Source organism: Oncorhynchus clarkii, chromosome 1 (genome assembly GCF_045791955.1).
Source record: "Oncorhynchus clarkii lewisi isolate Uvic-CL-2024 chromosome 1, UVic_Ocla_1.0, whole genome shotgun sequence".
NCBI classification, from domain to species: domain Eukaryota; kingdom Metazoa; phylum Chordata; class Actinopteri; order Salmoniformes; family Salmonidae; genus Oncorhynchus; species Oncorhynchus clarkii.
The window spans coordinates 54,907,779-54,968,726 of NC_092147.1; the positions used below are offsets into that span (position 1 = coordinate 54,907,779).

The 60,948-nt window shown below is 42.6% G+C and overlaps 1 protein-coding gene across 1 annotated transcript; it reads right to left on the reverse strand.

Moving 5' to 3' along the window:
- Nucleotides 1–44,305: 44,305 nt before the first annotated feature.
- Nucleotides 44,306–54,115, reverse strand: LOC139416599 (leucine-rich repeat, immunoglobulin-like domain and transmembrane domain-containing protein 1). The gene is made up of 4 exons (XM_071165457.1): nt 53,876–54,115; nt 52,909–53,369; nt 47,123–47,428; nt 44,306–46,441 (listed from the first exon to the last, which is right to left on the reverse strand). Exons 1-4 carry the CDS (start codon nt 54,007–54,009, stop codon nt 45,384–45,386), a joined length of 1,959 nt encoding a protein of 652 aa, XP_071021558.1. The 5' UTR covers nt 54,010–54,115; the 3' UTR covers nt 44,306–45,383.
- Between the last annotated feature and the right edge of the window lie 6,833 nt (nt 54,116–60,948).

The window sequence follows — 60,948 nt, forward strand, 5'->3', positions numbered from 1 at the left end:
TCTGCAGTTAAATGCAATAACAAAACATTATTTATAAAAATAAATCTGTTCATATGGTTGTTGAACACTATCATTTGTTTACAAGCATGATAGTTTTACTTTTAGTTAATGGATGACGCAGCTTGTTGACCATTAGCCAACGTTGCTCAATGAGTTCAAAGAATGTGAATGCATCCAAATGGTATTTACAACCTCACAACTGGTAATTACCACCTTCCCACTTGGTTATGAATGTAGCATATGGTCCAAATGTCCCCTTCCCTTCCAAAATCCAAACTGTGTGCACAGCTCAAAATTGTGAGGTCCAAAATAGTCTAAAAACCTGCCTTCCTGAATGGCAGATGTACATAAAGATAATAATAATCATATTTCATTTGTAGAGCGCATTTCCCATGCTCAACTTGCATAACGTAAAAAAGAAAAAAAGAAACAGCATCAAATACATCAAAAAGTTGAATAAGATGGCAGCCTCCATGTACTTACCACAAATGCCTTGTTTGCTAAGTTGCCGTATTTTAGCTTGCTCTCTGTTACTCCATTTTTGTATCTGCATTAGTAAAGTATACATGATTCCAATTCTAGCACATTTAATGGTTTTGCACGCCGTAGTTTAAAAACGTTGTTCATATCTGTATTCTGCCATCTTTATGCACTACGTCATTGTTCCTTGTTATGCGTTACATCCCACAATCTGTTGACAGATGTTGCCTGACCATTTATGATATGTACATCTGTTCACAAGAGATTAGTTCCTACCATATCAGGCCAAGCTAGCTCAGTGCACATGGACTTTTGGTAGTCATCCATGAAGGCAATATTGTGCTCAAATGTTTGGACATGTTGTGCCCTGGATTAGAGGGAGAGAGAGTGAAACTTCAGATGTCTGGAATAGATGTTTACATAAACACTATACCCAGCAGGCACTCCAGTGTTTCTTCCTAATCAGTGATGTTAATCTTGAACACGAAGTCTCAGGACAAGAAGGAAACTTGTTCAACAGAATGTACACTGAATGTGACTTTAAAAAAAAGATTATGAGAGATTCTGATGTTATATTTGGAAACATAGAGTACTTGTGGGTATGTTGTATGTACATTATGTGGAGCTATATTGCTGTATTGTGGGTATGTAGGGCAACATAATAATTATGTAAATCAGAGATGAATGAGATCAACTGATATATGTAATTATGTCACGTTAAGATCATATTTTGGTTTCACTTTAACCTTTTGTGACTAGGGGGCAGTATTTTCATTTTTGGAAAAATAACGTTCCTGTAGTAAACGGGATATGCATATAATTGACTGCTTAGGATAGAAAACACTCTAAAGTTTCCAAAACTGTAAAAATATTGTCTGTGAGTATAACAGAACTGATATTGCAGGCGAAAGCCTGAGAAAAATCCAATCCGGAAGTGACTCATCTTTTGAAAGCTCTGCGTTCCAATGCGTCCCTATTGCGTCCCTATTGATATATTATCGAATAGATATTTGAAAAACACCTTGAGGATTGATTATAAACAACGTTTGCCATGTTTCAGTCGATATTATGGAACTAATTTGGAATATTTTTTTGGCGTTTTCGTGACTGCAATTTCCGGGCGATTTCTCAGCCAAACGTGAAGAACAAACGGAGCTATTTTGCCTACAAAAATAATATTTTTGGAAAAAAGGAACATTGGCTATCTAACTGGTCTCGTGAGTGAAAACATCCGAAGCTCATCAAAGGTAAACAATTTAATTTGATTGCTTTTCTGATTTCCGTGACCAAGTTACCTGCTGCTAGCTGGACAAAATGCTATTACACAAATGCTTGTCTAGCTTTGGCTGTAAAGCATATTTTGAAAATCTGAGATGACAGGGTGATTAACAAAAGGCTAAGCAGTGTTTCAATATATTTCACTTGTGATTTTCATGAATAGGAATATTTTCTAGGAATATTTATGTCCGTTGCATTATGCTAATTAGTGTCAGTCGATGATTACGCTCCCGGACCCGGGATGGGGAGTTACTAGAGGTTAAACAAACTCCAATTTATGAATGCTTTACATAGCCTACATAAAGTCTTCATAAACATTACAGATGCTTCACAAATACTCTAGAACACATATGTCAGAGTCAAGGCCCGCGGGCCACATCCGGCCCGCAAGAAGGTTTTTTACGGCCCCTGGGATGATCTTGATTTATTATTAGAACCGGCCCGCAGCAAGCCGGCAGCCCGCAGATCTTTTACACGCACCAATACTACATTTCCCACAATGCAAAGGTGACGCACCGAGCAGTAGGCTGCTTCATTTCAATATTTATTGGCACAGCAGTCGTCAGCATCACAGTAAAATTAACTTTCAGATACCCATCAAAAATGGCAAAACGGAAGGTGGATACTGAGAACCGGGGGTTTCAAACAAGGTGGGAGTCGGAGTATATGTTCACGAAGGTAGCTGGAAAACCTGTGTGTCTTCTGTGTGGAGAAAGTGTGGCGGTACTGAAAGAGTATAATCTGAGACGACATTATGAAACGAAACACGCGGACACACACGCGGACGCAACTGTCAAGGCCAGTTTTATTTTGGCAGAAGAGATCGCTAAATCAGCCCGGCCATTTACGGAGGGGGATTTCATCAAAAACTGCATGATTAAAGTTTGTGACGAAGTTTGCCCAGAAAAAAGGCAACTCTTTTTAAATGTGAGTCTGAGCAGAAACACCATTGCCGAGAGAGTAGACCAGTTGTCCATCAATCTAAAAGAGCAGCTTGTGAAAAAGGGAAAAGATTTTATTGCATATTCCTTGGCTGTGGATGAGAGCACCGACATTTCTGACATTGCCCAGTTGTCAATTTTCATCCGCGGAGTGGACTCCAACCTAAGCGTGACAGAGGAGTTTTTGGCTTTACGTCCTATGCATGGCACAACTACGGGGCATGATTTGTATGAAGAGGTGTCAAGATGTGTAAATGAGATGGAGCTGCCTTGGGAAAAACTCGTGGGTTTGACAACCGACGGAGCACCTGCGATGTGTGGACACAGGAGCGGACTGGTGGCGAAGATACGGGAAAAGATGCAAGAGGAAAACGCGACAGGTGAGCTGACAGCTTATCATTGTATCATACACCAGGAAGCGTTGTGCGGTAAAGCCTTGAAAATGGAGCATGTAATGAGCATCATCACGCGCACAGTTAACTTTATCAGAGCCAAAGGTTTGAATCACCGCCAGTTCAAGGCATTTCTGACGGAGTTAGAAACGGAGCATGGTGATTTGCCTTATCACACAGAGGTGCGATGGCTAAGCCAGGGAAAGGTGCTTCAAAGATGTTTCGAGCTTCGTGAGGAGATTTGTCTGTTCTTGGACAGCAAAGGGAAAGACACAACACAACTCCGAGACGAAATGTTTCTGTGTGAAATGGCTTTTCTGTGTGACATTACGAGTCATCTGAATGCAATAAACTTGCAGCTGCAGGGTCGGGATCGTGTCATCTCTGATATGTACAGTACAGTGAAGGCATTTAAAACCAAACTGACTCTGTGGGAGACGCAGATGCGGAAAGAAAATTTGAGCCACTTTCCCAGCTGCCAGACCATGAAAGAGAAGCTCTCTACCAGTGCGTTCCCGAGCACACAGTTGGCTGATAAAATAGGTATGCTTGCCGCTGACTTTCGACGCCGATTTGCTGACTTTGAAGCACAAAAAAGCAGGTTGGAACTGCTCGGTAACCCATTTGCTGTTGACGTGGAAAGCTCACCACCAAACCTCCAAATGGAGTTGATTGACCTCCAATGCAATGATGCACTGAGGGCAAAATATGCGGCAGTGGGTGCTGCGGAGTTCGCCCGTTTCCTCCCCGGCACAATGCCCCAGCTGCGCATCCAGGCTGCTCAAACGTTGTCTATGTTTGGCAGCACATACCTGTGTGAACAACTGTTTTCTTTGATGAACCTGAACAAAACATCACACAGAAGTCGACTTACTGCTGAACACCTCCACTCAATTCTGAGGATTTCTTCAGCTCAGAGCCTTACCCCGAACATTGATGAACTTGTGGAAAAGATGGGACACCACCAAGTATCACCCTCAACCTCAAACAAGTGAACATTACTGTGCAATCACATATTTAGAGTTTTTACTCAGTTCAAGTTTAAAAGTTAAAATTTAATATTTGTTTTCACTGCATGTTACTTCTCCTTAAACAAAGTGTTGTTTTTGATTAATAGATTTTTGCACTTTATTTTTTTGTATTTCAATCCAATTATATTTTAAAAATATTTCAGTTGAGTGGATGATAGAAAATTGCTATTATTGTTTTTTCTTTGAAGTAAATTTAGCCCACTTTTGCTAAAATAGAAAATATAGTCTACTGATGGTGCCTTGAATACCGGTTTCTTTCATTTAATGTTCATGTTATGGGGATATTTATATAAAGGAAATTTGTCTTTTGTGTCTGTTGAAAATTAAAGATTACTGACAGAGCCATAAGAAAATATTGCTTTATTTATCTGATCATATTGTAATATATTTGTTAGGTTTTCAGTAGGTTCAATTAGGTTCACTAGACTATATGCGTCATTTAAAAATTTTTCAATGAACATTCGAACAGTCCGGCCCTCGTCTTGTAGCTGATTTTTTTATTTGGCCCTCCGTCCATTTGACTTTGACACCCCTGCTCTAGAAGATTATGCCATACTGTATAAAAGGTGATAGCAGCTCCTTATTTAAGGTGCATTGCCATGACATAACCCAATGTATAATTTCAGTAACACCTTACTTGAAGGAGGTATATATAAAGCATTCATTCTTTATCATATCAGACATGACACATTCATGAATGTTGCAGTATTCATTCATAACAACTTTCCTAACAAACCAGATGTCTGGAACTCTACTGGAGGGATGCGACACCAAGAAATATAATCATCTGTTGTTTTGTTGATGGTGGTGAAAAATGCTGTCTCAATCGCCACTGAGAAATCTCCCGTAAATGTTCAGGTGGGCTGAGATCTGATGTTTGATGGCATATGGTTTACATTACATTTTCATGCTCATCAAATTAATAACTTGTGCCCTGTGGATGGGGGCATTGTCATCCTGTGGTGTATATCCATGGTAACCAAAATAATGGCCTGTCCAGCATTTTTATACATGACCCTAAGCATGATGGAATGATAATTGCTAAATTTAAAATATATTCCGGCTAGGGTCTATTTTTCTCCACTTCCTGTCTGATTTACGTGCCCAAAATAAACTCCCTGTTACTCAGGCCCAGAGGCCAGGATATGTATATAATATCATTGGATAGAACACACATTGACATTTGTAGAAATGTTAAAATAATGTATGAGACTATAACACAATTGGTATGGTAGGTAAAAATCCAAAGACAAACCAACCAGAATATATATTTTTTGGGAGCCCATACTCTTTCAATGGAAAGCTATTATTATTTTTATTTTTTTTATTTTACTTTTATTTAACCAGGTAGGCAAGTTGAGAACAAGTTCTCATTTACAATTGCGACCTGGCCAAGATAAAGCAAAGCAGTTCGACAGATACAACGACACAGAGTTACACATGGAGTAAAACAAACATACAGTCAATAATACAGTATAAACAAGTCTATATACAATGTGAGCTAATGAGGTGAGAAGGGAGGTAAAGGCAAAAAAGGCCATGGTGGCAAGGTAAATACAATATAGCAAGTAAAACACTGGAATGGTAGTTTTGCAATGGAAGAATGTGCAAAGTAGAAATAAAAATAATGGGGTGCAAAGGAGCAAAATAAATAAATAAATTAAATACAGTTGGGAAAGAGGTAGTTGTTTGGGCTAAATTATACTGTAGGTGGGCTATGTACAGGTGCAGTAATCTGTGAGCTGCTCTGACAGTTGGTGCTTAAAGCTAGTGAGGGAGATAAGTGTTTCCAGTTTCAGAGATTTTTGTAGTTTGTTCCTGTCATTGGCAGCAGAGAACTGGAAAGAGAGGCGGCCAAAGAAAGAATTGGTTTTGGGGGTGACTAGAGAGATATACCTGCTGGAGCGTGTGCTACAGGTGGGAGATGCTATGGTGACCAGCGAGCTGAGATAAGGGGGGACTTTACCTAGCAGGGTCTTGTAGATGACATGGAGCCAGTGGGTTTGGCGACGAGTATGAAGCGAGGGCCAGCCAACGAGAGCGTACAGGTCGCAATGGTGGGTAGTATATGGGGCTTTGGTGACAAAACGGATTGCACTGTGATAGACTGCATCCAATTTGTTGAGTAGGGTATTGGAGGCTATTTTGTAAATGACATCGCCAAAGTCGAGGATTGGTAGGATGGTCAGTTTTACAAGGGTATGTTTGGCAGCATGAGTGAAGGATGCTTTGTTGCGAAATAGGAAGCCAATTCTAGATTTAACTTTGGATTGGAGATGTTTGATATGGGTCTGGAAGGAGAGTTTACAGTCTAACCAGACACCTAAGTATTTGTAGTTGTCCACGTATTCTAAGTCAGAGCCGTCCAGAGTAGTGATGTTGGACAGGCGGGTAGGTGCAGGTAGCGATCGGTTGAAGAGCATGCATTTAGTTTTACTTGTATTTAAGAGCAATTGGAGGCCACGGAAGGAGAGTTGTATGGCATTGAAGCTTGCCTGGAGGGTTGTTAACACAGTGAAGTATACAGAATGGTGTCGTCTGCGTAGAGGTGGATCAGAGACTCACCAGCAGCAAGAGCGACCTCATTGATGTATACAGAGAAGAGAGTCGGTCCAAGAATTGAACCCTGTGGCACCCCCATAGAGACTGCCAGAGGTCCGGACAACAGACCCTCCGATTTGACACACTGAACTCTATCAGAGAAGTAGTTGATGGACCAGGCGAGGCAATCATTTGAGAAACCAAGGCTGTTGAGTCTGCCGATGAGGATGTGGTGATTGACAGAGTCGAAAGCCTTGGCCAGATCAATGAATACGGTTGCACAGTAATGTGTCTTATCGATGGCGGTTAAGATATTGTTTAGGACCTTGAGCGTGGCTGAGGTGCACCCATGACCAGCTCTGAAACCAGATTGCATAGCAGAGAAGGTATGGTGAGATTCGAAATGGTCGGTAATCTATGGGTCCTATGCAATCTAGATGACAACAGTATTTGTTCAATGTTGCAGGCTTGTTTCTTCCCAAACGAAGAAGAATTTTGAGTTTTGGTATTGGGAGTCAGAGTTGGAAATCAGTCTGTGCGCGTGCAACCAACCTTGCTTATTTTGCTATTCTATTGAACATACTACATTCTTTTTTCCGTACTAAATAATATAGTTTATTACATTTTATGGTACCTGAGAATTGAATAGAAATGCATTTTGACTTGTTTTATCAAAGTTTAGCAATAACTTTTTGGATTCCTTTCTCTGCATGTTGAACGAGTGGATTACTAAAATCGATGGCGCCAACTAAGCAGACTTTTTGGGATATAAATAAGGATTTTATCTAACAAAACGACCATGCATGTTGTAGCTGGGACCCTTGGGATTGCAACCCAGAGGAAGATTTTTAAAAAGTAAGTGAATATTTCATCGCTATTTGTGATTTTACGAAGCCTGTGCCAGTTGAAAAATATTTTGATATCCGGCGCCATCCTCAAACAATCACGTCATGCTTTTACTGTAAAGCCTATTGTAAATCGGACAACGCAGTGAGATTAACAAGAATTTAAGCTGTTAACCTCTCTGAGATCGTTTGGGATGCTAGCGTCCCACCTCGCCAACAGCCAGTGAAATTGCAGGGCGCCAAATTCAAAACAACAAAAATCTCATAATTAAAATCCTCAAGCATATAAGTATTTTACCCCATTTTAAAGATACAATTCTCGTTAATCCAGCCACAGTGTCTGATTTCAAAAAGGATTTACAACGAAAGCACCACAAATGATTATGTTAGGTCACCACCAAGCCACAGAAAAATACAGACATTTTTCCAGCCAAAGAGAGGAGTCACAAAAAGCAGAAATAGAGATAAAATTAATCACTAACCTTTGATGATCTTCATCAGACGACACTCATAGGACTTCATGTTACACAATACATGTATCTTTTGTTAAAAAAAGTTAATATTTATATCAAAAATCTAAGTTTACATTGGCGCGTTACATACAGTAGTTCAGGTGATTGTGCAGAGAGCCACATCAATTTACAGAAATACTCATAATAAACATTGATAAAGATACGACTACTATACATGGAACTTTAGATAAACTTCTCCTTAATGCAACCGCTGTATCAGATTTTAATTTTTTTAACGGAGAAAGCAAACCATGCAATAATCTGAGTACAGCCTATAGACAACAAAGCAGCCAAAAAGATACTGGCCATATTGGGTAGTCAACATTACTCAGAAATAGCATTTTAAATATTAATGTTAATTAATAGCATTTTAACTCATGATCTTCATCAGAATGCACTCCCAGGAATCCCGGTTCCATAAATGTTTGATTTGTTCGATAATGTCCATCAGTTATGTCCAAATATCTTCTTTTGGTAAACAAATCCAAAAGCACGTTCAGGTCGCGCCGAACGTTGGACGAAAAGTTCTGTTACAGCCAGCAGAAACATGCCAAACTAAGTATGGAATCAATCTTTAGGATTTTTTTATAATAAAACTTAATTAATGTTCCAACCGGACAATTCCTTTGTCTGTACAAATGAAGTGGAACGTAACTACCTCTCACGTGAGTGCGCTAGACCGAGGCTGTGGCACTCTGCCAGACCACTCACTCAAAGAGCCCTTATTCCTTTAGAGTAGAATCCTTAAAACAGGTTCTAAATACTGTTGACATCTAGTGGAAGCCTTGGGAAGTGAAACATAACTAATATCACCCATAACTAATATCACCCTGTATCACCCTGTGGGGGCTGAGATGAAAAACTACAAACCTCAGATTTCCCACTTCCTGGTTGGATTTGTCTCAGGTTTTTGCCTGCCATATGAGTTCTGTTATACTCACAGACATCATTGAAACAGTTTTAGAAATGTCAGAGTATTTTCTATCCAATACTACTAATAATATGTCTGTATTAGCATCTGGGACAGAGTAGCAGGCAGTTTACTCTGGGCACCTTATTCATCCAAGCTACGCAATACTGCCTCCCTGTGTCACCAAGAAGTTATTAACCGATATAAGACATGTATGTGTATGTACCTAGATTTTTAATATGCATATTTTTTTGTTATTCATTTGAATTGTGAGCCCTCCAATTTCACCCGAAGTTGTCGACAGGGACACCTAGCCCTAACTCAGGAACCACACCTTCGTGGAAGCACCTGCTTTCAACATAATTTGGGTCCTTCATTTACTCAAGTGTTTCCATTATTTCGGCAGGTAACTGTTTTGACAATGTGTATTTATACCTACTCTACACGAAAGCGCACACTGTCTAATCCACCATTAGGCCCTATATTATAATAGTGCATACTATTTCCTTTACGCATTTTGCCATTTGTTTCTAGAGGCATTATACTGCACATGACTATATTATTATTTGATCTAACTGCACTGTCCAATTTATGTCGTAGAAATATTGGTTCAAATATTTCTCAGATATTGGAACTTGTGAAAAGGATAGACTGACAAGTTTCAGAAGAGCCTGTAATTGAAACCTACCATGCTGATGCTCCAGATACTCAACTAGTCTAAAGAAGGCCAGTTTTATTGCTTCTTTAACCAGGACAACAGTTTTCAGCTGTGCTAACATAATTACAAAAAGGTTTTCTAATGATCAATTAGCCTTTTAAAATGATAAACTTGGATTAGCTAACACAACGTGCCATTGGAACACAGTGTGTGATGGTTGCTGATAATGGGCCTATGTAGATATTCCATAAAAACTCAGCCGTTTCCAGCTACAATAGTCATTTACAACATTAACGATGTCTACACTGTATTTCTGATCAATTTGATGTTATTTTAATGGACAAAAAAATAGCTTTTCTTTCAAAAACAAGGACATTTCTAAGTGACCCCAAACTTTTGAACAGTAGTGTAGGGTAAGATAGTCTAGCTCAAATCAAATTACATCTTCTTTGTCCGTAGAACTGTGGAGATGGGAGAACCTTCCAGAAGGACAAGCTTCTCTGCAACACTCCACCAATCAGGCCGTTATAGTTGCGTGCCCAGACGGAAGTCACTCCTCGGTAAAAGGCACATGACAGCCTGCTTGGAGTTTGCCAAAAGGCACCTAAAGGACTCTCAGAATATGATAAACAAGATTCTCTGATCTGATGAAACCAAGATTTTACTTTTTGTCCCGAATGCCAAGTGTCACGTCCGCAGGAAACCTGGCACCATCCCTAAGGTGAATTATGGTGGTGGCACCATCATTCTGTGTGGATGTTTTCAGTGGCAGGGACTGGGAGACTAGTCTGAATTGAGGGAAACATGAACAGAGCAAAGTACAGAGAGATCCTTGATGAAAACCTGCTCCAGAGGCATCAGGACCTCAGACTGGGGTGAAGGTTCACCTTCCAACAGGACCTTTAAGCACACAGCCAAGACAACACAGGAGTGGATTTAAGACAAGTCTCTAAATGTCCTTGTGTACTCAGCCAGAGCCCATACTTGAAACCGATCAAACTTCTCCGGAGAGTCCTGAAAATTTACACTCCCCATCCAACCTGACAGAGCTTGAGAGGTTCTGCAGAGAAGAATGGGAGAAACTCCCCAAATACCCAGTAGACCCGAGGCCATAATTGCTGCCAGAGGTGCTTCAACAAAGTAGTAAGTAAAGGGTCTGATTACTTTTTTTAGAATAAATTTGCCCAAATTTTTAAATATCTGTTTTTGCTTTGTCATTATGGGGTATTTTGTGTAGCTTGATGAGGGGGAAAAAAATGTGGAAAAATACAAGAGGTCTGAATACATTCCGAATGCACTATATATTTGTTGTTTGTTGTAACTGATTAAACCTTCCTAAGTATTTCATATTTTTTTGTGATACAAGATGGCCATTCTGTTTCTGGCTCCTAAGCAACTTTTGTAACGCTTTTCTTCATCTGAAGGAGAGGCGGACCAAAATGCAGCGTGGTTGTTATTCATGGTTTTTTAATGAAGAAAAACTATACATGAATAAACTGAACAAAACAAGAAAAGTGAAAACCTAAACAGTCCTATCTGGTGCAAACACAGAGACAGGAACAATCACCCACGAAACAGTCAAAGAATATGGCTGCCTAAATATGGTTCCCAATCAGAGACAACGATAAACACCTAGCTCTGATTGAGAACCACTCCAGACTTACCTAGAAACCCCTACTATAATACAAACCCAATACCTAGCAAAAACCCCAAGACAAAACACACCACATACAAAACCCATGTCACACCCTGGCCTGACTAAATTAATAAAGAAAACACAAAATACTAAGACCAGGGCGTGACAGAACCCCCCCCCCCCCCAAGGTGCGGACTCCCGACCGCACAACTAAACCCATAGGGGAGGGTCCGGGTGGGCGTCTGTCCATGGTGGCGGGACGTGGACCCCACTCCAACAAAGTCTTAGTCCCTTTGCCTTGCGTCCTTAGATAGGCGATCCTCGCCGCCGACCTTGGCCTAGTAGTCCTCACCAAGGGCCCCACTGGACTGAGGGGCAGCTCGGGACTGTGGTAGCTCGGGACTGAGGGATAGCTCGGGACTGAGGGGTAGCTCGGGACTGAGGGGTAGCTCGGGACTGAGAGGAAGCTCAGCACTGAGAGGAAGCTCAGCACTGAGAGGAAGCTCAGGCAGGTAGTTGGCTCTGGCAGATCCTGGCTGTCTGGCAGTTCTGGCAGATCCTGGCTGACTGGCTGATCCTGGCTGAATGGCGGATCCTGGCTGACTGGCGGATCTGGAAGATCCTGGCTGAATGGCGGATCCTGGCTGAATAGCGGATCCTGGCTGACTGGCTGACTGGCGGATCCTGGCTGACTGGCTGCTTCATGCTGACTGGCAGCTCTGGCTGCTCCATGCTGACTGGCAGCTCTGGCTGCTCCATGCTGACTGGCTGCTCTGGCTGCTCCATGCTGACTGGCTGCTCCATGCTGACTGGCGGCTCTGGCTGCTCCATGCTGACTGGCGGTTCTGGCTGCTCAATGCTGACTGGCGGCTCTGGCTGCTCCATGCTGACTGGCGGCTCTGGCTGCTCCATGCTGACTGGCGGCTCTGGCTGCTCCATGCTGACTGGCGGCTCTGGCTGCTCCATGCTGACTGGCGGCTCTGGCTGCTCCATGCAGACTGTCAGCTCTGGCGGCTTCTTGCAGACTGGCAGCTCTGACGGCCCCTCTGGCGGCTTCTTACAGACTGGCCGCTCTGACGGCCCCTCTGGCGGCTTCTTGCAGACTGGCAGCTCTGGCGGCCCCTTGCAGACTGGCAGCTCTGGCGGCTCCTTGCAGACTGGCAGCTCCTTGCAGACTGGCAGCTCCTTGCAGGCTGGCAGCTCTGGACAGGCGGGAGACTCCGGCAGCGCTGTAGAGGCGGAAGGCTCTGGCAGCGCTAAACAGGCGGGAGACTCCGACAGCGCTGTAGAGGAGGAAGGCTCTGGCTGCGCTGAACAGGCGGGAGACTCCGGCAGCGCTGTAGAGGAGGAAGGCTCTGGCAGCGCAGGACAGGCGAGGCGCACTGTAGGCCTGATGCATGGTGCTGGCACTGGTGGTACTGGGCCGAGAACACGCACAGGAAGCCTGTTGCGGGGAGCTGCCACCGGAGGGCTGATGAGTGGAGGTGGTACTGGATAGACCGGACCGTGCAGACGCACTGGAGCTCTTGAGCACCGAGCCTGCCCAACCTTTACCTGGTTGAATGCTCCCGGTCGCCCTGCCTGTGCGGCGAGGTGGAATAGCCCGCACTGGGCTATGCAGGCGAACCGGAGACACTGAGCGCAAGGCTGGTGCCATGTAAGCCGGCCCAAGGAGACGCACTGGAGACCAGATGCGTAGAGCCGGCTTCATGGCACTTTGCTCAATGCTCACTCTAGCCCGGCCGATACGCGGAGCTGGAATGTACCGCACCGGGCTATGCACCCGCACTGGGGACACTGTGCGCTCCACAGCATAGCACGGTGCCTGCCCGGTCTCTCTAGCCCCCCGGTAAGCACAGGAAGTTGGCGTAGGTCTCCTACCTGGCCTCGCCATACTCCCTGTGAGCCCCACCCAATACATTTTTGGGGCTGACTCTCGGGCTCCCGTCCGCGCCGCCGTGCTTGCTTCGCCAACTCCATTCTCCGATAACCTTCCTCGCACTGCTCCATCGAATCCCAGACGGGCTCCGGCACTCTCCCTGGGTCGACCGCCCACCTGTCTATCTCCTCCCAAGTAGTATACTCCATACTCCTGCTGTCCAAAACGTCCTCCCATGTCCATTCCTCTTTTCGCTGCTGTTGCCCGTTACCACGCTGCTTGGTCCTGTTGTGGTGGGTGATTCTGTAACGGTTTTCTTTATCTGAAGGAGAGTCGGACCAAAATGCAGCGTGGTAATTTTGATACATGTTTAATAACCGAATAAACACGAACAATACAAAAACAATAAATGTAACATGAAAACCGAAACAGCCTATGCAGGAACAATCACCCACAAACACACAGTGAAACCCAGGCTACCTAAATATGGTTCCCAATCAGAGACAATGACTAACACCTGCCTCTGATTGAGAACCATATCAGGCCAGACATAGAAATAGACAAACAAGACATCCAACATAGAATGCCCACTCAGATCACACCTTGACCAACCAAAACATAGAAACATACAAAGCAAACTATGGTCAGGGTGTGACAACTTTGCAGTATTTATTTATTATTTTATGTTATTTCTCACATTATTAGCCTAGAATGATTTTTGCAATATTACATACAGACGAAAAAAACTTTGGGATATCAGAGCAGTAGTAACACACCAGCATTTCAACTAGAATTACGACTTTTGTGAATATTATCCTTTTTTCGTACCACCCAAGGCAATTGAACTTATACCAGTGGCTGCTCTAAGACACTGCCTGCGGATAAGAGGTATTCGGAGTGAACATCCACCACTTCCGAGTATATTCCTGTCTAATGTTCAGTCCCTGGAAAATAAAGTACACGATCTCAGGTCGAGGATCTCCTTCCAGAGAGACATCAGGGAACATACTGGAATCATGACTCTCTCCGGATTTACTGTCCCCATCCATACAGCCAGCTGGATTCTCAGTACATTGTGGAATAAAGAACTCCGGGAAGAAGAAAGGCGTTTGTAAGGCTCCGGGTGTCGTGGGTGTGGATTCAAATGCAGGAGACAGAGAGTTCAATGCTGTGCGTATTTTAATAGCACCAACGCACCACAGGGTGCTCACAAAAGTTACGTTCCCAAACACAGGGAATCAAAATGTACAATGGAAAAAATCACGACCAGGCACTAACAGAGCCGAAGGTTACACTGAAATAATCCCGCACAACAACCAAGCGGGCCGGCTGTCTAATAAAGACAAACTAATTAAACATAAACAGGTGCTATCACTAAACATACAAGGAGGGGGAGGAAAGACAATCAGTGGCAGCTAATAGGCCGGTGACGACGACCGCCGAGCGCCACCCGCCCGGGAAGGGGAAACACCCTCGGTCGGACTCGTGACAGCGTTGGTGTATGTTTCATGATTAACTACTCATGGTGTGATTGTGGTAATGTACAGGAACTCAAGTCCTTTTGATCACCCAACCTAGAATACCTCACAGTCAAATGCTGACCGCATTACCTCCCAAGATAATTCTCTTCTGTCATCATCACAGCTGTGTATATTCCACAGTGGCTCTCAAGAAACTACACTGGAAACTGCATATCCTGAGGCTGCATTTATTGTACCTGGGGACTTTAATGAAGACATCCAGGTAGGTGAGTAAAGACATTTGGTCCATTGTCCTGGTATTAGTTAACACAAATTTACCCTGTTCTATCAACTCCACTATTTTATGATGAGTGCTGATAATTACAGGATACCCCATGGTAATAGTTGATGCTTTGTCATATGCATAATGCAATGCAGCCAACCCTTGATAACACGGTGGGTAACCCTGAGCTACCGGATCTAGTTCAGAACTGTAGTAAGCGATAGGCTGTTTCTTCCTACCACTACATGTCTCTTGCATAAGAACAGCTGCTGCATAATTATCGCACCTATTAGTAGCTACGTACAATAAAAATGGTTTAGTGTAATCTGGGGTTGCTAGAGCTGGTGCTGTTTGCATTTCTCTCTTAAGTGTTTCAAATGCAACCAAAGCATCAGTGTTCCAATCTAGCTTTGCTCTCAGATTAAGCTGTCCTGCTTCTTTCATTATTTCTCTCAGGGGAGCTGTCTTGACCACATACTCCTCTATCCAGTCAGAGCTAAATCCTGTCATTCCCACAAAGGTCATCATTTGAGCTACCGTTTGTGGCAACGGTGCTTTGCTAATTCCTTCTAGCTGTCCTGGAGCTATTGCTTTAGTTCCATGAGCTATCGTTCTGCCTAAGTACTCAACCTGAGGTTGGCAGTACTGCAGTTTTGTTTTAGAGACTTTGTGTCCTCCCTCAGCTAATCGCTGCAGTACTTTTAGTGAGTCAGAGTGGCACTGTTCTAATGTTGAGGCACAAATCAACAGGTCAACCACATATTGGATCAGCGTGCCATCTAGCATTAATTCTTCCAAATCAGCTCTCAGTATTTGATTGAACAAGTGGGGGCTATGCCTAAATCCCTGCATAGTTCTTGTGTAAGAAAGAGTTTTGCCTCTGTATCTAAATGCAAACAAATGTCTGCACTCCTCCGCCAGGGGTATACTAAAAAACGCTCCAAACAGGTCAATAACGGTAAAGTACTTGGCATCAGGGGGAACATTGGTCAGCAGCGTGTGAGGGTTTGGGACTTCAGCAGGACAATCCTGAGCAATGTCATTAATCGCTCTTAAGTCATGAACCAGTCTCCATTTTTTACCATCGGCCTTAAGAACAGGTAGCAGGGGTGCATTGCAACGACAGGGCATCTCTATCAATACACCTGCCCTGATCAGTCCTTCAATTGTCAATCTTATCCCTTCTTCCACCTCAGGCTTCATGGGATACTGGGCTTTCCACGGAAGTTTAGCATCAGGTTTTATTTTGATGTTTACAGGACTTGCTGACTTCACTAACCCAACGTCTGTATCATGTTGAGACCATACCTCTGATGGTATGATCTTCTCAATTTTTTTCTCTGAGTTCACTAATCAGTCCTATTCCCTCACCTATCACCTAACACCTAACACTACCTGTTGGCCTGCACTGACCTCTACCTCCCTGGGATCACCAATTAACATTGTAGTGGTTACTATTTCGATAAATGCTTTATCTCTGGAATGGAAAGTTTTATCCCATCACTTTTTCCCAGCTTTCTTCATCATCGGTCATAGATCTTTTGATGTAAATCCCTGATTTACCAGCAATGTAATGTGAGGGACAGAGTCAGAGACGCTGAACCATTTTTGTACAAATTCAGATCAGTCTCCGTCCATCACATCCATTGCGGCTCCCTGATTTCCAATTATTACACACTGAAACATTATTGGTGCTTTCCTTCCATTTGCCCCCATATCCCAAAGTTGTTCTAGTAAGGGGTCCTGGTGAGGGTCAAATTGCATTGTGCAGTGATATTCAGATTTTGCTCTAACTGCTTTAGGTATTTGGGCCTGAATGAATTTACCCTTACAGTTCAATCTACATCTGCCTTAATGCCCCCTAGCCAATATACGTTAGCTGTCTCTCCCTGTTTTTTCAATTATTACTCCATCGGGAGAACATTTAATTTGTATGCCCATTCTGCATAGAGCATCCCTTCCCAATAAGTTAATTGGCGTTTGATCTGATACTAATATTGGAATCGTGGCTGATTTACCATCAGCTGTTAGACGAACTGGAGCAGTCATTGGTATTAGCTGCGTATATCCCGAGAATCCTATCGTTTTGGCATATTTACCAGACATGGGGAGATGAGAGGCATAATTTGGATTTACACATGTGTAAGTGGCTCCAGTATCTATCACCATGGGCGTGCCTCTGTTCTCTATCTGAACCTGCAGCATAGGTTCTTGGTCAGCCTTTGTTGTCATTATTGGAAACTGACCCTCCCCCTTAGGATTCTCTGGGCATCCCTAGTATGTTTGACTAGGCCCTGACCATGGGTCCAGAGGGCCTGAAGGCTGGTTTGGGTTGCCCCGCCATCCATCATTTGGATTCCAACCATTCTGTTTTTGTCACCAGATGGTCGCCAGCCACTTGGGGCATTGTTTGATGGTGGTGGTTTACTATTTCTATTTCCTTCAGTCCTACCCTGCCATGGGTGTGTGGGGCAGTCTCGTCGGTTGTGTCCTGTTCTATCACATCCCCAACAGGTACTAGATGGCCCTCGAGGGCCCCTGGGTCCTTTGCCTTGATCAGACCATACATTTTTCTGTTGTTTTTTTCCACTATTCCAATTCGTTGGCTGTGTGTACACATTTACTACTGGCGGTGCGGTTGGCACTTGGGCCCGCCTACTCGCTGAGACAGTATCTCTGTATACAAACATTCAACTATGTAAGAACAAGCTTACCTTTTTAATAGTTGGGTGGCCACCCGTTTGCAAGATTGTCCAAAGAACTGTCATCAGCCCGGAACGTCACTCTTCGCGATCCCTTGGTCTCCTAGCAATAGCTCGCCAAGTTCTGTCGTGGAGAATCGTAACAAAATTTAACACTTACAAGAACTTGTGAATTTAAAAAAGGCTTTTAATACAAAATATCAGAAGCCGAGCTCGTCCGCGGAACAACTCCCTTCCCTAAGCTCTGGCTCTGCATTTATGCACATACAACATATGAGTCCATCCCACATGCAAATGAAGTTACTTCCCTCAGTCCATCTGCCACCATTATATCCCAATCTGTGCATCCTGCTTGTTCACGCCCAATAACGCCCATATCTGCTTTCAGTTAAGTTATAATAATGGCAGGACGTCTTCATGTCCCAAAAATAATACATGCCCATCTCATGCTATGGGCCCCTTACTTTTAGCTTGGTGTGTTCTTTGGTATGTCTGTCCTTATTAGAACTAGTAGACTATGTGTCTCTTCTGACATTCCTTCAGCATCTTCATGTCCTAAAAATAATGCATGACATCTTATCCTATGGGCCCCTTATGTTTAGCCTGGTGTTCTTTGGTATGTCTGTCCTTTTTAAGGCTAGTAAACTATGTGTCTAGTAGACTATGTGTCTCTCTCTCTTCTCCTGTGGTCTGATGTACATCTTTGCTCGACAGTATTATGTTTGTCCCTATATGTACCTTTTGCTCCCACACTCACCGCCATTGGACTCTGGAGCAGTGGAAACATTGTTCTCTGGAGTGAGAATCACGCTTCACCATCTGTCAGTCCGATTGACAAATCTGGGTTTGGCGCATGGCAGGAGAACGCTACCTTCCTGAATGCATAATGCAAACTGTAAAATTTGGTGGAGGAATAATGGTCTGGGGCTGTTTTCCATGGTTTGGGCTAGCCACCTTAGTTCCAATGAAGGGAAATCTTAACGCTACAGCATACAACGAAATTCTTGACAATTCTGTGATTCCAACTTTGTGGCAACAGTTTAGGGGGAGGCCCTGTCCTGTTTCAGCATGAAATGCACCTGTGCACAAAGCGAGGTCCATACAGAAATGGTTTGTCGAGATCTTGACTGGCCTGTACAGAGCCCAGACCCCAACCCCATTGAACACATTTAGGATGAAGTAGAACTGACTGCGAGCCAGGCCTAATCGCCCAACATCAGTGCTCGACCTCACTAATGCTCGTGGCTGAATGGAAGCATGTCACTGCAGCAATGTTCCAACAAGTGTAGACGTTGTTAATGTTGTAAATTACTATTGTAGCTGGAAATGGATGATTTTTTATGGAATATCTACATAGGCGTACAGAGGCCCATTATCAGCAACCATCACTCCTGTGTTCAAATGGCCTTTGAAGGTAGATAATGTCCTTACATTCAGTCATCTTGCTCTGATTTGTCATCCTGAGGGTCCCAGAGATAAAATGTAGCATAGTTTTGTTTGATAAAATCAATTTTAATATTAAAATGTAGGAACTAGGTTCTACAGTTTGAACCCCTGCCATGCTACTGTTTGAGGAGAGTGCACAAGAACAAAAGTTTTATCACTGCCATGTTATTGTTTGAGGAGAGTGCACAGCAACAAAACACTTTTATCATGGCAACTGGTTTGATACATTCACCTCTGAAGTTAAATAATGTACTTACATTCTGTAATCTTGCTTTAATTTATCATCCTGAGGGTGCCAGAGATAAATGTAGTATAGTTTTGTTTTATAAAATCCACTTTTATATTAAAATGTAGGAACTGGGTTTTACAGTTTGAATCCCTGCTGCGTCTGCCCCCTCCCCATATCCTTGCCTCAGGTTCTGAGCTACAGGCAGTTACATTTGGGTATGTCATTTTAGGCAAAAATAACTAGCGCAAATAGTTATTTTTAAAAGTTGCCAATCAGACAATGCTGTGCTGTTACAGTAATGTACTGTTAAACCAAAGTTTCTCTGGAATTTAAAGGTATAATTAACCATTTACGCCTTTGTTACTATTTCTTACAGTTTATGAAGATGCCTTGAAACTACTTCTCCAACAGAAATCCCCAATCACCCTTGTACAGTGCCTTGCGAAAGTATTCGGCCCCCTTGAACTTTGCGACCTTTTGCCACATTTCAGGCTTCAAACATAAAGATATAAAACTGTATTTTTTTTGTGAAGAATCAACAACAAGTGGGACACAATCATGAAGTGGAACGACATTTATTGGATATTTCAAACTTTTTTAACCAATCAAAAACTGAAAAATTGGGTGTGCAAAATTATTCAGCCCCCTTAATTAAGTTAATACTTTGTAGCGCCACCTTTTGCCTCGATTACAGCTGTAAGTCGCTTGGGGTATGTCTCTATCAGTTTTGCACATCGAGAGACTGAAATGTTTTCCCATTCCTCCTTGCAAAACAGCTCGAGCTCAGTGAGGTTGGATGGAGAGCATTTGTGAACAGCAGTTTTCAGTTATTCCACAGATTCTCGATTGGATTCAGGTCTGGACTTTGACTTGGCCATTCTAACACCTGGATATGTTTATTTTTGAACCATTCCATTGTAGATTTTGCTTTATGTTTTGGATCATTGTCTTGTTGGAAGATAAATCTCCGTCCCAGTCTCAGGTCTTTTGCAGACTCCATCAGGTTTTCTTCCAGAATGGTCCTGTATTTGGCTCCATCCATCTTCCCATCAATTTTAACCATCTTCCCTGTCCCTGCTGAAGAAAAGCAGGCCCAAACCATGATGCTGCCACCACCATGTTTGACAGTGGGGATGGTATTTTCAGGGTGATGAGCTGTGTTGCTTTTACGCCAAACATAACGTTTTGCATTGTTGCCAAAAAGTTCCATTTTGGTTTCATCTGACCAGAGCACCTTCTTCCACATGTTTGGTGTGTCTCCCAGGTGGCTTGTGGCAAACTTTAAACGACACTTTTTATGGATATCTTTAAGAAATGGCTTTCTTCTTGCCACTCTTCCATAAAGGCCAGATTTGTGCAATATACGACTGATTGTTGTCCTATGGACAGAGTCTCCCACCTCAGCTGTAGATCTCTGCAGTTCATCCAGAGTGATCATGGGCCTCTTGGCTGCATCTCTGATCAGTCTTCTCCTTGTATGAGCTGAAAGTTTAGAGGGACGGCCAGGTCTTGGTAGATTTGCAGTCGTCTGATACACCTTCCATTTCAATATGATCGCTTGCACAGTGCTCCTTGGGATGTTTAAAGCTTGGGAAATCTTTTTGTATCCAAATCCGGCTTTAAACTTCTTCACAACAGTATCTCGGACCTGCCTGGTGTGTTCCTTGTTCTTCATGATGCTCTCTGCGCTTTTAACGGACCTCTGAGACTATCACAGTGCAGGTGCATTTATACGGAGACTTGATTACACACAGGTGGATTGTATTTATCATCATTAGTCATTTAGGTCAACATTGGATCATTCAGAGATCCTCACTGAACTTCTGGAGAGAGTTTGCTGCACTGAAAGTAAAGGGGCTGAATAATTTTGCACGCCCAATTTTTCAGTTTTTGATTTGTTAAAAAAGTTTGAAATATCCAATAAATGTCGTTCCACTTCATGATTGTGTACCACTTGTTGTTGATTCTTCACAAAAAAATGCAGTTTTTTATCTTTATGTTTGAAGCCTAAAATGTGGCAAAAGGTCGCAAAGTTCAAGGGGGACGAATAGTTTCGCAAGGCACTGTAGGTGATGTCATTGTGACATTAGCTAGCTTAGCTCATGCGAAGAAACATGTCATAACGGTCGTGTCGCACCAAACTGTGCATGTGCAGGCCGTCAAATCAAAGGCACTCATTCGATATAAAGAGAAAATTAACAACTAATGACACGTTTCACTTCTCTCATTGACTTTCCAAACCGGGTCTGGTTTGTTGAGTCTGCTTCGCAAGACCTTCCCTGAAGTATCAGCATGTTAGACCTCTAGGTTTGAAAATTCTGCAAACTAAAGCCAAGGCATTTGCTTTCGGAGCTAATACAAGTCTTCAAGTCTCAGGCAATATTCATTTTTGTGTTGAACATGTAATCCTTATGAAACTCTACAAAATATTTGCAACTAATAAACCCTGGTTTAGCTCAGGCAAGATGGATTTTCGTGTTGAAAATGTAATCCCTGTGAAACGCTACAAAATATTCCCCCAAAATAAGCCCTGTTTTACCAGCCTGGCCTCGAATACTAGATATAACATAGTAAAGCTACATGTATATCCCTCCAATTACTATGATGTGTTATGTTTGGTATGGTTATGTAAGACAGGAAGTTACTTACATTTTCACAACTCTAAGCACAGAAATCTAAACAGATCATAAAAATGATAGACACTAGTCTGAATAAAATTGACCGTGTCTCAAGAATCGAATCGCATTAAGCTAAACAAAGGTTGATGTGAATATTGTCACCAAACAACTGTAAGACGTTAAGTTTAAGGAAAAGGAGACCTCTCCATTTCAACCAAAGCTAGATAAGCGAGTGCAAATGAGACTTGTCCTCTACATTTCAACCCAAAACTATACTGGAGAAACACGCCCTCTTCAGCTTGGGACTGAGATATACAATAAGAAAAAGAAAATGGGCAGCTGTGTGTATATATTTAGCCATTGAGCTATAAAATAATAACAACCTCTGCTGTGAGGTATGAAAATGCCTTAACAAGCTCACGCTCACTTTGTGTTGTCAAAGGAATAGTTCCTTGACATATTTTTCCTGTTCTCATATTCTGAGATATCTCAGAGCCTAAATATTTAGCCACAGTGCTAAACCAGTGTCAAAGTGAAACCCAATTTCTTCTCTCACGATGTAAGTCCTGTCCTTAATGAAATTTTGCAGGATTTAATTAATGGGGGAGAAAAGTCAATCGTACCTCTTGTCAATAGAATATTTTTGTGTTAACAACAGACTTTCCTCCACAGTCAATCAGCATTGCAATAGTAGTACATTGCTTAATGATTAAGCCACCAATGTGGTAATTGCGTATGATAACAGTTTAATCATTTTTGCCCATTTTTTTAAATTACAAAACAAATAGTTAGTGCAACTTGTTTGAGACACTGACGCTACTGTTATCAACTGTTTTTGTTGATCCTTTTCTCTTTCACTGTTGATTCAATAGATGGTTAATTACTTTGCATTTATAGTATTGATTGATGTGACGTAGAAGTCAGTCACTGGCCGCGGGCAGCATTTGGTTCTTTAACGCACGGACACATTCATCACTCCTCCCTGCTCCATTATCAGATAAGGTAACAATGTGGGTCGACACACAAGTTAACTTTTCTGTCTTAGTACATACATTTCACACTTATGTCAATGTTCATTTGTAATATAAGCAATATGCATTATACTTATCTACAGTGGGGCAAATATTTTTGAATTCCCTGCGTCACCTTTTCAGCTGAATGGGGGGGGGGGGGGGGGGGTGGAGTTCCCCTCGGGGAACGCCTTGCCATAACAGGTTTTAACCTGTTGCAACTCTAGGTGCAGAATTTTCATTTTTGGGAAAAAACGTTCCCGTTTTAAGGACAAGATGCTAGAATATGCATATAATTGACAGCTTAGGATAGAAAACACTAACGTTTCCAAAACTGTAAAGATATTGTCTGTGAGTATAACAGAACTGATGTTGCAGGCGAAAGCCTGAGAAAAATCCAGTCCGGAAGTGCCCCATATTTTGAAAGCGCTGCCTTCCAATGAGTCACTATTGAGCTGTGAATGCGCTATCAGCCAATTTACGCTTTCTACGTATTCCCCAAGGTGGCTACAGCATTGTGACGTATTTTTACGCATTTATGTTGAAGAATAGCCATAGGCGGCTACATTGCGTAAGTGGTCACCTGATGGCTCCCAGGGTGACTCTCGCGTAAAATACAGGTAGCCATTGCTCCATACTGAAAAACGAATTGTCCCGACGGATATATTATCGAATAGATATTTGAAAAACACCTTGAGGATTGATTATAAACAACGTTTGCCATGTTTCTGTCGATATTATGGAGCTAATTTGGAATATTGTTCGCCGTTTTCGTGACTGCAATTTCCAGGAGATTTCTCAGCCAAACATGAAGAACAAACGGAGCTATTTTGCCTACAAAAATAATATTTTTGGAAAAAAGGAACATTGGAAAGCTAACTGGGAGTCTCGTGAGTGAAAACATCCGAAGCTCATCAAAGGTAAACGATTTAATTTGATAGCTTTTCTGATTTCCGTGACCAAGTTACCTGCTGCTAGCTGGACAAAATGCTATGCTAGGCTATCGATAAACTTACACAAATGCTTGTCTAGCTTTGGCTGTAAAGCATATTTAGAAAATCTGAGATGACAGGGTGATTAACAAAAGGCTAAGCTGTGTTTCAATATATTTCACTTGTGATTTTCATGAATAGGAATATTTTCTAGGAATATTTATGTCCGTTGCGTTATGCTAATTAGTGTCAGGCAATGATTACGCTCCAGCATGCGGGATGGGGAGTCAGTAGAGGTTAATTAATAGAAGGGGAAAGGCTGTACCCCATGATTTATAGGGTCCTGGACCACATATTAGCAGTATATGCATTAAAAGGTTTAATAGTGTTCCACAGTTCTTTTCTAGTCTCTGCCTCTTATAAGAAACGTCTCAGCAGAAGTGTGAGCCATTGCTGTCAAAACAGGTTGTCTGTGAGAAAGTGCCTCGAGGCTGAAAGAGATACATAGACACAGACCCCTGCAGGGGAGTAAATAGATAAGAGACAAGTCAGACACACCACTGTAAGCCACACAGGAATGGAAAATTACATATTACGTATAACTGTATATGCATGGGCTTGGTCTCATGAGTAGGTGTTGACGTAGGCCGTTACATCACTAGGGCTTGACTGCAAGTATATTAAAGCAACTTTGACCTTTTTTATTTTACAGAACCTACTCTGAAACATACTTGCTGTGTTTCCGTTGTCAACTTCTGTCTGTAATTGCATTAACTTGTTGACGCTACCCATCCCGGTAGCGGGATATTTGTCATCAGCAACCACTGAATAGCATAGCGCCACAGTCAAAAAATACTACTAAAAATTTTCATATTCATGAAATCACAAGTGAATCTGGTTGATATCCCATTAAATGGAGGATAGGCATGCTTAGGAACAGAGAGGTTTCAAAACAAGAGGCACTTCCTGATTGGATTTTCCTCAGGCTTTCGCCTGCAATATCAGTTCTGTTATACTCACAGACAATAGTTTTACAGTTTTGGAAACTTTAGAGTGTTTTATATCCTAATCTGAAAATTATATGCATATTCTAGTTTCTGGGGCTGAGAAATAGGCAGTTTCAAATGGGTACGTTTTTTAGCCAAAAACGAAAATACTGCCCCCTACACGCAAAAGGTTAATAAAGATTTACTTAACATTTTTGGGATAGGGGGCAGCATTTTCACTTTTGGATGAATAGCGTGCCCAGAGTGAACTGCCTCCTACTCTGTCCCAGATGCTAATATATGTATATTATTATTACTATTGAATAGAAAACACTCTGAAGTTTCTAAAACTGTTTGAATTATGTCTGTGAGTATAACAGAACTAATAGGGCAGGCAAACTTCCAAACAGGAAGTGGAAATTCTGGGTCTGGTTGATTTTCAACTCTTCGCCTATTCACATCCCAGTAAGAAATGGATCTGTTCGCACTTCCTACGCCTTCCACTAGATGTCAACAGTCAGTAGAACGTGGAATGAAGCCTCTAGTGTGATGTGGGACCGGATGGGAGGGGATGAGTCAGTGGTCTGGCAGAATGCCAGTTCCTGGTTACGCGCATTACTCTTGATATTGCCATGCATTCCATTACTCTGCAGAAAAAAAACGAATGCTCCAGTTGGATCGTTATTGGATATATATGATAATAACATCCTGAAGATTGATTCTCTACTGAGTTTGGCCAGTTTATTCGACCTGGAATATAACTTTTTAAAGTTTTCATCCGAGTTCGCCTGGACTGGCGCCAGCTTTTGAACATGTGAGCTAAACGTGCTAGCAAAAGTAGTTAATTGGACACTAGTAATAGACATTATCGAACAAAACAACGATTTATTGCGGAACTAGGATTCCTGGCACTGCATTCTGATGAAAGATCATCAAAGGTAAGGGGTAGCCGGTTTTATTTGAATAAGAGTTATTTTGCAGAGGTTGCTTGATGAGGCATCTGAGGCTGCCCTATCCTACGGGGGTGGCTGGTTATGAGTTAAATACTAGTTATTTTGGAGAGGCGGTTTAGTGATAATCATATATAAAAAAAATTGTGGAGGTAATTCAGCGACAATTACCCAAATACTAGTTATTTTGGAGAGGTGGTTCAGCAATAATCATCTATTTTATTTTTGGAGGTATGTCAGTGACAATTACCTAAATAATGAGTTGAATTGTTTATGAATATTGTGTTGTATGTTTTATTTGTTTGTTTGTTCTTGCGGATTATGGCAGTTTTATTGGGAAATGGCCCAATGGTGAAATAAAGAGTTAGGAGTCGGACAGAAGTTATTTGAATAAAAGGTTGAACATATTTGTTAGTGACACTTTCCTACCATTTGACAGTATAGGAAATGTACAACCCTTAGTATACCAGTACAATATTACAAGGAAGTTGTGTTCTGTAGAGATTTTCATAGAAAATACTTTGTGGCGCTTTCACCAGGGGCATTGGTGGATAGAATATTACTGTTGCTCTATAACTTTAAGATATAATATTAGGAATTGAAGTCTATCATGCGATTGTCTCTGTGAGGCCCGTGTGTGAAATATATTTGAGTTTAGTAGAACCATTTACTATAGCCTGGATTAAGTTAGAGTAGATTTAGGATTACAGTATCACCCACTGTTGTTTAACACACACTGAAAGGAGATAGAGAATAATTTATATAGGCATATACATGTTACACCCACTTTAGGATAACCCTATAGAAATTGGAAAACACATTACACGGAGACTATCTAAATAAAACGCCGGAGCACCATGGCACAGTCAAACCAGAATGAGGAGATATTAGCAATGAAACCTGTCATGCCTGTTGAATATATGCAAAATAGTTTCCCGCTGTGGAATGTACATTAACTTTTAAGAAATTGCATGTCTGGACAGAGATGGCAGGAGAAAACAGATATCCACTGGATGGTTCATTCAACAAGACTAGGTTGGATTTAGTCAAGGAGATAATTCAGACAAGAAAAATCGACAGATCTTCATGACCAAACCAAAACTGGAGAGAACAATTCAGTGCGGGATGAAAGAAATTAGCCAGGAGTAGGAACAGGAGTACTCCCCACCGCCCTGCCGCCGTATGAGACTCAACCCAGAGGACCCCTACACAGATTTACCCTCTCATACCACTGACAGAAGAAAATGGAAGCAACCACAATTATCCTCAAGGGGACTCTGACGAAAGAGGTGGAGGACACAACAGCAGCAACAAGCAGAATGAGTACAATAGAATTGGATGAAAAAAGGAGGCACACTTCCTGGAGGGAGTTTCCCTTGCCACCCCAACTCACTCCACAAAAAGGAGCAGACTGGAAGACCCTAGACATATGGCCACCTGTAAAAAAAAAACACACAAACTACTAAATAATCAAAATAAAAGTACAATGTTCCACCATCCATGGGTGACCTATTCAGAGAGCAAGAAAAGGAGGACTAGACACTGCACTGAAGAAGGCCCAGCTTGCACAGATTGAGAGTGGTGATTTTACTCACAATGTGATTGCTGCTCAAGTTGTTTCTACAGGCTAACCACAACCACAGCCTGCAGCTCCCCCACAGTCACATCAGTCACACCCGTGAACCTGGTGCCTGCAGGGTATGTGCTTTTCACTACTCAGCCTTATGGTGACGCACAAACATGGACTGGAAGAGGTGGTGGGCCCGCCAGAGTCCCTCGTGACTGGAACAACACTCAATGCTGGACCTGTGGGCAGTTGGGGATTGTGAGTTTGCAGTGTGGGGGAAATTGAAGAGGTTACAACAGCGGCAGAGGAAACATTGGGCCTGGCAGAGGAAGAGGAAACTTTGCTAATGCACATCATGTAGTGTTCTACCCAACATGGCAACAGTATGCTCCTCAACCACAATATCACTGACCCGAAGCTGGAAATGCTCCCCGGGGGAAACCTGTACCCTATGGACAAGGAGGACAAGTTAATGACAGAGGACAGCTGTGGCCAATTGGAAATCAGAACACCAACAGTTCTTATTTCTCTCAGAATCAACTATTTGTTTACCCTTGTTTATCTGTCGGCCCAAGCCCCGAACTCAGGCCCTGTGTGTAGTTAACCGACCCTCTGCCCATTCATCGTCATTTTACCTGTTGCTGTTGACTTAGCTGATTAGCTGTTGTTGTCTTACCCATTGTTGACTTAACTAGCTCTCCCAATCAACACGTGATTGCTTTGTGCCTCACTTTATTTATCTCTTGTAAACTGTTGTTTAGGATAATTATCATTGTTTTAGTTTACTGTGGAGCCCCTAGTCCAACTGTACATGCCTAGATACCTCCTTTGTCCCATCTCCCACACATGCGGTTGTAACAGGGTTATATTGGTGCCACTTTATTGTTAAAGAAGAAGTTACAGGTCTGTGTGAGCCAGAAATCTTGCTTGTTTGTAGGTGACCAAATACTTATTTTCCACCATAATTTGCAAATAAATTCATTAAAAATCCTACAATGTGATTTTCTGGATTTTTTTCTCATTTTGTCTGGCATAGTTGAAGTGTACCTATGATGAAAATTACAGGCCTCTCTCATCTTTTTAAGTGGGAGAACTTGCTCAATTGGTGGCTGACTATATACTTTTTTGCCCCACTGTATATGCATATCCTAGCTTCTGGGCCTGAGTAGCAGGCAGTTTACTTTGGGCATGCTTTTCATCCAAAATTACAAATGCTGCCCCCTACCCTAATGGAGTTAAACAATGCCACTTTAATAATGTTTACATATCTTACATTACTCATTTCATATATACATACAGTATCTTATACCATCTATTGCATCTTGCCTATGCCGCTCGGCCATCGCTCACCATCGCTCACACATATTCTTATTCCATCCCTTTAGATTTGTGTGTATTAGGTAGTTGTTGTGGAATTGTTAGATTACTTGTTAGATATTACTGCAATGTCGGAATTAGAAGCACAAGCATTTCGCTACTCTCGCAATAACATCTGCTAACCATGTGTATGTGACCAATAACATTTTATTTGATTTCTTTCAGCCTTTTAATTCATAACTTAAACTACAACTCTGACAATTTTACATGTGGGTTGTTATTATGAAGTATTTAGTGATGTTTTGTGTAATTTAATGATATCATGTCTATTGACTGTTAAGTGATGGGCAAAACCTGAAATTGCTTCTCTGTTAAATTTTCAAGTAGGATTTCTGAGATGACTTATACAATAAATTATGGACAGTCCTTTTCAGCTATCTATATAAACCATCTGTACTTTTCTGATTATATTGGAACTCCCTGCTATATGTTGCTCTGGTTGTCTTTGTATAATAACATCGGTAAATATTTTAAATAGCTTATTCCAATATTTTTCTGATGTTCAAGGCTCAAACTTCCAAACACAGACCAAAATTTCAGCAGCTATTGTGCCCGTTTCCAAAAGCCTATCATTTTTGTATTGAATTACTTGTAAGCGTCATACTTTATATTAGTTCCAATAGCTCTCCGTGGTTGTTGGATTGTTGCTTGGACAGTCGATGAGGCTATCGATTAATACATTTTTTTCAGATGCAGTAGGTTTAGCTACTTAGCTAGATAGCATTGCTAAATAGGATTATGTAATGATTTGTAATGATTCCAGAAATGTTCCATATGCACAAAAAGCATCCCTGCTCATGATTATTTATCTTTTGCCAAGATAATCCATCCACCTGACAGGTGTGGCATATCAAGAAGCTGACAGCATGATCATTACACAGGTACACCTTATGCGGGGGACAATAAAAGGCCACTCTAAAATGTGCAGTTTTGTCACGCAACACAATGCCACAGATGTCTTAAGTTTTGAGGGAGCGTGCAATTGGCATGCTGACTGCAGGAATGTCCACCAGAACTGTTGCCAGAGAATTTAATGTTAATTTATCTACCTAAAGCCGCCTCCAACATTGTTTTAGAGAATTTGGCAGTACGTCCAACCGGCCTCACAAACACAGTCCATGTGTAACCACGCCAGCCCAGGACCCCCACATCCGGCTGCTTTACGCGCAGGATCAAACCGAGGAGTATTTCTCCCTGTAATAAAGGCCTTCTGTGAGGAAAATCTAATTCTGATTAGCTGGGCCTGACTCCCCAGTGGCTGGGCCTATGCCCTCCAGGCCCACCCTTGGCTGCGCCCCTGCCCAGTCATGTGAAATCGATATAGTGCCTAATTTATTTATTACAGTTGACTGATTTCCTTATATAAACTGTAACTCAGTAAAATCGTAGAAATTCTTGTATGTTGCATTTATATATTTTTTCAGTATAGATACAGTAACTCTGTGTTATGGATAGCGTAACTAGCTAGTTCCCAGTACACAAAAAAAAAAATTACGCTTAGCCTACACCCAATGATGACTCAATGGTTGCTAAAATGGCAAGAGGTCTGTGCATGATAGGGTGTTGTCCTGCCTTTTTAAAATCTCAGTTAACCAGACAGGTCCTACAGGCCCTAGTTTTGTCTCACCTGGACTCGCATAGTATTAAATAAAGCCATGACTACATGGAACGACTACATGGAACTCTCTGCCACCCCAGGTAGCAATAAAACCAGATAAAAAACGGATAAATTAACACGTTACTGCACAAACGGAACTGTAATGAGACACAGCCATTTTATATATATTGTATTGTAATTTGCACTATATTATACCTAGATATTGTGTATGTACTAATATGTAGGCTATGTGGGACATTGTACATGTATGTATTTCGGTCCTTGTCTGTACTATGGACCCCAGGAAGAGTACCTGCTGCTTTTGCATGGGGATCCTAATACATACCAAGTGCTATAAATTCAAGACATGATTTGCAACTCTGGCAGATAGCCCCCACTCATGACCAGGGAAAGGGGGATACCTAGTCAGTTGTCCAACAATGTCTTCCACATTTAACCAAACTTAACCAACTATCAACATCCACAGTGCCCAGGGAACAGTTGGTTGACTGCTTTGCTAGTAAGTTAGAATGAACTTTTCACCTTACTTTGTCCCGGTCGAGAGGAGGGGATTCTGTTAAAGCATTGAAATTACGTCATGATCTGCATATAAACTGCTGCACGTGATTAAGTGGGAGCGCGCTCCGAGAATAAATTCTATTACCTATTATTGAAAGACTGGTCTGTGTCTATTTTACGCAAACAGGAAACCTTAGAAATTCTCATAAAATAGATTAAGGGCTTTCAATTGATGAAAGCACATTGGCATAATTAAATACAGTAACAATTGGTCCTTCGAGTGGATTCCACAAACTTCTCTGTCGTCCGAAGGGAAAAGCCGAAAACCGTGCACGGACGAGGCTGGACTCGTCATTTAAAGTCCTGGCCTCCAGCAGAGGTTTAATAATAACAGGCCGGTATATATATCTTAGGTCGACAGAGAAGGTGACGGAATCGAACCGGCATTGCTTTTCCCAGTCTACAGGACGAAGGTAAATAAGTCTTTATTCTCGAATTTGGCAGGAATTATTTAAAATATTTTTGATTGAATGTGCTAAAGGAGTTTGGATTTAATCAATGATAGTTGCTTGAATATTTTGAACAAATACAATGGGTTTCTACTTTGTGTGTAACCAAAATCGATAGGAAGGAAGGAAACGAGTCTGAAATGACTCGTGGTAAGGTGCACTACCAAAACTAAACTAAAACTTAAATATTCCTGGTTTTGCAAGCCAGAAGGGTGTTAAGAAGGGATATAGTACGTATTGTTAGATGGGACGTTCGTTCTGTACAAATAGGATAACCATTAATTCAAAAGACATACCTAAATAATAAATTACTCTTGGTGAGAAGGCAGGGTAACTCTAGGCGAACATAATGATTGAACCTATTCAATACTGAAATAAATTAATATCTAAGGGCAGGATAGGTAAGCCAATTCTAGAGTAGTGAGATATGAGATATTAACGTTGAAAGTCCCAAGGAACAATAGTTTATAATGAGCTTATAATTGTATACGGGTGAAATGTAATGTCCAATCAAAAGTCATCTATAGATGAGGTTTCCAGAAAGGAGAATACATACTGATTATCATTAAAGAGACACACACATAGTCAGACAGAAAAGCAACAAAAGTAACTAAGTAACGGTAATTAGCAGATTCATAGAAATACACGCACATAGGTAAGTGATTAAATACCATAGCTACTAGTAACGGTAAGGATTAAAGTTGGGTAGAAATTCCTCAAAGGAGGTGTCGGAACTAACGGGAGACGAAAGTTATAAAGTTGAGAAAAGTGGATAAGGTGAGTCAAAAGAAAAAGCAAAAATGTTTTAATTGTAACGAAATTGGACATTTCGCCCGGGAGTGTAATACTCCCTGCAAACGTCACCACAAATATTGTTATTTAACTGAGGGGAAGGTCAGAGGCGACAATCGGGTAAAAAAAAAGAAGGGTGAGATAAAAAGAGAGTGAGATTAATGAGAATCCTAACTGAGGGAAAACTTTGGGCGTTTAAATTAGGGCTATTTTCTGTTGTCCAGATGCCGGAGTAACAAATACAGACAACTGTAAAATGGGTCTATTTGCGGAGAATCTCAGTCAGTTCCATAGCGTTGGTGGTATAGTGGTGAGCGTAGCAGTCTCACAAACTGCAGTCCAGGGTTCGGTTCCCAGCTCAGGCGTTAACTAAAATAATATATATATCTGAGTTTTTGGTTGTAATTAAACTAATTGTTTCGCAGAGAAAGGTATAGTCACTAGTATTGGTATAAGATATAAACGGAACATTTTAAATAGTTTGTTTGGTTCAAATTGAAAGACTAATTCATTCAACTTAAAATAAGGACGAAGCGAATTTTGATGCAAGACGATGTCTGTTCACTAAATTATCTGTTTGAATAATGTATTGGGAATAGAGTCGTAATTAAAATGCTAAATCAAAGACGAGACAGTAACTTAAATCAAATGAATTCTGAATAATAACGGGGAAACAATTACGATAGATTTGTGCCCATCGAAATGTTCTTATAAATTTAGCGAATTGGGAGATGAGAGATGTTGATTGATGTTGTAAACTCTAATTCAGGATTCAACAGATGTGATAAATTAGGTATGGTTTATCGAACCCGAACTACTGTTGCTGCAGACAGCCAACAATTATTTACAATTCATTGAAAATCGTTGCGAATTGGGTCGAGGTTGAGCGCTTGTTGATGACATCACTTGCAAGGCACTTTTGTCGCCACGGAAATGATGTCGTGACTGGGGGTAACGGAGGAAATTGTTTGTGTCTTTTAGAAGGAAAATGCGTGCATTATTGTTTTGAGTCACTTTTCAGAAGTTGATAAAAATGTCCAAATACATTTTTAGAAGGAGTATGTAAGTCGTCAGGAAAGATGCTAAAAACTAGCAGCGGATTCGCTAGGTGGGCATCATTGATTTGTGGCGTTTATTTGGACTGTATTAGGCTAATAGCCTAATACAGTCCAAATAAACGTCACAAATCAATGATGCCCACCTAGCGAATCGTAAAACATTGTGATAATGGATTCTGATGGTTATTGATTCCTGGTTTGATTGTTTATGCAACATCCGTGAATTTGAGCACTGTTTCCATTATGTGGAACAATGCTAGGGTATTAATGTTGAAAAGTAACCTCTATAGTAAAACATAATTGCATATGTTTCGGGAAACTAGCTAGGTTGAATTTGGTTATTTGAGCTTCTCCCCTGATACGTAGACATCTGTAACAGGGGCAAGTTGTTTTTTCTTGAGGAACACGCAGATGATGTCTTGTTTTATTGAGATGTAAACGGTGAGTCTCTGAGTAATTTTGTCATCTGAAGCATTATAGTAGTGAGCTTTTTTATAGTTTGTTTTTTGCTGATAAAAGTGGTTTGTTTATTTGGTTACTGATGATTGTTTATTTTAGGAGTTGATTTAACTTAATTAAGCATTTGTTCTGGAGTGTTTAAGTAGAATTCTTTATACCGGGACGGATGGAAGTTATCAAAAATATGTGAGTTGAAGGAGCCAAGGGAAAATACGTTTACATTTTTATTAAATATCTGGGATTGAATTACGGATTTCTTACACTGAGAAATGTACGACATTTACGGCAGAGGGAAAAAGTAATACATTTGATAATAATGTTATCAGGTTAATTGTATCTAAGGGTAGCATGTTCATTTAAGTAAACATATACATTGACGTTGTTTATAACTTTCGATTAATGATTCGAGATAAAGGGGAATTATCATTAGGTTTAGTTTATAGTTCACTTTTGAGTTTCTGAATCGAAGTAGCATAGTGAATGCTAATTAGGCGTGTTGTGTTATATAAGTAGCACAGATACTTCTTAAAGTAGATAAGAAACTTGACAGAGAATTGGTACAGGATTGACATGAATGGACGCCCAAGGGAGAATTGGACATGTGGAAAATTAAAGGGGCTCCTACATGATGATGTCAGACATAAGGATAATTTACTAATCTTACCTAAGTCATTGTTTAAGAGTAGGCAAGGTTGTTACCTGGGCAGAGCCAGGTAACAAAGGGGGGATTGGGTAAATTGTGTTCTAGGATAGGATGTGACCTACGGAATAATTAACTGATAAAAAAATAAAAATAATTAGCTAACAAGTAAGTATAGAAGTTAAAGATATAATCAGATAGAACAAACGAGAAACTGTTTGTTAACCAAACCTGTATGTCCAAGATTTTATGCACTACAGGTGAATTAAAGGTGAAGTCACTCAATCCAGTCCCTGAGGCCTGTTGGGGGGACCATACCAAGGACTCCTAGTGACAGCTAGCAGAAAGGACTACCCGGATTCATATCACACTGCGGGAGGATAGGACACATTAGGGCACTGTCGAACAATAACAGAGTTCGAGAGGAGAACTGAAATTAACAGAATTCTGGGGGCCATCTCTCGAATGAAAAATACCTTACCTGTCCTTTCCTCACTGTTCTTGTTCATAGAAGTGAAAATGTGTCTGACTCTTGCTAATGATGTGTTTTCTGGAAGAGGGTGTGGCTTTATAGGTGAGCTGTCCATCCTAAGCTGTATGGTTGGAGACCTTATTCCTACACCATGAACCCGAGAAGGCCAGAGGGTAATATTGACATAATTAAACAAGGAGAAATTAGTATTAACCAAGCATAAGAGATCACTTGATCTGGATAAACAGGAGGTGAGAGTAGGATAGGGAGGGATGTCTCAGTGAAGTTCTATGTAGACCAAGTGATGTCTCTGACTCCTTGGCAGTTCAGGACTAAGAGTAGCTATTATGGAACATGTTATAGCTCACATCATGTGAGAAGGCTACATAAATCTACATACCCAGCATGGAAGGAGATGGAGGGTAGTGAAAGTAAGGGTTTCAGTTGATAACCTAGTGCATTCCAGGTAGAAAAAGTTAGAGCAGCTGATTGCTCTATAGTCAGCAGAATACAAGCAGAGTCCCTGACAAAACAGATACTGACTGTGGAGTTGTCCAGAGCCAAGAGCCGGTGTGGATAGTTCAGAAATGGAATTATTCACCTAAGGGAACAACCTGTATGGTAAAGCTATTCATGGAAGCAGGAAAGCCAGATAATATGTTGTATGGATTTGCACTATTTATATCCACATGTTCCTCTGAAATCTGAGCTTCCTCCTTTCACAGAGGCAACGGGAGACTGTTTATTGTTTGATTCAGTATAGTACTCCTGGGAAATATGTGGGGCAAAATCAGTACTGCAATAGGACAGATAATGTTACTTCTGATGCGACCAATGAGTGTTTTGGCAGACTGGTTGAGATCTGGTGTAATGCTCCGGGTGTCGTGGGTGTGGAGTCAAATGCAGGAGACAGAGAGTTCAATGCTGCGCGTCTTTTAATCGCACCAATGCACCACAGGGTGCTCACAAAAACGTTACGTTCCCAAAACACAGGGAATCAAAATGTACAATGGGAAACAATCCCGACCGGACACTAACACGTGCCTATACCACAGAGCCGAAGGTTTACATAGAAATAATCCCGCACAACAACCAGGCGGGCCGGCTGTCTAATAAAGACAAACTAATTAAACATTCACAGGTGCTACCACTCAACATACAAGGAGGGGAAGGAAAAACAATCAGTGGCAGCTAATAGGCCGGTGACGACGACCGCCGAGCGCCACCTGCCCGGGAAAGGGAAACACCCTCGGTCGGACTCGTGACAGTACCCCCCCCCTGACGCGTGGCTCCCGCAGCGCGCCGACACCGGCCTCGAGGTCGCCCCGGAGGACGAGGCGCAGGGCGATCCGGATGGAGGCGATGGAAATCCCTCAACATGGAGGGATCCAAGATGTCCCCCACCGGTACCCAGCACCTCTCCTCCGGACCGTACCCCTCCCAGTCCACGAGGTACTGCAGGCCCCTCACCCGGCGTCTTGAGTCCAGAATGGCCCGGATTGTGTACGCCGGGGACCCCTCGATGTCCAGCGGGGGGGGAGGGACCTCCGGTACCTCACTGTCCTGCAGGGGACCAGCTACCACCGGCCTGAGGAGAGACACATGAAACGAGGGGTTAATACGATAATAGGAAGGGAGTTGTAATCGATAACACACCTCGTTTATCCTCCTCAGGACTTTAAAGGGCCCTACACACTGCGGACCCAGCTTCCGGCAGGGCAAGCGGAGAGGTAGGTTTCGGGTCGAGAGCCAGACCCTGTCCCCCGGTACAAACACGGGGGCCTCACTGCGGTGGCGGTCAGCACTCCTCTTCTGCCGTCCACTCGCTTGTCGTAGAGATTCCTGGACGGCCCTCCAGGTCTCCTTGGAGCGCTGTACCCATTCCTCCACCGCAGGAGCCTCGGTCTGGCTCGGATGCCATGGTGCCAGGACCGGCTGGTACCCCAACACACACTGAAAAGGGGACACGTTAGTAGAGGAGTGGCGTAGTGAGTTCTGAGCCATTTCAGCCCAGGGAATGTATCGTGCCCACTCCCCTGGCCGATCCTGGCAATACGACCGCAGAAACCTACCCACCTCCTGGTTCACTCTCTCCACCTGCCCATTACTCTCGGGGTGATAACCGGAGGTCAGGCTGACAGAGACCCCCAAACGTTCCATGAACGCTCTCCATACCCGGGACGTGAATTGGGGGCCCCGATCAGAAACGATGTCCTCCGGCACCCCGTAGTGCCGGAAGACATGGGTGAATAATGCCTCCGCAGTCTGTAGGGCTGTAGGGATACCGGGCAACGGGAGGAGACGGCAGGACTTAGAGAACCAATCCACAATTACCAGAACCGTGGTGTTCCCCTGAGACGGCGGGAGATCGGTTATGAAATCTATGGACAGATGTGACCATGGCCGCTGTGGAACAGGGAGGGGTTGTAGCTTCCCTCTAGGAAGGTGCCTAGGAGCCTTACTCTGAGCGCACACTGAACAGGAGGAGACATAACCCTTAACGTCCTTAGCCAACGTAGGCCACCAATACCTCCCCTGAAGGCTCCCCACTGTCCTCGTCACCCCAGGGTGACCCGAGGAGGGTAGGACGTGAGCCCACCGAATCAGTTTGTCCCGAACACCAAGCGGCACGTACCTTCGCCCCGCTGGACACTGAGGAGGCGCGGGTTCAGCCCGTAACGCCCGCTCGATGTCCGAGTCCACCTCCCATACCACTGGGGCTACCAGCTTCGAGGCGGGAAGGATGGGAGTAGGTTCGGTGGACCCATCCTCCGTGTCATAAAGGCGGGACAGTGCGTCAGCCTTCACGTTCTGGGAGCCCGGTCTATAAGACAAAGTAAATCGGAACCGGGTGAAGAACATGGCCCACCTTGCCTGACGTGGGTTAAGTCTCCTAGCTGCCCGAATATACTCCAGATTCTGGTGGTCGGTCCAGATGAGAAAGGGGTGTTTAGCCCCCTCAAGCCAGTGTCTCCACACCTTCAGAGCTCTAACCACCGCTAGCAACTCCCGGTCCCCCACATCATAGTTACGCTCCGCTGGGCTGAGCTTCCTTGAGAAGAAAGCGCAGGGTCGGAGTTTTGGTGGCGTACCCGAGCGCTGTGATAGCACGGCACCCACCCCAGCCTCGGACGCGTCCACCTCCACTATGAATGCTAGAGAGGGGTCCGGATGCGCCAACACGGGCGCATCAGTAAACAGCGCCTTCAACTTGTTGAATGCTCCGTCCGCCTCTGCTGACCACTGCAAACGCACCGGGCCCCCCTTCAGCAGTGAGGTGATGGGAGCCGCTACCTGGCCAAAACCCCGGATAAACCTCCGGTAGTAGTTGGCAAAACCCAGAAAACGCTGCACCTCCTTTACCGTGGTCGGAGTCGGCCAATTACGCACGGCCCTAATGCGGTCACCCTCCATCACTACCCCCGAGGTGGAAATGCGATATCCCAGAAAAGAGACGGCTCGTTTAGAGAACACGCATTTCTCAGCCTTGACGTATAGGTCATGCTCCAGCAGTCTACCAAGCACCTTGCGCACCAGAGACACATGCGCGGTGTGAGTGGCCGAGTAGATCAGAATGTCATCGATATAAGCCACCACTCCCTGCCCGCACAGGTCCCTGAGAATCTTGTCTACAAAGGATTGGAAAACGGCTGGAGCATTCTTTAACCCATACGGCATGACGAGGTACTCATAGTGGCCTGATGTAGTACTAAATGCGGTTTTCCACTCGTCTCCCTTCCGAATACGCACCAAACTATACGCGCTCCTGAGATCCAGTTTTGTGAAGAACTGCGCTCCGTGGAACGATTCCACCGCCGTAGCGATGAGAGGTAGAGGGTAACTATACCCCACTGTGATGGCGTTTAGACCTCTATAATCGATACACGGACGCAAGCCTCCCTCCTTTTTCCTCACAAAAAAGAAACTTGAGGAGACGGGTGAAATGGAGGACCGAATGTACCCCTGTCCCAGCGCCTCCGTGACATATGTCTCCATTGCCAACGTCTCCTCCTGGGACAGCGGGTACACGTGACTCTTGGGAAGTGCAGCGTCTACCTGGAGATCTATCGTACAATCCCTTCCCGGTCGATAAGGTGGTAATTTAGTCGCTTTCACTTTACTGAAAGCGATTGCCAAATCGGCATACTCGGGGGGAATGCACACCGTGGAACCCTGGTCTGGACTCTCCACCGACGTAGCACCGATGGAAACTCCCAAACACCTTCCAGAACACTCCTCTGACCACCCCTGGAGAACCCCCTGTTTCCACGAAATTTTAGGATTGTGCCGGGCCAGCCAGGGAGTCCCCAGCACCACTGGAAACGCAGGCGAGTCAATAATAAAGAAACTGATACGCTCCCTATGATTCCCCTGCGTCACCATGTCCAGTGGGACCGTGGTCTCCCTGACCATCCCTGACCCTAATGGCCGGCTATCTAGGGAGTGCACGGGGAAAGGAGAATCTATCGGCACCAGCGGAACCCCTAACTTAAGGGCGAGTCCGCGATCCATAAAGTTCCCAGCTGCGCCTGAATCGACGAGCGCCCTATGCTGGGAAGAGGGAAAAAAGCGAAGGAAAAAAGTTAAGACAAACATGTGGCCAACAGGGGGTTCTGGGTGAGTTTGATGCTGACTCACCTGGGGTGACCGAGAAGCGTTCCGTCTGCCATCTCTACTCCCAGACGGACCCCCCCAGCACCGATCAGACGTGTGTCCTCTCCGACCACAGTTGGTGCAGGGAAGGCCTCCTCCTCCGGTACCCCTCGGCGCAGCCCCTCCCAACTCCATCGGAATGGGAGCGGAGGGGCTGGGTGGTGGAACGCACAGGACCCTCTCTGAACGCCCGCGGGCAGCCAGCAGATTATCCAGTCGAATGGACATGTCAATCAGCTGATCCAGTGACAGAGTGGTGTCCCGACACGCTAACTCCCGGCGGACATCCTCTCGGAGACTACACCTGTAGTGGTCCATGAGGGCCCTGTCGTTCCACCCAGATCCGGCTGCCAAGGTCCGGAACTCCAGCGCGTAATCCTGGGCGCTCCTCCTCTCCTGCCTGAGGTGAAATAGTCGTTCTCCCGCCGCTCGGCCGTCTAGAGGGTGATCAAACACGGCGCGGAAGCGACGGGAAAACTCTGGGTAGTGCTCCCGCGCTGAGCATGACAGACCGCGTTCGCCCATTCCAGGGCACGACCCGTGAGGCAGGAGATGAGGACACTCACCCTCTCTTCTCCTGAGGGAGTGGGTCTGATGGTGGCCAGGTATAGCTCCAGCTGGAGCAGAAACCCCTGGCAACCCGCCGCCGCTCCATCATAAGCCCTCGGTAGCGTCAGACGGAGGGTGCTGGAGTCGGGAGATGGGGAGTCCGGAACCGTGGGTGCCGAAGGTGGAGAGAGGAGCCCACTCCTCTCCCATCTGTCCATTCTCTCCATCACTTGATCCATCGCGGATCCGATCCGATGAAGGACGGTGGTGTGGTGGAGAACCCGTTCCTCCATCGATGGGAGAGGGTTGGCTGCTGCTCCTGCTGACTCCATCAATTTGATAGGTGCGGGATTCTGTAATGCTCCGGGTGTCGTGGGTGTGGAGTCAAATGCAGGAGACAGAGAGTTCAATGCTGCCCGTCTTTTAATCGCACCAATGCACCACAGGGTGCTCACAAAAACGTTACGTTCCCAAAACACAGGGAATCAAAATGTACAATGGGAAACAATCCCGACCGGACACTAACACGTGCCTATACCACAGAGCCGAAGGTTTACATAGAAATAATCCCGCACAACAACCAGGCGGGCCGGCTGTCTAACAAAGACAAACTAATTAAACATTCACAGGTGCTACCACTCAACATACAAGGAGGGGAAGGAAAAACAATCAGTGGCAGCTAATAGGCCGGTGACGACGACCGCCGAGCGCCACCTGCCCGGGAAAGGGAAACACCCTCGGTCGGACTCGTGACATCTGGGGATTTCAGTAAGATAAGGAGGCCCAGGGCTCACATCTGTTGGTTGTGGTGTTGACTAAACGGGAGAAAATAAGTACTTCGACTGGGTCTTTTGATGATAGGGTTTGTATTAATAACATTGTGGTTCCAAGGGTGGCAGATGAGATCAAAGCTATAAATTAGATTCTGGTAGGATTAGAGTCAAGTATTTTGTGGTGGTCCACTCTTAATGAGAATGTGGATTGGATCAATTATATCTATTAAAAATCCACAGTGCTTCACCAATTATATTAGAGATGTAATGAATGACTTGGCAGAATAGAATAGTAAAAATGTTATGATTACTGTGTTATGGGCTACCTTCACCTGTGTGACTGTGTTAGTTTTGTACGGACGTGGTTGATTGCGTGTATGAAAGTTATCATTTCCAGGACTCTGGAGAAATCGATGACACTTCAGATGGTGATATATGGTCCAATCCTAAGCTCTGACCAGTGGAATACAAAATACATGGCTTGGACGTAATAGAAGAATCCGGATCCTTTCACTCGCGAGGAGACCATATTTGATGTTTAGGAAATTTAGATGTTTTCTTGTTTCAATGTATAGACTGTTTTTTCATGAAGATTAACTAAAAAATCCTGATAAGTAGAATTAAGATTCTGATGTAGGATAGAACAGTCATTGAAGTTGATTATGTACATACATGTATTGGTGGTCTTCTTTTAGTATATCATTGATATTTCCATGTAGTGTTTAATGATGGCATGAGTTGTTAAGTCATTTTGAGGGTGGATTGTTAGGAAATTATGATTAATATGACTGAACAAATAATTTTAAATGGAACTGTAACTAAGTAAACTTATACTCTGTTTTATTATATCTGATTAACTATATGGGTTGTGGACTGTGAAAACAGATAAGGTCGTTAGCCTATGGTTGACCCTACAGAAACTTAGCTCTGGGGTTTTTAGATAAGGCAGTGAATGCATTCCTAGGTTTTCTGTTATTAAAACTGTCAGTTCAGTGGTGATCGATAATGTTCAGGGGTCAAAAGTTATCTGGGAGTGTGTTAGTAAGTTAGAATGAACTTTTCACCTTACTTTGTCCCGGTTGAGAGGAGGGGATTCTGTTAAAGCATTGAAATGACGTCATGATCTGTATATAAACTGCTGCACGTGATTAAGTGGGAGCGTGCTCCGAGAATAAATTCTATTACCTATTATTGAAAGACTGGTCTGTGTCTATTTTATGCAAACAAGAAATCTTAGAAATTCTCATAAAATAGATTAAGGGCTTTCAATTGATGAAAGCACATTGGCATAATTAAATTACAGTAACAGTTATTGATTCAAAAAGGGCCAGGAGTGAGACACTACAACAGCCCAACAGTGCCAAATTTGGGCCGCAGAGGTAAGAACATACCAACTTAAATGTAAATATACTGAACAAAAATATGAACGCAACAGTACGTCAACAGTATGTCCAATCTGCCTCACAACCCGCAGACCTTGTGTAACCACGCCAACACAGGACCTCCACATCCGGCTTCTTCAACTGAGATCAGCCACCCAGACAGCTGATGAAACTGTGGGTTCGCACAACTGAATAATTTCTGCACAACCTATCTCAGGGAAGCACATTTGCGTGGTTGTTGTCCTCACCAGGGTCTTGACCTGAACGCAGTCCGGCGTAGTAACCAACATCAGTGGGAAAACGCTCACCTTTGATGGCCTCTGGCACGCTGGAGAAGTGTACTCTTCACTGATGAATCTGGATTTCAACTGTTCCGGGCAGATAAATCAAATCAAATCAAATTTATTTGTCACATACACATGGTTAGCAGATGTTAATGCGAGTGTAGAAAATGCTTGTGCTTCTAGTTCCGACAATGCAGTAATAACCAACGAGTAATCTAACCTAAAAATTCCAAACTACTACCTTATACACACAAGTGTAAAGGGATAAAGAATATGTACATAAAGATACATGAATGAGTGATGGTACAGAACGGCATAGGCAAGATGCAGTAGATGGTATCGAGTACAGTATATACATATGAGATGAGTAATGTAGGGTATGTAAACAAAGTGGCATAGTTTAAAGTGGCTAGTGATACATGTATTACATAAAGATGCAGTAGATGATATAGAGTACAGTATATACATATACATATGAGATGAGTAATGTAGGGTATTTAAACATTATATTAATATTAAGTAGCATTGTTTAAAGTGGCTAGTGATATATTTTCCATCAATTTCCATCAATTCCCATTATTAAAGTGGCTGGAGTTGAGTCCGTGTGTTGGCAGCAGCCACTCAATGTTAGTGGTGGCTGTTTAACAGTCTGATGGCCTTGAGATAGAAGCTGTTTTTCAGTCTCTCGGTCCCTGCTTTGATGCACCTGTACTGACCTCGCCTTCTGGATGATAGCGGGGTGAACAGGCAGTGGCTCGGGTGGTTGTTGTCCTTGATGATCTTTTTGGCCTTCCTGTGATATCGGGTGCTGTAGGTGTCTTGGAGGGTACAGCCTGACATGATGCTCTCAATTGTGCATCTGTAAAGGTTTGTGAGGGTTTAGGTGATAAGCCAAATTTCTGTTGAGCCTTCTTCACCACACTGTCTGTGTGGGTGTACCATTTCAGTTTGTCTGTGATGTGTACGCCGAGGAACTTAAAAAAACGTTCCACCTTCACTACTGTCTCGTCGATGTGGATAGGGGGGTGCTCCCTCTGCTGTTTCCTGGAGTCCGCGATCATCTCCTTTGTTTTGTTGACGTTGATTGACAGGTTGTTTTCCTGACACCACACTCCGAGTGCCCTCACTTCCTCCCTGTAGGCGGTCTCGTCAGTGTTGGTAATCAAGGCCATTACTGTTGTGTCGTCTGCAAACTTGTTGATTTATTTGGTTGCGTGCATGGCCATGCAGTCATGGGATTACAGGAGTAGCTGAGCATGCACCCTTGTGGGGCGATAGCACTTCAAGATGTTCCTATACTCAAGAAGGGAAAGGTAACTGAACTAAATGACTATCGCCCTGTGACAATGCTACAGGGCGATAGTCATTTAGTTCAGTTACCTTTCCCTTCTTGAGTATAGGAACATCTTGAGTATAGGTGGCCATCTTGAAGCATGTGGGGACAGCAGACTGGGATAGGGAGCGATTACAGAATATGTCCGTAAACACACCAGCCAGCTGGTCTGCGCATGCTCTGAGGACGGAGCTAGGGAGGCCTTCTGGGCCAGCAGCCTTGCGAGTGTTAACACGTTTAAATGTCTGACTCACGTCGGCCACGGAGAAGGAGAGGGGGGCCTGCAGTCCATGGTAGTGGGCCCCGTCGGTGGCACTGTATTATCCTCAAAAGATTGCTGTTGCTCCCGTCCATATTTCAGAATGCAGCCTTTTGACAGCAAGCACTAATGTAAATGTAATCCACACTTGTATTAGTCCCCTCGTGTGGACATTGTCACAGCCTAAAAGCCAATGAAAAGGCAGCAGACAGACCTACGGTATGTTTTAGCGAGGAAGTTTGGTAGGGTGACCTGATTTGTAACTATGACAATTTTGTCTAACAGATTATGTACCCCAAAGTATATATTTTTATTCTAGAGTGGGGGAGGGGCGGGGGGGGGGGGGGGGGGTAAAGTGTAAGGGAAGATTTATGTGCGCTTACTCTGGTCGGAATCGGCCCCTATGACATTCAGGCAAGCATTATAATATATTTACAACCCAAAAGTGATGTGAAATGCAATCATAACTTATGACATAGGCAATGTATTTAGACTAAGATGCATCTGGGTTTGATAGCAAGCTAGCTAAACTAACTGCAGGCTAACTAGGCAAAGCATTGCATCATGGGAGACAAAATGCACCCTGGGAATTGTAGAATGCTGTAGACGAGGGCAATGCAGAAGCTTCAAAATGACAAAAACTAGAAATCATGCAGTATGACTAACAAAAACGACAGATCATCACAATGTGTATGACATCTTACAGTAGTGCATATATACTAACAGCATAATAAATGTTGATAAAGGGGTGGAATTGTCCTTTATCTATGATAAATGTATTTGAATGAAATGCTCTGGGGCCTTGTTTGTGGGCTCATTTATAACTAATAGTCCCCCAAATGTGTAAAAACTCATTACAATATTCAAATTCTCTGTTGAAATACTATACATTTCAGATGTAAAAAAAATAAATAATAATTTAATGTCAGAACTGATATTTCCATGATGGTGCATTGTCCAAGCGTCATCTGATAGAACCCCCAATGTGGTGGAGCCCAACGTGGGTGGAGAGGTGGGAGAGAGTCCTGTGCCCTGTGTGAGTGTGTTTGTGGGCGGCTAAGGTGAGAGAAAGAGAGAGAACCAGATATGTGTGTGGGGCTACCGTAAGTGAAAGGGAGACAGCGAGGTGTGTGTGTAGGACTGTGGTGAGTGTGAGCATTTCGACAAGGTGTATGTGTGGGGCTGTGGTGAACCTCAGGGAGAGTGTGAGGTTTGTGTATGGGGCTGTGGTGATGAGGAAATGTGTCTGTGGGACTTTGCTGAATTTGAGGTTGAGAGAAAGGATTAGGTATGTGGGGACAAGGTTTGTGTGTGGAGCTATGGTGAGCACGAGGTGTATGTATGGGGCTGTGGTGAGCATAAGGCGTGTGCGTGGGACTGTGATGAGAGTGAGGTGTGTGAGCGGGGGTGATAAGCATGGGGAGGGAGGTGGAGCATGATGTCAGCAGAAGTACTCGTTGGGCTGTCCCTCTATCTTAGCCGTGGCCTCTGAGTCCAGACTGGAGCGGGCCGACAGCAGTCGGTTGGACTCCTCAGGGTTGAGTCTGGTCAGGTACTCACCATCCAAACCTTTAGCCTTGGTCCCGGGGGACAGCGTCTCAAAAGTCACGTACGAATCCTGGATGTCCTTGGACTTCTTTCCCCACATCTTCTGGATGCGCCTCTTGAGTGCGCCACAGCACACTATGACGGTGAGCGGCACGGCGATGACGCACGCCACCGTGATCACGATGACGTTGATGAGCTTCTGGGTGCCGGCTGCGCTGGCCGCCTCATCGGTTGAGAAGATGACGCATTGCTCCTTCTTGGGGATCAGGCCCCGGACGCAAACGCAAGCAATGTACTTGGTCTTGGGCACCAGGCCCTCGATGAAGACGCGATTCTGGCCCGCCGCCACATTGATCTTGCGCATGTCCCGCTCACCGAAGACAGCGTAGAGCACGCTGAAAGCTGTGGTGTTCTTGGCCTTGGGTGCCCGCCAGTTCAGGGTGATGGTGTTCTCTGTGTCGCCCAACACCTTGACAGAGCGAACTATCCGGTCCGGGTCATACTGTGCCTGGGCCAGGTTGCTCAGGTTGGTTTTCTCCAGCTCCAGGAGTCCGTCTGGACTAGGCAAAGTGGTTGGTCCAGGGATGGCTCTATCTGCTACACTCCCCACACCCTCAGGCGCAGGGCTGGAGTCCAACACAACAAGTGGGTGTGGAGGGCTGGTGGTGGGAACCCCTACCCTAGCCACCAGTTTCTCCTGGTATGCTGCTTTCCCTATCCCATTGGGTTTCTTGACTTTGATTTTTTTTACGGCAGCAGCAACCACGCTGGTTAGGTTGTTGTTGTTGTCGGGTTTTGGGGGTGCTTCAGAGATAACTAGGGAGATGACGGCCTCGGCATTGCCGGCGTAGTTATTGGCCTTGCAGACATACTTCCCTGAGTCACGGTAGGACACGGCCGGGACACTGAGGATTGACCAGACGATGCCTTCCTTGGAGTTCTCCTGCTGGACTGTAGCGCCAGAGAAGTGACATGGACACACTATTAGTCAGAGTATAACATTTAAATAAAATAATACAAAAAGTCATACAAAGAGAGAGATTCCCATTGAAAGTGTTTTTTAGTCAAGGAACATCCTTAATCAGCGTCCAGAAAAATGGCCCCCAATATCGAAAACATCCAATAATTGACAAAAAAAATTCTGTAATGAATCCTGTCCTTTACATTAAAAGTAAAGTATCCAGCATTGGAAGGAAAATTAGCTGTGTTGCTTTCACAGTGCATTCTCCCCACAGATGTCCTGGGGCTGACACCAAGGATATGGCTCTAGCTCTCTGCTGAATTACCAACATATTAACGCTACAGGGCAAACTGAATGAAAGTGTCTTAATTAACCAGGCACGAGTGCAAACTCACACACACGTGTACAGACTCAGAGAGAGAGAAGGCTCTATTCAATCAGTATCGTAGACAATTAGCGTTACATTGTGATTTCAATTTAAAGACAATGTTCCCGTGTTAGTGGAGATAAACGCTGCATACTGTATGTCGGCTCAATCAGAAATTACATTTAAGATTTCTAGCGCGCAATCTGTAACGCTTCAGTGATATAGATTGAATAGAGCCCAGAGAAAAAGAAGCGTAAACACACACATAAACACACACACGTACACAAATCCCTTGCTGAGTTACCTGTCCCATTCAGGGCTTTCCCATCTGCCCTCCGCCAGGCCAGATCAGGACTGGGAATGCCGATGGTCCCGCAGCGCAGAAGCACATTGTTTCCCAAGGCGCTGCGGACTCGCGCCACTGCTGTGTGAATGCGCGGCGCCTGGCATCTCCGCCCCTCGGAGTCGCTGAACAGAACACCTGACAGGCTCTCGGGGGCGGAGCAGCGGAGGCGCGTGTCGATTAATGCCACGAAGAGCGTTGGCGACTTCTGGAACTGGATCAGGTCGTACAGGCGGCAGTCACACACCCAGGAGTTGTCATGGAGACCTGGATGGTTGAAGTTCAACTGATTCATTCACATGTCAGAATACAATTGAACTTTGAATTCTGTGATGAATAAAATAAAAAGGATGCTAATGGGGTTTGGTGAGGTCAGAGAAGAGGGGAAAGCATAAGAGTTACTATTTGAAGTGGGGGAAATGTTATAAGAAGGGCCCACAGTTTTTCCTGGTCAGGTCACGTGGTCAGGAAAAACTCCTGGCCCTGGTCACTTTCACATTGTGAGAGTGTCTGTCTGGTTACACAGCTTTACTGTGCGGCTACAGCCCTGTGGATGTCTGTGTGAGGATTACTTACATGCTACACTAAACTACAATGACGGTGGTGGTGGTGATGCTGACGATGGTTAAATTGGGATTAAGGCAGAGATCCCACAATACTCAGATCATGTTGGCTTTTCCAGATGCTTTTGGAACACATCACACATTCTTCTCTACTAAGCTATATAGCATTTTAGGACCCCTTTAAGTATCAAAAAAATATATAATTATTGTTTGATGAAAAATATGTATTTGGCCTTTCTGCTATTAGCACGCATTGCATAACAAATTCACTAAATGGAACAACAGATAGTCCCCTCCCCAAAACCAATTTAAAGGAAATTTGTTCTGAAGTGTCTGTCCTATATCTGAGAGATATAAGAAAGATCAGGAAACTTTTTTAAAATATATTTTTATTTACATATATTTAACCCCGTATTTTTGTCAAATGGTACAGGTGGACCTTCAGACTAGTATTGTAAAACAACAGACATGTACGTGTTCATCTCACCTTTACACAGATAGGTCATGTTCTTTTGTAGCCTAAACTGTTCGGACGCTACAGACAGAAGTTTGCAGATAGGCTGTACCAACTTGACGAGTCCCAAGACATGTACGTGTTCGTGAGAAATTCATATTTCCAAAAAGGGATCATAATAGCTTGTAGGCCATACTGTTCGGAAGCTACAGATGATTTTGTGAGAGTACCGATTTTCGGGATGTCTCATGGTCTGACAAACACCGCTCTAACTCCGTCAGCTTTCACTGCAGATGCAGAAGTACAACAGAGGTGGGGCCTCGGACATCAACCTTAGGTAAATAAGTTCATTAATAAGTTGATCAATGCAGGTCCTTATAAACCATTTACGGTTCTGTCTCAATCCACTGCATCGCCGGTGTCGGCCATTTGCACCGGTCTTCTCAGGAAAACATATGGTCTTCTCACTAAAGGTCTTCTCACGATATGTAAAGTCCGAACAGTTTGAGCTAGAAACTATTTGGACCCCACTATCGAAAGCTGAGATTCGCATGGTTTGAGCAATTTATTTTTGGACTATCTTTTTTTTGCCATGTATGAATATGTAATTCAATGTGCTTCTATGGGCTAATAGCAGTAAGACCCAATGCAATGTTTCATCAGGTAATTGTTTTATATTTTTTTGATACCGCCACTGGCTTATTACCATATTACATTTTTCAAAAATATATTAGCGTAGTAGATATCGCCATCTAGAGGCTTAGACTCTTAGGGTTAAGGTCACAAAATAGCCCCTAGAACATATCAATGGTTAAACAAGGCAACAGCAAACATGTCATCCCCCACGAATGATACAGCGTCCCTCCTTGGGCCAATTAGAGACAACAAGTCAAGCTCAAACAGGTCAGGAGAGATGCTTGTTCAAAGTTTGGATTACTATTGATTACTATAGTGCTCCACTTGGGTCAATCAGTGTAATTTGGTAAATGATGGCTCTCTATGGCAAGACGCATCATCAAAATCAGGTGAGTGGTGTCTGAGATATCATCATGGGGGACAACAGCCAGCACATAATACAGAGGATGTTTTCGAAAATATAGTCAACATTTTAATCCAAAACATTTATGCTGTTGTAACAGTGTGATATGTACAGTGCCTTGCAAAAGTATTCATCCCCCTTGGCATTTTTCCTAATGTGTTGCATTACAACCTGTCATTTAAAATGATTTTTATTTGGATTTCATGTAATGAACATACACAAAATAGTCCAAATTGGTGAAGTGAAATTAAAAAAATAACTTGTTTAAAAATGCAAAAAACAAATGAGGTAAAAGTGGTGCGTGCATATGTATACACCACCTTTGCTATGAAGCCACAAAATAAGATCTGGTGCAACCAATTACCTTCAGAAGTCACATAATTTGGGGCGGCAGGGTAGCCTAGTGGTTAGAGTGTTGGACTAATAACCGAAAGGTTGCAAGTTCAAATCCCCGATTCTGCCCCTGAACAGGCAGTTAACCCACTGTTCCTAGGCCGTCATTGAAAATAAGAATTTGTTCTTAACTGACTTGCCTAGTTAAATAAAGGTAAAATAAATAAATAAAAAAATGGTTAAATAAAGTGTGCAATCTAAGTGTCACATGATCTCAGTATATATATACAGCGGTTCTGAAAGGCCCCAGAATCTGCAACACCACTAAAAAAGGGACACCACCAGCAAGGGGCACCATGAAGACCAAGGAGCTCTCCAAACAGGTCAGGGACAAAGTTGTGGAGAAGTACAGATGGGTTATAAAAAAAAATCAATAACTTTGAACATCCCACTGAGCACCATTAAATCCATTATAAAAAGGTGGAAAGAATATGGCACCACAACAAACCTGCCAAGAGAAGGCCGCCCACCAAAACCCCAAGGAGGGCATTAATCAGAGAGGCAACAAAGAGACCAAAGATAACCCTGAAGGAGCTGCAAAGTGAAGATTGGAGTATCTGTCCATAGGACCACTTTAAGCCGTACACTCCACACAGCTGGTATTTACGGAAGACTGGCCAGAAAAAAGCCATTGCTTAAAGAAAACAATAAGCAAACACATTTGGTGTTCAGCAAAAGGCGGGAGACTTCCCAAACATATGGAAGAAGGTCAGTCAGATGAGACTATAATTTAGCTTTTTGCCCATCAAGGAGAACACTATTTCTGGCGCAAGAAAACCAAGAAAACCATCCCCACAGTGAAGCATAGTGGTGGCAGCATCAAGCTGTGGGGATGTTTTCGGCAGGGACTGGGAAACTGGTCAGAATTGAAGGAATGATGGATGGCGCTAAGTACAGAGAAATTCTTGATGGAAACCTATTTCAGTCTTCCAGAGATTTGAGACTGGGACAAAGGTTCACCTTCCAGCAGGACAATGACCCTAAGCATACTGCTAAAGCAACACTCGAGAGGTTTAAGGGGAAACATTTAAATGTCTTGGAATGGCCTAGTCAAAGTCAGACCTCAATCCAATTGAGAATCTGTGGTATGACTTAAAGATTGCTGTACACCAGCGGAACCCATCCAACTTGAAAGACCTGGAGTTTTGCATTGAAGAATATGCAAAAATCCCAGTGGTTAGATATGCCAAACTTATTGAGACATACCCCACGAGACTTGCAGCTGTATTTGCTGCAAAAGGTGGCTCTACAAAGTACTGACTTTGTGCGGTCAATAATTATGCACGCTCAAGTTTATTTTTTTTTTGTCTTATTTCTGGTTTGTTTCACAAGAAAAAATATGTTGCATCTTCAAAGTGGTAGGCATGTTGTGTTAATCAAATTAGACAAACCCCCTCAAAAATCTATTTAATTCCAGGTTAAAAGGCAACAGATTCACATCTGAATGTACTTACATTCAGTTATCTTGCTCTGATTTGTCATCCTGAGATAAAATAGTTAGTTTAGTTTTGCATGATTCTACAGTTCAACCCCTGCTTGTCTCTAGCGCCACACCCACCCCACCATCTAGATGTGTGAAAGTTAGTGTTTAAGCTAATGATCCATCATATATGACATTCCTGAGAGTGTGTAAACTTACATTTGTATTACCATATACTTTCTGCATGTTCTCTATAGTTTGGTACTTAAATTGACCAATTCGGCACATTTGGGCAGACTTGATACAAAATATTGTCCAATGCTTTACTGGATCAATCTGAAACTTTGCATACATACTGCTGCACATCTAGTGGCCAAAATCTAAATTTCGCTTAAACTGCAATGTTATATTATGGCCTCTCTCTTGCATTTCAAAGATCATGGAAAAAATATATATAAAACACTTTTTTTGTATTATCTTTTACCAGATCTAATGTGCTATATTCTCCTACATTAATGTCACATTTCCACAAACGTCAAAGTGTTTCCTTTCATATGGTATCAAAAATATGCATATTCTTGCTTCAGGTCCTGAGCTACATGCAGTTAGATTTGGGTATGACATTTTAGGTGAATATTGATAATTGATTTTACATTTTAGGATCCCTGTAAGTATTCAATATACATACATACATACATACATACACACACACACACACACACACACACACACACACACACACACACACACACACACACACACACACACACACACACACACACACACACACACACACACACACACACACACACACACACACACACACACACACACACACACACACACACATCAACATACATACAGTTGAATTTGACCTTACTGCTATTAGCCTATAGAAACGCATTGAATAACAGATTCACACATGGAAAAACAGTCAAGAAATGTATCAAAAGGAAGTATGTTTTGAATTGTCTGTCCTATATCTGAGATACATAAGAAAGCTCAGAATATTTTGTTGTTAGAGTGGAGTGATCTGTATACCTTCCTATTCACTTCCATTTGTTTTTCAGCCTGGTACCGGGTTACCTTCAGATGAGTCCCGTGACACTTTTGGCGGGTATAGAGCAAAACAGAGAACACCATAGTGTTTGTGAGAGTCAAATCTTTCCATCATATTAGTGTCTAGGCCAAACTGCTCGGACGCTACAGACAGAAGTTGGCATGTCGGCTGTTCTTACTTCTGACAAGTCCTGTGATGCTTCTAGGGGTCGTAAATCTATTCCAACTCTACAGACGTTTTTGTGAGGAGAACGGTTTTTGGGAAGTCTCGTGGTCTGACAAACACAGCTGTATCTCTGCCACCTTCCACCGCAGATGTGGAAGGCCGACATCGGCAGATGCGGTGGATTGAGACGCAGCCCATGCAAAAAAACATATCTATAGCTTAAACAGACAGATTTTGATGGGAATATTTGTATTATGCTAATTAGATCATATAATATATGCCATTTAGCAGACACTTTTATCCAAAGCCATAAAGTTCAGCACTGGCGCAGACATCAACTCTAGGGGCCAAAACATTTATAAAGTATTCATAAATAGGCCTCACTTTACATTAGGCCATGCAAAGACTTAACTATAATGATTATTAAATGGTTTACAAGGACCTATATTAAACGTCTTTTGAATTATCTTATTAATCATTATTAAATACTTAAAATTGTGAATTAATGTGTGAATAACTAGCTAGTTACACATCTCACAGTTACACATCTCACTTGTAAATGAGATTGTACCTCAATGGTACATGTGATCACCTATTTAATTAGGTTAGATAAATAGAAGGAAAAATAAAAGGTAAAAATCGCTTTGCCTTACCAAGTATCATTTTGGAGCTATCTGGGCCATGCGAAGATTTAACTGTTAGCCAAGTGGCTAGCACCTCGGCCGGGACAGTCAGAAGGTTGTTGCTGGATAGATCCAGGTAGGTCAGGTTTTTTATATACATTGTGGCGTCTGCGGGAACTGAGGTCAACCGGTTGTTGTGCAAGTCCAGCAGCCTGAGGCTGGACATATCCATAAGAGACTCCCAGGGGAACGAAGTGAGGGCATTCCCATCCAGTCTCAGCTCCTCCAGATCTAGCAGCCCACGGAAACTGTCCGAGTTGAGAGCGGACAGCACGTTAAAGGACATCCAAAGGAACTCCAGATTTCGGAGATAGTTGAAGGCTTCACTTGGGATCCGTTGGATGGCTGTTTTCTCGATACGCAGCTTGGACGTGTCCACGGGGAAATTGGCAGGCACAAGGGAGATCTCAGGGTCATTGCAAATGACACTCCTGAGGAAACATAACGGGATGTGTTTAATTTAGGCTTATATTATTTCAATCAAAATGTGTGAGGAAAGAAACAAAGTGATTATTATTTGACCTGTAATTTTGTTTTAAAAAAATAAGAAAAAATTGCTGTGAATTATTTATGTGAAATTCATAAATTAATTTATATTGGCTATATGTCCATTAATATTATAATTATTTGCATCATAATTATAGTCAATCAATAAAACTCTCACGAACAACTCAACTCCGAGAGATTGTCAGAGATGGAGAGTTGGTCGACCTGCCATTGCAAGATAATCCTACATTAAATACAATTGGACATCATGCACTCCCCTAATTGAATTTGTCCACGTGCTGATGGCACAGTTTGCGGAAAACATATGTGATCATGGGAGAAAAGTATCTTCAATTAGAGAGAATGCATGTGCACATGAGTGCGCAAACAAATACATTGTGAGCATAAAGCGATCATCTGTTTGGCGTTGTCATTCATTTCTTCTACTCACCTGGCCTTAGATCCATCACTTAGGTTGTGAAAAAAACAGCTGCACTGTGACGGGCACGCACTCACCGAGGAGGGAAACGCACCTGTCGCCAGGTAGAGTCCCAGGAAGAACACAAGGAACATTTTGGCCCACATTTATCTGCAGACTGCACAGCTAGTCTGCATGCATCCAGTCAGCGCCCACTGAAGCCAGAGATCTGAATATCTAATGTCCCACCGCTTCGCTGTCCCATAGTGATCAGACTGCTATGAGTCCCAAGATAAAAAGGATAGACAAGGATTAGCGAAAGGACTGTAGTTCTTTTCATCTGGATGCGTATTGCATCCCGGAATCCGCAGAGATGTCCCTATTTATTATCACCGAAAATACTTCAGAATTTGTCATAATCCACTGATGTTTATTTTTTTTCTCCCCCACGAAAACAGTGTGTTCATTTAAGCCCTGCCGTGACTGCTAATCTGTTGTAGGGCTGCTTTGGTTTTGCCACAAGGTGGCCCAAATACAGCACAAATGCCGGATCCAACGGGACTGCTTTGTCAGCTTTGAGCTCCAGAGATTCAATGCATTCATTTTCACATGTGCATTCAGGAAATGTCCTTTGGTACTCAATTACCAATTCAGTATTTCAATCAGAGTAATTTAAATGAACAGTGTTATACTAAAAGCTTAAGCATGCAATGTTTATATGTGGGAGTTTCTCCCATTGCTAGGAATGAATGGAAGGAAAGAGAATCTGAGAATACTTTAAGTGGATTTTGAATTTGAGAAAGCAAATATCCATACAGTGCAGCACCCCTTGAGCAGTTTAGGGGTTAAATTACTTGTTCAAGGGCACAATGGCAGAATATTGGTGACTAGGACACTGATGTCAGCAATTCTGAGGTTGGCAACCCAGATGTTTCCTGTCGGAGCTTGGATATAGTATTTATGATGACCCACTCAGACCCTTGCAACAGGCTTTTCATTTTCACCATCTAATAGCACAACCAAATTACTTGAATTGCCGTTAAGATTGCATTAATAAAAAAGTACATGGTGCAAATGATCAATGCTGATCAAGATTCTGCACAGATTATTAAAGCAATTGTGAAGATCTCTACAAACCTGTGACCTTCAAAATGCTAATTTTCTATGATTACATACGAGAATGTATAGTTACAGTACACCAAAATGTGGCCATGGATGTTTTACTCATTTTAATTGTGTTTGGTCTTCTCCACAGCCAAAAATCTACATAAAAAAAGCTGGACAGTGCATTCGTATAGTATTCAGACCCCTTGACTTTTTTCAAATGTTGTTACTTTACAGCCTTATTTTAGAATGTATTTTTCCCCCATCATCAATCTACACACAATACCCCATAATGACAAAGCCAAAATGTTTGCACATTTATTAAAAAATAAAACGTATATGATATTTATATAATTATTCAGACCCGTTACTCAGTACTTTGTTGAAGAACCTTTGGCAGTGATTACAGCCTTGAGTCTTCTTGGGTATGACGCTACAAGCTTGGCACACAAGTATTTGCGGAGTTTCTCCAAATTTTCTCTGCAGATCCTCTTAAGCACTGTCAGGTTGAATGGGGAGCGTCGCTGCACAGCTATTTTCAGGTCTCTCCAGAGATGTTTGACCGGGATCTGGCTGGACCACTCAAGGACATTCAGAGACCTGTCCCGAAGCCACTCCTGTGTTGTCTTGGCTATGTAATTTGGGTCATTGTCCGCTGAAAAACATCCAAAGTAAGATGCTGCCACCACCATGCTTCACCGTAGGGATGATGCCAGGTTTCCTCCAGACTTGACACTGGAGGCCAAAGAGATAAATCTTTGTTTCATCAGACCAGAGAATCTTGTTTCTCACGGTCTGAGAGTCTTTAGGTGGCTGTTGGCAAACTCCAAGCGGGCTGTCAAGTGCCTTTTACTGAAGGAGTGGCTTCAGTCTGGCCACTCTACCATAAAGGCCTGATTGGTAGAGTGCTTCAGAGATGGTTGTCTTTCTGGAAGGTTCTCCCATCCCGAAAGAGGAACTGGAGCTCTGTCAGAGTGACCATCGGGTTCTTGGTCACCTCCCTGACCAAGGCTCTTCTCCCCCGATGCGACACAATCCTGTTTCGGAGCTCAATGGACAATTCCTTCGACCTCATGGCTTGGTTTTTGTTCTGACATGCACTGTCAACTGTGGGACCGTGTATATACAGGTGTCCAAATCATGTCCAATTAGGGCTGGTCAGTATACCGTGTTTTGTGATATACCGGTATTGATGCACAGACCGGTTTGGATTTTTACTTTACCATCTATACCGATATTTTAATGTTTGGTTTGCAAAATGTGACACTGGAGTCATCTCTCTCCACTCTCTCTATGCCACTTTCCAAACAGACCTAGCCACGCCCCCTGTCACTCAAGGAGCGCATTTGATGTTCCTCAACCACGAGACACTTGCGTTCAGTCTGTATAGTCAACATATGCAACATATGCTACATATGCAACACTGTTGATGACAACGATGCAGTTGTCACTTTGCTTCTTAATATAAATCTACTAGCATTCTATAATTACACTATCAGCTCGTGTTTCTTACATCTTCAAACAGCTAGTTTGTATTTTCTTAGCAAGTTGTTCCTAAATCTTGTTAGACACTAATGATAATCGCTAGCTAGCTAATAAATGTACTGAGTAAGAGCAAGCGTAATTAGTGATTGTGTAGACCTAAATCAGCATGTTGTTTGTCCACCAGTGTCTTCTTAATTAAAGAGGTAAACGCAAAGCAAGAATATGTTAGCTACATGAAGTAGCTAAGAGAAAACATTCAATGTAGCCAAAGATTTTAGGGTCCCCTAGGAAACACCTATCAACACATTAGTTCCTACCCTGTCACAATAACTACTCCTTGGCATTTTAATTTGTTGTCATTTCAAACACTGTATTAAAAGTGCCCACTATTATATTCTAACTATATAATTAGAATAGACATTATATTCCCATGATTCCAACAGTTAACGCAAGTCAAATTGCAACATTTGGTTAAAAATATTTCCCAGATTACTTGCCCATATTATGCAGCCCTATGTGGCAGTGTGGAAATTATCTCAAATGCAGACACTTATGAAAATGATGACTTTTTTGGGGTTGAAGTTGAATTGAACAGTATTAAACAATTAGAATGGAGAAAGACCCATTAAAATCACTTAGAATGTATGTGTTTGCACCCTAGGGTCACGCCCTACTCAAAGCAAATTTAGAACTTTTATTATTAAAAAACATAAAATTACCGTCAATCTTTTTTTTTAAATATAGCCCAGCCCTATGTCCAATCAATTGAATTTACCACTGATGGACTCCAATCAAGTTGTAGAAATATCTCAAGGGTGATCAATGGAAACAGGATGCACCTGAGCTCAATTTTCGAGTCTCATAGCAAAGGGTCTGAAAACGTATGTAAAAAACGGTATCTGTTTAATTATATTTTTTTAAACATTTGCAAACATTTCTAAAAACCTGTTTTAATTTTGTCATTATAGGATATTGTGTGTAGATTGATGAGGACAATTTATTTAATCAATTTTAGAATAAGGCTGTAAAGTAACAAAACGTGGAAAAAGGGAAGGGGTCTGAATACTTTCCAAATGCAAATGTATATTCTGCTTGGATAGTTCCATCCATGCCACTGGCTTAGTCCTATTCTTTAACTTAGAGTTCCTTTTTTTAGGATCCTCCCCTTTTTTAATATTTTTTGCCTAAAATGACATCCCTAAATCTAACTGCCTGTACTGAAGGCACTGAAGGCACTGAAGCAAGGATATGCATATTCATGGTACCATTTGAAAATAAACACTTTGAAGTTTGTGGAAATGTGAAAGGAATGTAGGAGAATATAACACAATAGATCTGGTAAAAGATAGTACAAAGAAAAAAAACGATGTATTTTTGTATTTTTGTTGTATCATCATCTTTGAAATGCAAGAGAAAGGCCATGATGTATTATTCCAGGCCAGCTGCAATTTATATTTTGAACACTAGATGGCAGCGGTGTATGTGCAAAGTTTTTGACTGATCCAAATGAACCAATGCATTTCTGTTCAAGATGTTGTATTAAGACTGGCAAAATGTGCCTAATATGTTTATTAATAACTTTTCATGTTCAAAACTGTGCACTCTCCTCAAACAATAGTATGGTATTCTTTCACTGTAATAGCTACTGTAAATTGGACAGTGCAGTTAGAATTAGAAGAATTTAAGCTTTTTGCCAATATCAGATATGTCTATGTCCTGGGAAATGTTCTTATTACTTACAACCTCATGCTAATGGCATTAGCCTACGTTAGCGCAACCATCCCGTGGATGGGACACCGATCCCAAATAATCAATTATTAACTTGTCAACAAACTGGAATCAAATGTGAAATCAATCAAAGCTTGAAATCCTACAACACTAGCCCACTTTTTTCTATCTAAAACCTAAAATTGTTCTTCGGCTGTCCCCATAAGAGAATCCTTTGAAGAGCCCTTTTAAGTTCCATGTACAGTAGGGAGTTCTCCACATAGAATTCTACATGGAACCAAAAAGGGTGCTCCTATGGGAACAGCCTAAGAACCCCTTTGGAAACATTTTTTCTAAGAATGTAAGCTTATATCTACTGTCTTTTTGTAGTTGAATCCTGGGATAAATTGAACCAACAGCTGCTGCTGATTTTTCGAAAATGCAATAGGCCTAGATAGTATTACTATCAATAGTAGTACTATTGATGAAATATGATTACATTGATAAAGTTTGATTGCATTTCATTAGCTCTATTAAAACTACCCTTTGGAACGACTTATGAAAAATACTATTTAGTTTTAAAGTGGAGATCCCTCAACAATCAACAATCTCACAATAGCCCATTGGTAATAGTCAGTGATAAATGCTTGGTCAAAACCCTGCATGGGACCCGGAATTGGATCGCTGTAGATAGATTTGATATGCCATTTAGCAGACACTTTTATCCATCGCGACTTACAGTCATGCGTTCATACATTGTACATGCGGGTGGTCCCAGGAATCGAACCCACTAAGTGCCATGCTTAACCAACTAACCTACAGGAGATCAACTTGCCAGTAGGAGGTGCTGTCCAGCCTATAGTTTTTCCTGCCTTCCTGCCTTTCCAGCCTAGTGGTTAGAGTGTTGGACTAGTAACCGAAAGGTTGCAAGTTCAAATCCCTGAGTGTGTCAAGGTACGAATCTGTTGTTCTGCCGCTGAACAGGCAGTTAACCCACTGTTCCTAGGCCGTCATTAAATATAAGAATTTGTTCTTAACTGACTTGCTAGTTAAATTAAGGTAAAATAAAAAACATAACGTTGAAGTTCTGACATTGTTAAACTAGGTACAAAGGAGATTGGAGTGCCATTTTAACATGATGACATAATCCTGTGGTTTAAATGTCACCCTCAAAACAAAAGTTGATGTCTTTTTGCATATCTAATATTTTTACATGTAGATTCCACGTTCCACAATACATTGACAAATAACATTAAAACAACATTGACTCAACCAGTTTGTGGGTAGGGTGTTATACGAGAGCCTGTAATATCTGTAAAATGTATTTCTGTAGAAAGTCTATCAAGAGTGACAGGCTACTCCTGCACCTATGGGCCACAACTATTGCTACTGTATGTATGAATGAGAAGCATCAAATCATGGAAAAAGACACGTACAATCACCATTTCAATCAGCATTGCCATGGTGATATATACTCTAGGCCATGGGTGTCATTGCTGTTCTACAGCTATTCTGATCTTACATTTTTTGGTGCTGGATGACAAAGAAATAAACTTAAAAGGCTGTGTGTGTACATACGCGTGCACGCGTGTGTGTCTGCCTGTCTATCAGTCTGTCTTTCTATCGTGTGTGAGTGAGTGAGTCCATCTTTTTGCTGTGTGAAGTTGTGTGTTTACCTGTCTCCCTGGCTGTAGTCTGTGTGTGTACATGTGTGTGGGCACTCATGTTCTCTCTAAATATACAGTTTTTAACCTTCATTGACTGACTAAACCCTCTCAAATCATCTTAAATTATAGGCTCATGGGGCATATTTTTGCCAGACACAATTTACAGTCCAGAGACATTTGGCATATATTTTTTTAAGAAATTGAAAGGTTATTAACACGTTTCCCCAACAAACTTGCATAGGTAAAAAATATTGAAATTAGAGATATTGACAAAGTAAAATGTTGGAAATTGTACTGTGTGGGTCAGATATAAATACTGAAAAAATATTTTTATTTTGTATTTATTTTTAGTGAGAAATATGTTTTTCTTGAAGGCCAAAAAGCCAATGTACAGATGACAATTCCCCTGTCCCCTAAAGCCAGCCGTATTGAGGTCAGCCAAGGACAGACAGATGTGTGTGCTTGGCTTCATATCAGAGACAACTAAGAGCTACGTTATAAACAGGTCAGTTTATAATGACACAAATCTGTATCAGACGAGTCATGTTAGAGACTCATACAGGACAGATAACTAAAATACAAGCCTAGTTTTTATCACATTAAAAAGACAAATATTTCATAGCGAAAGATCTGCATAAACATGTGTTGAAACATGTATTTATTTTGGTCACAGAGCAAAACAGAAACTGAAAGCACACGTATCTGAATCCGTTTATTAAAATATGCAATACGCAAAACATTACAGAATCCCCAATGACCTCATTTAGTAATGATGATTTGCATCGTCATATGAATTTGCACATTTAAAAAAAAAAGTCATGTTTTCAATTACATTTCCCATGGTTTCCCAATCTGATAATCCAGATTTGTAGCCAGGCAATATGACTCTCATTCTCCCCTCTAACCCTATGGTACGAAAAGTTGCCAATTGGGATGTTGCAATTATAGCATGCTCCACTAAAGTATAGATAGTATAATTTATGCCAAGTGTTGGCTTTTGTATCTCTCACGACTTTGTCAGAAACCCTCTAGTCTTTATGATTGTTCAACAGAACATCTTTTTGTATTACGGAACTATATGTTACCAATGTTTACAGGGTTGACTTGCAATTAGATTTGTTTACTCATTATAGTTATTAATAT

Bases quoted from the DNA above. Each gene is read 5' to 3' on its own strand.
- LOC139416599 (XM_071165457.1), bottom strand. From the start codon at position 54,009: ATGTGGGCCAAAATGTTCCTTGTGTTCTTCCTGGGACTCTACCTGGCG. The intron at 47,429-52,908 runs GTAAGGCAAAGC...TCAACCATCCAG, and splicing joins TAGCTCCAAAATGATACTTG to GTCTCCATGACAACTCCTGG. The intron at 46,442-47,122 runs GTAACTCAGCAA...CTGGCGCTACAG, and splicing joins GAAAGCCCTGAATGGGACAG to TCCAGCAGGAGAACTCCAAG.